At 32.1% G+C, this 72,089-nt stretch overlaps 4 protein-coding genes and 1 long non-coding RNA gene across 12 annotated transcripts in view; 2 read left to right on the forward strand and 3 right to left on the reverse strand.

The window, feature by feature from the left end:
- Positions 1 to 11,278: 11,278 nt before the first annotated feature.
- Positions 11,279 to 23,931, reverse strand: LOC129910995 (uncharacterized). 7 transcript variants are annotated; one of them, XM_055988623.1, is made up of 15 exons: positions 23,726 to 23,931; positions 23,491 to 23,592; positions 19,783 to 20,101; positions 19,619 to 19,726; positions 19,467 to 19,550; positions 17,972 to 18,143; positions 17,753 to 17,912; positions 17,439 to 17,689; positions 17,260 to 17,380; positions 16,992 to 17,194; positions 16,254 to 16,931; positions 15,669 to 15,776; positions 12,701 to 12,841; positions 12,450 to 12,626; positions 11,279 to 12,383 (listed from the first exon to the last, which is right to left on the reverse strand). In XM_055988623.1, exons 2-15 carry the CDS (start codon positions 23,565 to 23,567, stop codon positions 11,548 to 11,550), a joined length of 3,435 nt encoding a protein of 1,144 aa, XP_055844598.1. In that variant the 5' UTR covers positions 23,568 to 23,592; positions 23,726 to 23,931; the 3' UTR covers positions 11,279 to 11,547. The 7 variants fall into 7 exon arrangements, with proteins under 7 accessions (XP_055844598.1, XP_055844599.1, XP_055844601.1 ...); XM_055988624.1 differs by having other exon boundaries at positions 23,722 to 23,931; XM_055988625.1 differs by having other exon boundaries at positions 11,280 to 12,383; positions 17,439 to 17,686.
- Positions 23,932 to 28,394: 4,463 nt separating this feature from the next.
- Positions 28,395 to 32,948, forward strand: LOC129910997 (uncharacterized). The gene is made up of 3 exons (XM_055988630.1): positions 28,395 to 30,347; positions 30,410 to 30,585; positions 32,767 to 32,948. The coding sequence occupies exons 1-3, from the start codon at positions 28,661 to 28,663 to the stop codon at positions 32,851 to 32,853; spliced, it is 1,950 nt and encodes a 649-aa protein (XP_055844605.1). The 5' UTR covers positions 28,395 to 28,660; the 3' UTR covers positions 32,854 to 32,948.
- Positions 32,873 to 39,905, reverse strand: LOC129910999 (mitochondrial ornithine transporter 1). The gene is made up of 5 exons (XM_055988633.1): positions 39,560 to 39,905; positions 33,599 to 33,963; positions 33,454 to 33,535; positions 33,280 to 33,385; positions 32,873 to 33,220 (listed from the first exon to the last, which is right to left on the reverse strand). Exons 1-5 carry the CDS (start codon positions 39,624 to 39,626, stop codon positions 32,929 to 32,931), a joined length of 912 nt encoding a protein of 303 aa, XP_055844608.1. The 5' UTR covers positions 39,627 to 39,905; the 3' UTR covers positions 32,873 to 32,928.
- A 12,586-nt stretch (positions 39,906 to 52,491) lies between these two features.
- Positions 52,492 to 53,254, forward strand: LOC129911000 (uncharacterized). Its single transcript, XR_008771566.1, has 3 exons — positions 52,492 to 52,616; positions 52,694 to 52,813; positions 52,878 to 53,254. It is a non-coding gene; the product is annotated as an uncharacterized LOC129911000 (long non-coding RNA).
- Positions 53,255 to 61,905: 8,651 nt separating this feature from the next.
- LOC129910994 (uncharacterized) overlaps positions 61,906 to 72,089 on the reverse strand; it is a 16,712-nt gene continuing 6,528 nt past the window's right edge. The window contains exons 2-8 of one of the 2 annotated variants that reach the window (XM_055988622.1): positions 70,619 to 72,027; positions 70,201 to 70,557; positions 67,427 to 67,574; positions 67,198 to 67,361; positions 65,441 to 66,567; positions 64,685 to 65,382; positions 61,906 to 64,619 (exon numbers count right to left, since the gene is read on the reverse strand). In XM_055988622.1, the coding sequence (XP_055844597.1) occupies positions 63,662 to 64,619; positions 64,685 to 65,382; positions 65,441 to 66,567; positions 67,198 to 67,361; positions 67,427 to 67,574; positions 70,201 to 70,557; positions 70,619 to 72,027 (4,861 nt within the window). In that variant the 3' untranslated portion in view covers positions 61,906 to 63,661. Of the gene's footprint in view, positions 64,620 to 64,684; positions 65,383 to 65,440; positions 66,568 to 67,197; positions 67,362 to 67,426; positions 67,629 to 70,200; positions 70,558 to 70,618; positions 72,028 to 72,089 lie in introns of both variants that reach the window. The other variant, XM_055988621.1, reaches the window with a different exon arrangement.

The following is a 72,089-nucleotide window of genomic DNA, read 5'->3' on the forward strand; positions in this document are numbered from 1 at the left end:
TTCTTCACACACAGGTTGAAAAACTTGGGTTTTTGACAATCCGTAAGAGTGATACCTTGTTATCTCCGTAATCGAAAAAAAAAATATGCTAGATTTAAGAATTCAGTATTAGCAGGTAATAAGGTGGCCAAGCTCTTATGGTATTATAACGTACCTACACATAAATATTGGGCCAAATATGCAAATAAAAAAACAAATATTTACAATAATATAATGCCCTACTAACAATTTTGCTTCTATAATGCTTTACAGAAGCAACAATTGCATCTGTAAAGCTTTATAGAACCAAAATTGTTTGTCGGGTGATACCTAATAGATGTAACCCATAATACTATTTTTTTCGATGAATTTAGTTTTGTGGTTATATTATGGCTTATATTTAGGCTTAACATTCAGAAATTTACCGTTATTTTTACAAGTAGTTACAACGCACACATTTTTCGTCTGAAGTTATACCCCTGCATCTTATTTTAAAAGGCTTTAAAATTCTTTGGTGCATTTTTTTGTGTTTTGTTATTGTTTAGCAAGTCGAAAAAATGCTAAACTGCAACAGTATTATCAACCAAAAAAAAGATAAACCAAATTTAACAATTCAAGGTCTGAAAACTGATTATAAAATAATTTTTATTTTTAAGAAGAAAAATTTAAAAAAAATGGAAGCGGGTGACGGATCTTTCCCATAATTGTATGCAATACTTGGTATAGTCTCCTCTAGCGCATATGACAACCTGGAGTCGTTTGTCCATTCCACTAATTAACTTTTGAAGGTTTTGTTTTAACACTTCTTTCACTGAAGTTTTCAGTTGATCAAGACTGCTTGGAGGTGGATTTCGGTCGCGAATGCATCTTTTCAATATTTCCTACACATGTTCTATTGAATGCAAATCCAGATTTCTGTGTGGTTAATCCGAAGCTGGAATATTAAAATCTTGAAGATATTCTCAAACTACTCTAGCATGCATTATCGTGCATCAGACTAAACTGTGGACCAAATCTAGGGGTGATTGGAACCGGATGCTGTTCGAGGGCATCAGTCAAGTAGTTTTGGGTACTTAACTTAGGTCTAGAAAGGCTCGCTAACTCCGTAGGTGTTGTAAAGCAGATTTAACTCCATGAAATTTTATGACTCTTCTTTAAAAGGCTCGCGGGTTAACAGACAGACTTCAGCAAATCTCTCCCCAAATCTTCCCGACAAACATATTATTCCATACCTTTAATTTAAGATCACTATTGTCTCATTTGAGAAAATAACCATGATGCTGTGGCATAAAGTAATAGCAGGACTTTACTTTAAAATAAATAGGATGTGCGTTAAATTTGAGCAGGAGTGTATATATATATATATATATAATATAAAATAGTTATTCAACAAAATACTGAAAAAGAAGTTTAACTGAAACTACAGTGCCCAAAGTCGATTTTGAACTTTTGGCCCAATAATTTTGTGATGTCAACGACTGCGTTTTACAATAATTGTTTGTTTTAGGAAAAAATATATTTTGTCTGGTTTTGCTTGTGGAACTAACAGTTTCTTATATGTATATGCAAATACCAATGCGCTTTTCAAAACATTTAACACATTTCTTCTTTATTTTTGTCAACATTTAACTCAATACAAAGATTTGGCCCCATAATTTCGTGAGCCACTGTACATACATATGTACCTATAGGTACATAATATCCCCGGCTATTAAGAAAAAATTCAGAAAGACTAATTTTATTAATTTGATGCCTCAGTTCTGCCAGAATATTTTAAAGGCAAGGAATCGCATTTATAAAACCTTGGAGCCAAAAAAAAGCCGTTTTAAAACTGATCCAAAAAAACGCACAATGTAAGCAAATTGGTTTTCATTTTTCATTTTCATTTATTTCGATAAGTACCTATCTGATTTAAAATGACGCATTAAGATAAGGATCTTTTGGAGCATCTATAACTATTTAACAATCAAAGTTTCTTAACATTCAAAAGGTTAAGAATAAAAATAAATGTCTATTTTATATACCTACATTTAGAATTAAATAATTTTTGTAAATTTTCAAAAGAGCAAAAATAATTCAACATTTTATATATGTAGTTAATACTCAAAAAGTGAGACAATACATATAATACAGTTTAATTAGAATTTGAGTAGTGCAAAAATAATTTCCTCTTAAAGTCCGCAGGCTCGGCAATACTTTGCAATCCGTTTGGGAGTGCATTCCACAAACGAATTGCAGACACGTAAAATGAACGTTCAGCTATGGTGTGTGAGAAACGCGGCAAGATTAGTTTCAATCCTCTTTGTGATTGGGCAAAATTTAAATTTTCACTAAGATAGTTAGGACATCTATTGTGGATGATATTATGGAGTTTTAACACTATTCTGAATTTCAGGTAATTGTCAAGGTTATCTCTGTTCACATTCCTGGTGATTTTTTTTATTGTAAAATGCTCTAATTTTAAAGAAGCTATAAATCGCCAAGTTTTAAATTTAAAGAGCCAAATTTTTATAAATCGCAAATCAAAATTTTAAGGAACGAGTGCAATATTCAAGGAGCCAGTTTGGCGATAAATAGCCCGCTCTGGTAACACTGATGCCAAACATACAGAACTAAAGAGATCGTTCGTCAAGGATTATCATTTATCACCATCATCTTTAAGTCGCATGTCCTTTCAGTTGCTTCATAGCTTTATGATATTTCTGCATTAAGCAGCTATCCCCTCCCAAACTGTAGTCCAAACTGGAGAAATAAAGCTAAAAGAAGAGGTACCACACTACCACATAAAGAGCCAAATCCTACAGAAAATCGTACCTAAGTTCTCTGTTAATTGAACAGATTATTTTTTCCCGAAAAAAATGAATTAAACATAATATAAATATACCTAAGTTAAAAATACCTAATAACCCCTCAATGATAGGGGGGCTTTTCTCAATTTTCGGCCCGGACGCCATGAAGCTTAAAACCGACCCTGCTCCCATCAAATATTCGGAATAGTATTTCTTATCTTTTTATACAAATTTTTTTACTGTAAATTGAATATTGTACTTTTTTTGGTACTTTTTTTCAAATTATCTAAATTATAACTGACAACACTGAAACATCAAGAAGTACAGATATACTCCAGTCAAAGCGTCGGAAAAAAGGGCCTCACCTTGCGCAGAGAGGCACTGTCAGTTTTTATTTCATGGATCAATAGGGGTATATTTAAAAGGCTTAAACCCAATTTCTCACCACCTGATCATTCTTATTAGCGGAGTTATTCACAAAAATGCATTTTTTGGGATATTTTACTTCTAAGCTAATATCTTTGCTCCAGATTATCGTAGACCTAAAAATAAACATACATTCTCTTTCTTATAATATTTTCTATCGTTGTATGTAATTTCATTGTATTTGAGTGAGTAAATATAAAATGGCAGCCATTTAAAGTCAAATTCTTGTTGTAAAAAAACACATTTTTGTCATTATTTCGAAAAAAGCTTATATCATGATTGACATTTTTCTAACCTATTTTGTAGCCCTGTTCATGTCCTGCATTTTACAGAAAAAATGAGCTCTTTATCACCAAAGATGGCCGAGCTATTGATAAATGAACGCATGCAAAACCGGTGCGAAAACACCCAAAAATATCGTTTTTTGGGAATAACTCGACTTCAGAATGTCCTACAGCAAAAAATAAAGCAATGAATTGTTCGTTACAACATTTTCTATCAATTTAGTGCACAATCTTTTTGTTGAAACAAATAAAAAATTAGTAATATTAAGTCAAAGTCGTTTTTTTGTTTAGCAAACTCTTGCCTTATTATTTTGCAAACGGTGCGAGTATTGGCTAAGAAAATATAATATTATTGTAGTCCTTTAAATTATCTACAATTTAAAAAAAAATTTAGCTTTCTACGACCCACGGGAGCCGAGCTATTATAATTTTAAGAAAGCATTAATGCGTACGAAAATTCAAAAAAATTTCCCTTGTTTATGATTCGAATACTAGTTGTCGTGAGAGGGGTTGTTTTCATTGTTTCTTGTTATAAGAGAATTTGTCTTATGTTTTTTCGTTGGTCATTTGGACCTTTTTTAAAAAATTAATTTCTCGGCTCGTGTGGGTCGTAGAGAGCTAAATTTTTTTTTAAATTGTAGATAATTTAAAGGACTACAATAATATTATATTTTCTTAGCCAATACTCGCACCGTTTGCAAAATAATAAGGCAAGAGTTTGCTAAACAAAAAAACGACTTTGACTTAATATTACTAATTTTTTATTTGTTTCAACAAAAAGATTGTGCACTAAATTGATAGAAAATGTTGTAACGAACAATTCATTGCTTTATTTTTTGCTGTAGGACATTCTGAAGTCGAGTTATTCCCAAAAAACGATATTTTTGGGTGTTTTCGCACCGGTTTTGCATGCGTTCATTTATCAATAGCTCGGCCATCTTTGGTGATAAAGAGCTCATTTTTTCTGTAAAATGCAGGACATGAACAGGGCTACAAAATAGGTTAGAAAAATGTCAATCATGATATAAGCTTTTTTCGAAATAATGACAAAAATGTGTTTTTTTACAACAAGAATTTGACTTTAAATGGCTGCCATTTTATATTTACTCACTCAAATACAATGAAATTACATACAACGATAGAAAATATTATAAGAAAGAGAATGTATGTTTATTTTTAGGTCTACGATAATCTGGAGCAAAGATATTAGCTTAGAAGTAAAATATCCCAAAAAATGCATTTTTGTGAATAACTCCGCTAATAAGAATGATCAGGTGGTGAGAAATTGGGTTTAAGCCTTTTAAATATACCCCTATTGATCCATGAAATAAAAACAGACAGTGCCTCTCATCGCAAGGTCAAATGACGCTTTGACTGGAGTAATACTGTTTTATACGAATTATTGGGTGTGGCATCATGCATCTGTATTTCATCTCAATTGGTGATTTGTTTTCAGATACTTCCATTTGTTATAGGTATGCTTTATATAAATCACACTCTTAGCCATGGACCAATTGCATTGCTTCAATTCCCTCAACTTCATCACAACAATAACAATCGTCGTCATCTCGCAGTAAATAAGAGGAAATAAAATCAATGCAATGCTGAAACACGCCTGCGCTTTACATACATACATATACATATATCAACATTCGATGAAACCACCACCATCTACAGATCTACACACCATCCAATCCACCATCACTTTGTCTCGTAGCTGGTTGGTAAACCATCATTTTGTACTTTAATCTTGTAGTCTTTAAGATACCTCCTCACAGTCTGGGAACTAGAGTTGCAAGTTGCAGTGAAATTTGTCAACCCCCTTTATTATTTTAATTTTTTCAAACATTATGTTCCATTCAAAAATATAAAATCATTCATTAAAATTCGCATTTAAAATTTTAAATGTTTATAATTTAAGTCGTGTTTTATTGGTTACTCAGTACTTAACTGAGTAAAATTTTTAACGGTATACAACAACAAATGATTGCTGAGGATAAAGAAAATATTATGCATAATATGCATTGCATATATTTGACCTTTCAACAACTATTAATAAATAAAAGTAATCGTTTGTTGTTGTTAGTATAAAATGTTTACTCAGTAAAATACTGCGTTACCACAAAATCACGACTATTATATCTTTAATAAATGAAATTGCACGACTGGGTCGCACGAACTTGCTCTTAGGAAACAAATTGAGCTCCTAAACAAGTGTGCAGTTTGAATTCTTTATTAAGATACATTTAAAAAAAAAAAATCAAAATTGTTAGAGCCGTTTTCTAAAAAAAACTTATTTTTTTTTTTTTTTTAATTCAAAAATAAAATTGGTATGCCATTTTGTAGATATTATTAATCAACATCCAAAACTAAGAGCGGAATTCAGAGTAGTCACTCAAGTAAAAATTTTACTCAAGTGAACATTTTTGCTCTTGCGTTTGGCGCACTTCAGCTACTTTTGAAATTTGAAAAAAAAAACCGTTCTATGGCAGGTAACGTTAATAATAATTTTGGAAAAAAAAATTTCCATGAAAAGATAGACTTTGCCTTAAAACTAACATTTGAATATTTTAAACGAAATCGTAGGAGCCTTTTTGGAGAAAATTAAACTTTTACGAAATTGGTATATCGACGGTTATTGCGTTTTTAATTGGCAATCCGGAATTGTTCTTCTATTCGGAATCCCAATTGAACAGTTTTTTTTATTTCGAAGAATCTGAAGTTTGGGGTGAATGTATTGTTTGAGTTTAACATGTTTCACATATCTCTGGCTGAGAATTATAGGGTTGTATGTCAACCCACCTTAGTTTTGAGAAAATCGATCTCAAAGTTTTTTAAGGCTTGTTTTTGGATAAAATAGTTACATTTAAAAAAAAAAAAATCAAAATTGTTAGAGCCGTTTTCTAAAAAAAACTTATTTTTTTTTTTTTTTTTAATTCAAAAATAAAATTGGTATGCCATTTTGTAGATATTATTAATCAACATCCAAAACTAAGAGCGGAATTCTGAGTAGTCACTCAAGTAAAAATTTTACTCAAGTGAACATTTTTGCTCTTGCGTTTGGCGCACTTCAGCTACTTTACGTTAAGAAAACTGAGGGTTTCTTTACTTTTAGTTTATGAATTCCAACTGGGGAAATTTTAAAGTAAATGCTCAAGAAAACACTCAGAAAGTCAATCTCAGACTTGTGCTTGAGAATTGAGTGACGACTCTGAATTTCGCTCTAAAATTTCAAAAAAATTCAAAGTCCTGTTAATGAAAATTTGATTTTTCAAAAAAAAATTGTTTAAAAATCCAAAAATTATTTTTTTCAAAATTTTATTTTTTATTTATATTAAAATTATATAAATGCTTTTTTATCAAAAAAATTTGTTGAAATTGAATAACTAGTTTGGCAGAAAATAAGATTTAAAAAAAAAACCGTTCTATGGCAGGTAACGTTAATAATAATTTGCGAAAAAAAAAAAATTTCCATGAAAAGATAGATCTTGCCTTAAAACTAATATTTGAATATTTTAAACGAAATCGTAGGAGCCTTTTTCGAGAAAATTAAACTTTTACGAAATTGGTATATCGACGGTTATGGCGTTTTTAATTGGCAATCCGGAATTGTTCTTCGATTCGGAATCCCAATTGAACAGTTTTTTTTATTTCGAAGAATCTGAAGTTTGGTGTGAATGTATTGTTTGAGTTTAACATGTTTCACATATCGCTGGCTGAGAATTATAGGGTTGTATGTCAACCCACCTTAGTTTTGAGAAAATCGATCTCAAAGTTTTTTAAGGCTTGTTTTTGGATAAAATAGTTACATAGCAGTAAAGTATTGATGCAATCTTATAAAGGACCCTAAAAAAATCATAAAACCATGAAAAAAAACATTAATTTCACCACAAAATAGGATTTTATGAGCATTTTTAAAAAATGACAGAACCTTTTTATGAAAAAGTTTGTAAAAAAAATTGAAAAAGGTTCTATCTTCAACATAGAACCTTATAGGGTGCTTTCATAAATGCATGGTTGCGCAAGTCTAACGAATGCAAAGCTTTCATTAATGCAAATGACAAATGTCAGGTGTTCATAAATGTAAAACGCAAATATTTGCAGCGCAAATGTGCAAATGAAAAAATTATCATGCGCAATGAATTTAAACACAAAGAAAGAAGCAAAATGCGGTAAAAATGATACAGCTTTTCTTTATTTCTCAAATTCGTCAAAATATTGATTGGAAATTCAAAGTTCAAGGCAAAATAACAAAAATAGCCGCGAATTTCTTGGATATAATAAATTTGTTAATATTTAGAGAAATGTTAAAAAAAAGTTTTTTTTTCTTCTTAAAGAAGATATGTTTGTTTTGGAGAAGAGGGTGAATTGAAACTTAAAAATTTTGCCAAATGACGCAAATCAGAAAAAGTGTTCATAAATTCAAAGTAAAACACATGCGCAAATAGTTTTTCTGACATTAGTCTGATCGCAAATGACCGCATGTAAACAAAGCAACCATGCAATTATGAAAGCACCCATAGTTATAAAGAGCTTACATGTAATAAATGGATTTTATATGAAATAAAGTGACTTCATCGTGGAATAGGTTTTGATTTAATTTAATTTAATAAAAAAAATACCACAAATCACGTTGTTGCATTTATAGAAAACAACAATTCCTGCTTTTGTTGAATTAGGTAGGTACACAAAAAAAAAGAAATGCTAAAAACAATTAGAATTTGTATTAAATCAATCGGATTTTTGCATGCTTTTTGCCAAAAAGACAGTCGTCTTAAGGCAATCATCTTCTACGGTGCAAAATGTATGCCAAAAAAAAATTGAAAGTTTGTTTAATCTTTTAATTTTAATAAGAATGCACATACAATTAATGAAAAATCATTTCAATCTTAGCACTTAAATTTTCTTAAGAAGAAAATTCTTGTTAAAATGAAGTTCACTTTGATTTTAACAAAGTTTTAACAAATTTTACTCATTTTTATTAGAAATCTTATTAATTTAAGAGGATTATATCTAGTATATCTTGCCATCGGATTTAGGTTTGTCTGAAGGTACGTTTTTGGTACTTTTTGAGTTTTGACTTCTTTTGATTTAAGTTAAGGAATCTACCTAGGTGTTTCTTTCTTTTGGTTTCTTATTACGAACTATGAAATTCCCAACCTCTATTATGAAAAAAAAGTTTCAAAAAATCACTTCCAATTCTTGGCACACAAAAAACTTTACTCTAATTTAATTATGATGTAAGAATATCTAGGTTTGGTAACCCGAATGAATTATTGCAAAAGTTAAGGTTGGATAGTACATATTTTGGTTTAAAGAGTACAGAACGAGATACAAAAATTCTTTGCTGTTTAGCAAAAGCCCTGGAGTGAAATCCGCTAGCTTAATAGTCGATAGTTGATAGTCAAAAACGAAGAATTATGGAGCAAAATCGCCGTTTTTGACTGTCAACTATCAAGTTAGCCGATTCCACCCCTGTGGTTCAATACCAGCAAAAACATCAAAAGATCTTTTATTTTTGCTTTAGTTAAAAAGAGATCATTTCCATTAGATTTCATTTTGAAAAATTTACGCAAAAAAGTTCTATGAAACTTAAATCAATGTATTTTTTTGTTTGAAAAAAATCAGTAAAAGGGTTCTATGTTGCAATTTGAATGACGTAGAACCTTATTGTATTAGTACATTTATGTGAAATCATGAAAGTTGGGTGTCTTTTTTACCTGTACCGCCGCCATTAATTTTTTTCTAATTTTTTTTTTAAATTTTATCTGAAAGCCGTTGAAATAACGAAAATTTTGGTGTATAAAACTCATTTTTTGTATTTTGTATGAAATACACCCTTATAATTCTCAGCCAGATGTGTATTCGCGCCAAATTTCATTTGTATTTGTTCTGCAAACATTTTGTACTGCTGACATTTAAATCTATGAATGTGTGAGTGATTCTGCTTCTGATTCTGTTTTTAAAACCAGAAGAGAAATTCTCTTTTTTCAGAATCAGAACTGTCAGTTTTGCCCAATTGAACGCATTCAGATTGCATTTTTTTGCTTCCAGATTGCCAATTAAAAACGCCATTAAACTTCATAACCTCGTAAGTCAAAAAATTCGAAAAAAATATTATTAATGCAAACAATTCAGAAAATTCAGAGCTATCTTTTGGTATATTCAGTTCAACAATGTTGTTTTGAACATTTTTCAGGAATGACGAAATTCAAAAGCTCGTATTGATAGATTCCATACAAAAACAAGAAACACAACATATTGTTTTTTTATTTCTGAAAAACTTGCAAAAATGACTTACGAGGTTATGAAGTTTAACCGTCGATATGACAGGTACCGTTATTTTTGGGCCAAAAATATTAATTCAAAAAAAAAATGCTACATACCAAGTTTGATGATAATCGGTCTATTCGTATACAGACAGCTAGACGGACTTTCGTTATCCACTTTTTTTTTAATTCTCTGCCATAGTAAAGTCAGGTCTGAGTCGATTTTAGTAATTTTTGTACCTACAAAAATTCACTATAAACTCATCCATCCATAAACAAAAACTTGTTTTGAAACTTTAGTTTGTAGATAACTCAGATCAGAAGCCAGACCCCAAAGAAACTTTTATGTTTTATTCATGAATAGAGCTTAGCAAGAACTTTCTTTAGATAACTCAAACGATGGATTTTTAGCAATTTTTTTAAAATGCATTTTTTTCGAGAAGGGGTAGGTAGCCATTGGATTTTTTTCGAAAATCTATAAAAAAAAATTTCTAGTTTGTGTACTACCTAAATGCTAAATCCATATACCGTTCACAATGAACTCGTACCTTTAAACCAAAACTTGTTTCGAGACTTTGTTTCAAAGATGACTGTTTCCGAACGTGAGAAACAAAAAACACATTTGGGTTGCCATAACTCAGCAACCAGACCTCAAAGTTCCATTCATGAATATTATGCAGCTTAAAGAAAGGAGACTCTTCTTTTGATGTCTCACTCGATGAATTTGAAGAAAATTTTTTAAGTGCATTTTTTCGGCATTTTTTCCCTAAGTCCATTTTTCGTTTCTTTGAAAAATTGCATTAGAAATTGGATATTCAAAAATGCGTGTTCCTTAACATTTTGTTAGAAAAATTGTTTTGTTACAATTAAAAAACAAAGCTTCCGTTATTCACTTGAAAAATGTAACGGAAGTCAAAATGGACTTCATTGAATGGCGACGATATATTCCTGTTCACTATGAACTCATGAGCTAGGATTACACGAACAAGGAAATCGGTCAAAGCATTGACTCTCTGACGTCACCAAAAACATTTTCCTCACTCTTCTGGTGTCATTTTTACGTTAGAAAGTCAACGCGTTGACCGATTTCGTTGCCTACTAGTTGAAGTATAAAAATGTTGATTCGTAGACAAATGTTCTGAACGGTAGACTGTCCTGCTAAATACGGGTCAATATCTTCAATTCCCTAGATCTGTGAGAGAAGAATGAATAGCTAAAAATAGTTTTGATTGTCGTACCAAAACTTTCGTCTTGTTTGGTATTAACTAAGTGCTCATTTTGGACAGTCTTATAAGATGGTAAGTATTATTATTCGTTTGGATATTTAAACTATGTACCTCATGTTTGCTCATGACTATTATTTTAAAGCTAAGTAGGTATTCAGTTTTGGGTTAGTCCACTCTTTGAATCACTAATTTTGGATGCTTAATTAATAACAACGACGATGATTTCAAAAATTTCGTCCATAATTTAATTAACTTTAAAATAAAAAAAAACCTCTTGTTATAACTTTTTTTATTTATTTACGGATTTTGTTGGCCAAATAACAAAGTTTTCTTCAAATTGATTTACATATTTTTCTCTATTTGTACCTATAAATTTAAACATACATACAGTTGAAAACATTTAAAAAAATAAAAGATTTATTTTAAAATTGTCTGTTTTTTTTTAATATCATACCGTATATTACGGTTTGAAAAAAAATATTCACATATACAGATTCACCTTAATTGTTCACAATAAGTTTAATCTAATGTTAATTTTATTTTTATACAAAAACAAGATAAAATCTTTTAAATATTACACATCCACAACGATTTCTTCATTTTGAATTCGGGTATATTCCGAAAAAACATATCTTAAATGTTGTGTCACAGAAGTTTGAAGTTGCGTTGGCAGCGAATTGATAGCTGAGGCGAAATTTTTCAGTATCAACCTTGGTTTGGCATCGACCAAAGAGATTTCTGCTTGATATTCTTCGGCTAGTTTAATTGTACTGCCATTTGAAGAAGACCTAAACGAACGACCTCTAATTGATTTAGGATCGATTGCATTTGGTAGCGCACAGGAATAGATGTAAGTCATATTTTCCCAATATTTAGCATTAACTCGACACATCTGATTCGGATCCCTCGCCCGAAAGATAAGAAAACTTTTCATTAGATGTTGAAAGATCAAATGACATTCGCCCACAGTGCAATGGAATAATAGAGCCATCTCTTGCCATGCATCCATTTTAGCTTCTTTGTTACCAAATTGCGCATGGTTGATGTCATAAAGCATTGGAAACGATTTCAATTTAGATATGAAACGAGCTCGATTGACCCATGTAAAATCTTCCAGGTACTCGTTTTCTTTAAGTAATTGAAAGATCACCTTTGCATTATTGACCGCATCAAGCTTTCTCATAGTTGGCTTTGCATTTTGATTACACAATCTCATTTCTTCGTCGATTTTCACCCGAAGAACATAGTAGATTGGATCCTTTGGATTATATTTGTACTCAAAAAGATATTTCATTTTTTCAAACACCGGTGCCCAGAATGGTGGCCAAGGATTGTACATGCTCAATTCAATTTCAGACATATAAAGGAGATATATTTGCCTAAACTTATCCCATATTAACTTGTGGTTTTCTGAAATAGATAACATTTTTAAAGAAAATACTTAATTTAATAAAAAAAAAAACACTAAAAACCCACCTAGCACAACAAATTTCCTAGCTAATATTGCCCAAACTTCAGATATATCTCTGACATAACATTGCCTTCGATTCCAAGTTGAATTGATTTTCAGATCGGAATATATGAGAGGAAAGTTTCCAATTTCTTGCATAAAATCTGATAGAACAGGAATGTACTCATTCCAATTTTTTGATTCTGGAATAGAAAAATATTTTTAGTAAAAAATTAAAAAGTATTTAATATTATTTTTTTGCAAATTCTCCACTTACCAGCATATTTTTGGAATTTTTCAAATATTGGATATGGAGCTGGGATCCATTTTGATTCTTCAGATTTCTTCCAAGATGGATCATAATCAACAAAGTATGATTTTTCCACAATATATTCCCAGAATGCCAAACAGGCTTCAACTAAAAAAGAAAAAAAGTATTTTTTAAAACGAAAACAATAAAGTAATAAAAGAAAGAATTCACATAACCAAATTTCTTCTTTCCGATTTCAAAAAAAAAAAAATCCGAGTTCAGCAAACATTATCTTAAAATTTATTAGCGAAGCATTGGAAAAACTTGCTTTCCTTAGATTCTTGAGTTGTATTCTAATACATAAGTAATAACTAGACTTCAATCGGGTACATGTTTTATCCGCTCAAAAAAAACACCCTTCAAAGGCTTATTTTGTTATTAGTTTATTGGCATTTTGGGACTTACTCACATTACAAAATTTACTCCCTCTTTGAAAAAAAAACGCTTTAATCCAAAATAACTTTGCTTAGTCTCTGAATGTTATGTACATATTTTAAATGTAAAGTGATCACCAAATTTCTTTAGGGTACCCCATAATTTTTTTGTTTCCATGTTATTTTTATATACATATAGTTCATTATGGACTTTGGCATGTGGACTGGTTGGTTCTTATCTAAAATATAATATCATTGCTTGATTTCAATAAGGTACCTTCATTCACACTTAGTTTTTAGAATAAGGAAACATTTTTTACAGTGGGCAACATTTTTGTGTTCGTTATTTTCGAATATTTATTATTTTCCAAATAAATACCTTTTTACACAAAATATTTTTATAGATTCTTGGTTTTTGTGGTAAATGAAAAATTTACCAATATTTATGTTGGTACCTTTTTTGTCATTTTTTTTTTTTGTACTAATTGAATCATTTATTTGCAAAACATGACAAGTCCACTTTTTTTCAAAATTCGTTTTTTTGACTAAATTTGTACTCCAGGGATAACCACGTTTGTCTTTAAAATATCAACTATCTACTCCATCTATATCCGATTTTACAGCTACGCGAAATATTTTTTTAGCATCAAAAACAGAATAAGTCCCGGACTTATCATCTTTTGAAAATAAACAACAGCTTCTTTTTATGTAAATGGTATATTAGATTAATGGCTGAAAATCTTAAGTTTAAAGCTACTTTAAAGTTAAATTAGCAGTCCGGACATTGTATTTTATTCTCAAATACAATTGTTTGATAGACTGGGGCTAAAAGCAAAATTGCATATCCATTTAAAAACTAATTTCACATCCGTTTATTTTCAAAGTATGATAAGTCCAAAAGCGTTTTTATTTTTTATCTTTTGAGCTATCGCTCCAAAAATTAAAAACGAAACGGTATTTTGTAGCTAGGCAAGAGTTCTACAGAATATATTTTTTATAAATTTTTCTACGCATATCAAAAGAAAATAGAACGTTTTTTTCTTCTCCTGAAAAATTTAAAATCATGGACTTATCATATTTTGCAAATAAATGATTCAATTCTGAATTGCATCTTTATTGCAAAAGAAAACTTTTTGCTAATTTGTTTTTTATAAATGATTTTTTGTACTATTTGATCAAAAATACGATGCTGTGGGTCTAAATCTTATTTTACTAAAATTGCTGATATATTCTATAAGCAAGCTTTAAATTAAGTTTTCCTTTCGTCTTTGGGCCTAGTACCAAACTCTCCGTACCTATGGGTCAATCCCCAAGTATCTTTCAAGCTGAGGTAAATGCCATTGTAAAATGTGCAGAAATAAACCTCGAATTAAATCACCGAAACAAAAATATTGCCATTATGTCTGATAGTCAAGCTGCCCTAAAAGCACTTAAATCCTACGAAATCAACTCCAAGCTAGTATTGGAGTCTATAGGAAAACTTAACGAACTTGCCAAAATAAACAAAGCCACTCTCCACTGGGTACCTGGGCTTGTTGGTGTTCAGGGAAACGAGAGGCGGACTCTTTAGCAAAAATGGAAGCAAATTCTCCTTTAATGGGACCCGAACCGTATTGCGGAATAGGAGAAAATAAGACAAGCGAAAATGCTTCTCGGGAACTACAACCAAGAGCGTTTCAGATCATGTATCAGTCTAAGTAGGAACAATCTCAGGTTAATCACTGGGCTCCTCACGGGCCACTGTAAGTTAAGAAGGCACCAACATATTTTGGGCTTAGTAAATAGTGCAACATGTAGATTCTGTAGCGAAAAAGAAGAAACACTAGATCACATTCTGGGTAGTCGTAATGCACTAATATACCAAAGATTCAAACACATGGTTCGCTACCAGGTCGAAGAGGATAAATTACACTTTTTGAAAATACTCCAAATATTCAATTTTCTGAAAGGAATTAGGTTAGAGGAGGTAAATGAGGTACTAACTCATTTAGCTTAAAATAGATCTTATAGGTCGCACCCCAATAACAATCAATCAATCAAGTTTTCCTTTAAAAACCATTTCCGAAGAACAAAGAAAGGAAAAATATCTAAAATTAAACTAAATTCGCGAAAACTACGTTCGGTGGACCTTTTTGTATATTTTGGGATCTAGTATGTGTTTCTGTTTTTTACTGATTCTTTATGTTGTTGAAATTGGGAGCTTTCCTTCGCTCCACAGCGGCATGTTTTTAAAATCTGGTTTCTTAGAGAATTAAGAAGCCAACAAAAAAAACTCATAAACGTTATGAATTAGTTTTTAATTGGTTGCATTTTTTTCAAATCGATCATTAAGTCCAATTTTTTATTAGCAAAAGTGAAAATATATATGATAAAAAACCTGTATGTATAAAACTGGCGATTATATTGACACCGGTCATAGAAAGTCGGTTTTATTGAAGACTTGAGAGCACAAGCGCCACCGAAGAATAATATTCATTACGGAACACAATAGAAAGAGTAAAGTAGGAGAACAAAAGTTGCAAAAAAATGTATCAAATTTTATGAATAAAAAAAGGACTCACCTGGAAAATTACGTTTGACTGCAACATCAGTCCACATACTTTCGAGATGGTCTTGTTTTTTAAGTACCTTAAGTTTTTCTTGCCATACCTTAGGACGATTTTGTCCAGCTGAAATTAAAGTATCCTAATTTATTTTGGATATAACGATGACTTTCTGCTCAGAATTATATCGAAAAAAAAAATAGAAAAGTGGAAGAAGAACACAAAAGCCATCGAAAGTAATCGACGATGATTACTGTCTCCACCAAATTTGTAGAAAAAGATGGATACATCGATTTTTTGCAATGTTTTTTGACTAATAGTATAAAATATAATGACACCGCTCTGTAGCTGATTCTCTACGTGCCCTCAAACGTTAAACATACATACATCATGTAGACAAACATATTGCGAGCCTTTTCCTGAGGATACCTGAACTTTTCCAAAGTCTATTTATTATTTTGCGAGTTTACTAGGAAAATTACGAGACAATAACAAAAGTAGACACAGAAATCCCTTGATCACAATTTCTTGAAGCCTAATAATCTAAGTTCCTAATAGATTCTTAATTCAATAAACAAAATTTAAATATGTATTTTTTCTCACCTGGCACTCCTATATCACTAGCAATTTCACCCATAAACAATCTTGTTATCCTTGATGTTTTGCAAGGTTCATTGAATATTATAGGTCTGGCCATTACTTCACCAATAAGTTCCCGTCGCTTTTCCAACGTAAATAAATGTGCTTTAGGTTCCGATTTGAAATGACTTAATATAACAATATGCGCATTCTCCAACACAGAACCAACATCAACGACACTAGTTTCGGGTAACTCCGACAAAGGTATATCCAATTCATACCGCACCAATATTTCTTCATCACCTGGATTTATTCCAGGAATTTTGAATGTGATTTCATTTTTAAGCTTTATTGGTGCTGGTTGTGGAAGTGGAGGTGGTGGTGGTGGTGGCATTGAAGATGGAGGCGGGAATGAAAGTTGTATATCATCATTATCTGGTAACATTTCGATATCATTTGATTCATCACAAGTACTCGTAAAATCATTAGATTTATTTGTATCAGGCAGCTGCGGCTTCAGTATAGACTCTTCTGTTATTTTTGGTTTGCTGTTTTTGACTATAGTGTCTCGTAAATTTGTAATTATACTTTCTAACTCCCATTCTTCGCGCAAACAACAATCTTTACGACGATAGTCGGCAAGTTCACAATACATTATCTGAACAATGATCCACGTTACCTCACACTGTGTAGCTTTTATACCTATCCAAAGAAAATAAAATTTTTAATAAAACAAACTAATCAATATAAATATGTTCACACTTCTTGCTTTCGCTATTGCATTCCATTGTGTAATTTTGAGGAGGTCAAGTGTTGCAAATGGACAGTCTATGTTCGCAAAGTATGGTCGTGTCTTTTTATTGGATATCATTGCTGCAATTAGCAAATGCTGTTCCTCACATGAATAAAGAGGATCCATCCATTCATCTGTGAGCGTTGTTGATCTTTTAAAAGGAGATTTTTCACTAAAACAAAAAAAAACAAAAAAATTTAAAATATATATATTATGCAATAGAAGTTATTTAATTACTTCACGATAATATGTTTTTCCATGAATTTCATCTTTACCACAAGATACGAATGTTTGTTTTTGGTCAATTCGAATTCATAACGCATAACGATTTGTATCCAAGAGAACAAACATTTTGTTGCTGTAAAGAAGCAAGTTTTAATAATTATTTTTTAAACAATCAATCCAAATAGAAATACCTTTTTCTTTAAGTTCATTTGCTATGCCCTCCCAAATAACACTTCTTCTCTTTGCATCACCATAGTTGGCATGATTCGTATCGTATATTTCCGAATAACACTGAACAGCATCGATCAGATTGCCAACAAAATTTTTAGATTTTTCCTCTTCATCGTCAAGTGGTTTATCAATTTTTATAACGTTTTCTATTTTATGGCATATGAGTTTTGGAGATTCAAAAAGCGTTTCATCATTATCATCACAAGTGCTTCTAAATAAACAAAATCATATTATTATGATGCCAAAAACAAATGCAATTTATTTTAAAACTTACTCGTCATCTATAAACCGCCATAGAAATATTAGATCGTTTTCAAATTGAAGTCGTGGTCTTTCACGTTGATTACTTTCACCTGCTAGCCAGCGGCGAAGACTTCGAGCATGATTTTGGTAGTTATACCGCAAATTAAGCCACAATTCTCGACATGCAGCACCTTCGAAGCGAAAGATTATTATATTTTAAATAAAATTGATAAATTTGATTATGAATTACCATCCATTTTTACAATGTTTCCTATTCTATCCCAGGCTCTGGATTTTTTGTCAACATTTCCGAAGCACGGATGAGCTGGATCATACAATATACGACGTCTTCTTACGCATGCAATAAGTTTTCGCTTGAATTTACTATTGATCTCCACCGGTTCTTGCGGAGCTGAAATAGTCTTTTCAAATAGATGTACAATTTTAAACTTATTGTATACCTGCATAGAACTTGTGTTATAATTAAAACAGACAATATTTCTTATGTTTAAATATATGCTTGTAAGATTAAATATATTTTAAATTAATTTGGCCCGCCACTATATAACCTATTTACATTCCAAGCCATGAAAGGAACTTTTTTGGATGTGAATACGTAGATGGAGAAAGATATCTACGAAGTTCTAAGTAGAACATGCGTCAAATAAAGAATCAAATGAGTTCATGCTAAATTCAATCAATTTAGCATGCTTGAAGGTTAGTTCGAAAAGAATTTTATCAATGATGATAAATCGACTGCAAATAAGTGTCAATTTATTACGATTTCTGTGGACCACAAAAAAAATTAAGTTTCTCGGTTAAAGCTTATGTTGCCGTCATCTTCTTTAGAACGAAGGCAGTGCATTTAGAATTAGCGACTTGAGGACAGCTACATTCTTGGGAACCTTGGAGAGTTTTTTTTTTAGAAGAGAGTTAAGAAATAGCATGAAAAAGGTCTAAAAGTGTGTTTTACTATTTTGTACTTTTTGGTATTTTAATTTTTTTTTTCATTGAATATGAACTACAGTTCTGAATAAATCCAAGAGCGAAATTCTTTTTGACATCAATTTAACTAAATTTCTAGCTCATATACAGTTTTGAAAAAGAAATTCTGCCAGTTTGAAACCACCATTTTGAAAAAATAAAAGTTGTGGATTTTTCATATTTCTCATATTAATATACTTCACTATCCTAAATTTCATGACGTTTTGTCAAAAAATGAACATGCAAATGATTTTTGATGCCATAAAGCAACAAATGCACCACTATGCGGCGAGGAGAATGATAAATAGTCAAAGTCATCTTGACCGAAAGATTTTTAAATCTTCAGCGAGTTCATGACTTTCACTGATTATGTGAACTTTATTTGTACTTCTTGTTTGGTAAAACTAATAATCTACCAAATGGTCTATAAAATGAAAAAAATATCGTAAAAATAGGAATTTGCATATATCGACAAATTTCAAAAGTCCGGATGTCCTTAACCAATTTGAACAATTTTTTTCTACTTAATATTCAGCTTATAAAAGAGTTTTCTAAAGCTAATATGTATATTTTAATATAATATATAAATTAAAAAAAAAAAACAAAAATTTCGAGCAGAACTGAAGATATCAACCGATTTTGATTTTCTTAAACCATTCTAAGTAATTAACATTCGCAACTATTCCGCGATTTTAAATTCGAAACCCACCCTAATATACAGTTTAAATATATTTTCAATCATTTAAAATGATTATACTTACATCTTCATCAGAAACAACATCTCTGTTTGAGAGATTTTCATCATCCAAAGTTTCCACTTCTTCATCTTCAAAAACTTCTTCATACTACAAAAATATTTAAGAAACAAATTTATTAGACCGTTCAACATCAATAACAAATAAAATATTCTCACCTCTCCATAATCAACTGACATTGCTTTATGGTTGTTATTATTATTTTGTTGTTGTGAGTCTATCATGTCTTCAAAATCAAGTGGATCATTTTGCAATCCAGATTCATTCTACAAAATATCATTTTCATAAGTAAATACAAAAAAAATAAACAAACTGATATTACCAAATGATGATTTTCTTTAACTGGTGCTTTTGAAACATCGTTGTTTATTTTTTCTTGATTCAATTTATCAATTTTAGAATATCCATTCAATATGGATTCGTTTATTTCATTTTTTCCTTCTTCTAAATAATATTCGTCGGAGTAATCATCTTCTTCGTCATCGAATACTGGTTCGGGTAAATTGATATCAGGAATAGCCCATTGTGTTAACTTGTAACCAATACCTGGTGCTAACATTTGTGATGAGAAATGACGATCACAAACACCTGCTGATTTGTTGGCAGCTTGCAATCCTAATTGCTTTAGCCATACACTTTTTCTGAAAGAAAAAATTCGTTTGTACCATGTGTTTAGATTATACTATTAGTATAAAAATATTGTTTGTTTTGTTTTCATAAAAATGCTAGATAAACAACATCTAGCATTTTTATGAGCTTTATTCGAGTTTGTTTGTTTATTTCTTTTTTTTTTAACGAAAATCCCTATATTTGTTTATTTTTTTATCTGCAAATCCTTTTTTCCTAGAATTCAAATCGTAAAACTTTGAATAACTTTTAAGAACATATTTATCAGTAAAAATTCATAAACCCGTTTTCAAAAAACGTGTTTTCCAAACATTTTACTTATTTTTCAATTTACGGTTACTGGAAATATGAACTTTTTTTACACTAAAAATCGTTAGAGCCGTTTTTGAAATTTTAGCTATATGGTACAGTTTCATTTTATCTATATGGTACAGTTTAACCACTTTCAAGAGCAGATATAGCCAGATAAAGGTTTTTTTTTAATGGCGCCCAATGTAAGACTTTTTAATTTAGAATAACTTTTTTTACTACTTATAATATAAGTTCAAGTGACCTCAACTCCAAAAATTTTATAAAGCGTTTCGCCCAGGTACGACAGTTGAGTTGAATTGAGGTCACTTGAACTTATATTGAATTATATTCAATCACTCCACTTAAAATAAAAATAATTTTAATAATTTTTATTATTTTTGTTATTTTTTTTTCTTCGTTATTTAATTTTTATAGACAGATATATTTTCTTGAAAAGTTAGTGGATTAACTTAAAAGAAGCTTCTTATTTCTTTTTTTTCAAGTAAGATAATTTGAGCTTGAAATTTTTTCTGAAGAAATAAAATTAACCATTCTTAGGATCTATTAAAAAAAATTATTAAGTATGTTCAACGAGGATTTTTCTAGATCAGAACAGGACAGCACAGCACAGTTTCGTGATAAACGTCAGAACAAGTTAGGACAGTCATTTAAATGCAGTTGTCAAAATAAAAAAAAAAAAAAACAAACAAATTGTAAATTATACGAATTTTTTGTTTATCGTTTCTCGTTTATTTTTTCTATTTTTTTGTGTTTTTACTGCGGAAAATATAAATAAAAATTGTTTTTAGTTATAAAAACCACGAGCACTCGAGAAATATTCGCACAATTAAATCAAAACAAAAACAACAAAAAATGACAGCTTTGCTTTTGACACTTCTCACGAATCTGTTCTAACCTGATCTGACTTAAAAGCAAGAACAGAAAATCCTGTTCTAAACTGTTCTAGATTTGTCAATGAACAGCAAACTAAAACAGTTCAGCACAGAAAAAACTCAATGAACAGCAAAAAGCTGTACTTTTCAGCACAGCGTCAGTGAACACAGCTATTTCGTACAATTTTATATATAAAAAGATTTTGAAATTTACTATTTTTCTTACTGAAATTTTGTAGCAAAAAATTGATACATTCTAAATTAAATCGGCAATACCTACTTAAAAAGAAAATTTTTAAATAATTCAAGTTGTTTGGCATGAGCTAATTACTTCACCTTGAAATTAAACAATAAACTTAAATTGTTTAATTTTCTAATTTGAAACAATTTGATAATAGAAAGCTTAAAAAAATAACGAAATTTACATAGGTACTACACCTTCTGAATAAATGGATATAATTATTTTCGCCTACTGGATTTAAGATTAAAATAGACCACAAGTTGGTAGCATAATAAGCCAAGCAAATGAAGATATCTCGGACAGTAGAAAAGGTATCGGAAAGATTTAAATAGATTTATGGATAGTATTTCAAAAACGAGATGTGATCGAATTTTTCTGACTTCGGATTCGAGCTTAACTCATCGAAGCCCTTTGGAAAAGTATAGTTTAGTCTCGGCACCAAAAACCTTGCATAAATAGATACTTGTGTTATATAAATGGTTTTTAAATGGCCATTTTAAGGTGTTAACATGGTGCTTTAGGAAATGGTCAAAGAAGTAAAAACTCGTGTTTGTAGGCGTACAAAAAAAAATTACATAGCGACGAAAAATCCCTTAGCATTTAGTGCCATATTAGACTTGTATTTATTTATAATACTTACATAACATCTTTTGGTTTTCAAAAAACAAAAATTCCCCCCTCTAAATACGGCTATGATGATTGAAGAAATGTTAATGTAGATAGTCAATGGCGCAAAATTTTAAACGATCAAGTAAATTGCTAAAGCCATTTTAGTAAGTTACTACGCCAAAAAGCAGACTGATTTTAAAAATTAGTAACTTACTGCCTAAATGGCTTTTGCAATTTACTATTTTTTTTTAAATTTTACGCTAATGATTTTAAAAACTTTTTAACTTCCGAAATGCTTTTGTTTTCTTTTGCTAAAAAAATTTAAATTTGAAAGAAATTGTAGATTGATTTTCTCATTGTTGCGCTATGATATTTTCGTGCCTTTTGATGTTTTTATCGTCGCTCTAAAATTAGACTTGCGATGAACTTTTAATGTTCGATTTGTCTATTTATTCCAACTTATCATTTGTAGCCTTCCACAAAATTGTACGACTTATCAATTATTTAACGTCACTTGAATGGACCCAAAAAAAGGCTTCTAAACTGGATTCGACTGGTAAGGAAAAGTAGTTTCACTAGAATGCACCCATTTAAGAAGGTTACGTACACGTTTATTAGGGCTTTGGATAAACTGAAGCATAAAAGCCGGGTTAATTTTGTTCAATTTTAACAATTGCACCATATTTTTTTAATCTTAACTAAACTTGTGAATGTTTACATCTTTTTCGGTCAGGAGAAGGAGGAATCCCAAAAAAAAGCAATCACAGAATTCGTTCGTAATGAAAGATTTCCAGCAAATTGTCAATACGAACGAATTTTGTGATTGTTTTTTTTTTTTTTTGGGGGGGGGGGGGGATTTGTAGAAAAATGCAATACGAATGGAATTCGTGATAAGGCCGACTTCATATAAAAGTTGACAGATCGTCAACTTGCGCTACAAGCAACAGATTCACTATTGTTTTAAGAGGGTACCTAACTATTCACTTCTCAACAGTTCCAATGAAAAAAAACATAAGCTGTGTTAATATAATAGAAAGATGCCTTGTTTAATGTTTGGGGGTAATATATCCATTTTTTGCACTACCATCTGCTCTTGCCTCAATGTCAGCTCATACAAGCTGGTTCAGAAAGAATCGGATTATTGCACAGATGAGTCCAATAAGAATTTGTAGGCGCCTCAAAAATAATTGCCTCACAAAGAGAAAGAATGCTTGTATTGTTTTCAATCACATTTTTGATACACCGCACCGAGACCGGCATTTTTATGCATCAAACAAAACATTATTTTTATTTCGGTGTTTTTCTAAACTTCAAACCATAGCAATTCACCCAAAGAAAGCAATAGTTTTCCAGTCATTTTTTTACTCACCCAATCTCATCCTTTGGAAATCCATATGTGTGAGTGAAATTTGAGCATTTCAGCACACATCCTCTAGTTTTCGGCATCGCGAACAACTTATGAGCGCCAGAACTGAAACGAAACGATTTTTAATCCGAAATATAACACAAATCGAAGCGGGAACTTTAGCAGCATTCTGTACAATTCATTTTGGAACAAAAAAAAAAATAAATGCGCCAACTTATAAACAACAATACATACTCACAATTGGTGGAAGATAAGCCACAAATGTTTCTTTTTCTGTAAATCTATGGAATTGGAATAATTTACCAAATTTTTTTACAAAATTTATTTCCTTCCAAACACTGACAAAAATTTATAGAATAAGCACTTTTTATTCAACTCAATTTGGGAATTTACTGAAAATGTCAAATTAGACAAGTCGTAAAAGGTGAAATATATTTTTTGACTTTGAAGTTTGAACCTTGGTTTTTTTTTTTTGATGATGCAGCTGCATTTATGTAGCGTGGAAAAATGAAAGCGTTCAGTTGTTTAAACTGACATATTGAAGTCGAGCACACAATACAAAAATAAACGTCACCCAAATGTTTTTTCAACAATGATTTTTATTACACCAACAAAAAGCCAAGGTTCACACGACGAGCATTCGATTTCATTTTGTTTGTATGATAAAATTCAAATTTTAAAGGTATAACTACAATGAAATAAAAAGTGAAAAAGTGGGAAATTTACAAAAGTACATTTTTTTTTTATTTCTTTCTAAAGGCTTAACTACATACGCCACTTTTTGAAAAAGTACAAAAGTGAAAATATTTTTTTTCTGGCTAGCGCATTTTTTTTGTGAAAAAGAGTACACAAATAGTTTTTTAGACAAAAAATAAGCTTTCTGCATAATTTGTTTTAATTTTTCAGTCCGAAAAACTATAGGGGTATTCACGATCTGGTGCAACAGGATTAGTAAAAATGTAAAATTTTATTTTTTTACAATAGATCGTTAACGCCCCTCTTCTTATCTATAGTAAATATTGAAGCATGAATGATGTTTTTTTTTTCCTCCACCGTTGCTTCTCCTTTTTTTTCCATTTTTTATAATTTAATTCTTTGTTTTGTTCGGGTTAATTAATTTTCACTAATTATTTTACATCAAAAGAAACTAAATTACGGGAAATGAGTAGCGACAACCATTATAAACAGAATAAAAAAGACAAACTGTTTATCATGGGCGACGCGACGGTGAGCTGCCATCTGTCAATAATGATTTTACTCCATTGTATTTTTATTTTGCAATAGGGTTAGGGCCAGTTGTACAAATATTTAATCCGTGCATCAACAACTTTTATCTTCTGAAATCGGTTGCAAGGCTAAAGTTTAGCACTGGTTCAAGGTTCATATATGTAGAAATAGCCACATTCATTCTTGAACCGAAGTTGACCCGCAGCTAATCCCCCGAAATCGGTGGGTTAAATTCCTGATCCGAAGCTGATCCTCCTTTGTACAACTGGCACTTAGGGTATAGCAAAAGTGCAAGACCATTGTAAAATTTCAATCCATATATTTTGTTGTTGTAGTGTTGTAAGATTTTACACTTTTGCACTTTTGCAATGATACTAGACCTGTGCATCGGATCGTGAATACCCCTTATTTAAAACTGCGTTTGAAAATTTTCACTTTTGTACCTTTTCACTTTTTGAGCCAATGTAGTTAAGGCTTAATGCTATTTGTTTTTGGAAAAGTTGCTAATAGTCAGCTATTACATGAAGCCTCAAGAGGCTTGACTCTTTTTTCTAATTTTCTTTTGATAATCATTCTGTGAGGCGCGTACTATTACACGATGCCTCTTGAGTCCAGGACTCAAATTTGACATTTCTCTTTTGATTTAAAATTTGTTGTTGTTGTATTGCACCAAGAAGCAAAAAGAAATGAAAGAGAATGTTGAAAAAAAAAAGAAAAGTGGAAAAAGAAACGTCAAAAAAGAGTCTCAGAATTCCGACCCACGACTCTCTGGTCGGATAATTTTTTGTTTCATCTTTTTTCTCTTTTGCACTCATTACGTTTCAAAAGAGGCGCGCCTCTTGAGGCTTCATGTAATAGCTGACATAGTGTTTTTTAAACCAAAAAATAAGCTTTCTGCATCATTATTTTTAATTTTTTGGTGGGAAAAACTGGCAGAAAATGAGTTTTAAAATTTGCACTTTTTGACTTTTTGCAAAAAGTGGCCGTAGTAGTGGTGTATGTAGTTAAGGCTTAACTACATAAACCACTTTTTGAAAAAGTACAAAAGTGAAAATATTTTTGTTCATTCCAGTTGAGTTCAAATCTTTCTATCCCTCTCCCAACTCGATCTCTTGAATCGGCATGAAAACATAAGAGAAAAGAGGTGACGATCCCTACTAACAATTTTGCGTCTATACTGCTTTACAGAAGCAACAATTACATCTGTAAAGCTTTATAGAACCAAAATTGTTTGTCGGGATATTTGGTTGTTGTAATCCTGGAAAGCTGTGTTACCCCGTTTGTATGACCGATTTAAAGATCGAATTGAATCTGAATTGAAATTTCGATCCAGGTACATATATGACTATACCAGATCGAGGAATCGAATTGAAATAGAATCGAAAACACAATTTTTCTTTTAAATATATTTACAATAAAATCTAATCAAAAACTTTTGCTAACAAAGTTTTTGATGAAAGAATGGCATTTCCAAATTCAGACTTTTTGGAGTCAATCCGCCATAAAGTGAATTCTTCAAAATGCTTCAATTTTTTTTAGTGCATTTTTTTCGTTTTTTGTCCATTTGTGGTAAATTTTGAATAGTATAATTATATTTTTGTGTTTGTATATTTGGTAATTTTTAGTTTCCCGCGATAAATTCAGTTCTCCACAGATTTTTTAACAGACACACAGAAGTTATGACTTGCAACAGAAGATGCACTAATTTCAATGTTAAGTTCCGCCGTTTTGCCCAATTTTTTACAAATCGGGGCTTAACAAGTCTGTCAGTTGTATACGTGCTTGAAACACGTAAAATGCATTGCCTTACCTTACCAACATTGGAAAAGAACGTTTGTCAAAATACTTTTTTCCCTCAAAAATTAATACTTTTTATACAAAAAATGCAGCCTCAAAGCATAATACCAACTACACGGAGAAAAAATAAGGTATGAACCACCTTATTTCTGGTAAATTTAACTTTAATGTAGAGTTTAAATAGGGATGACTCCCCAATAAAATGGAATTTACCTTACTTTTCTAGTAAATTTATAGCTTATGATTAACTTTACAGTAAAGCCTTTTTTGTATGAATTTCTAATAGAAATTACTAGAAAGTTAGGTACATATTTTACCTTACTATAAGGCTGAAAATACTGATTTTTAAAGTAAATGGAACTTCTCTATGGAAGGTATATAATTTAGTTACAGATTGAATCAAATAAAGTCAATTTAATTGTTATTGATGACATTTTTCTAAATAAAATTGTATGCATTTATCTTACAAAAATTAAAATAAAAAGGGTAATTTTTGTAATTATTGAAAAGCATTACTAGGTAACACGTACTTAATCCTCAAAGCTATTTAAAAGTAAGTAACGAATGACCCTGTTATGTTTTTCAATAATTACATAAATTACCTAGTTTATTATAATTTTTGTAGGGTGCAAACAAACAATTTTATTTAGGAAAATATCATCAATAAAAATGGAATTGACTTTATTTGATCCAATTTTGTTTTCTAATTCTTTATGAATTAATAAGATTGAATGATGTTAATGCATATGGATACTCCTATGTTATTCTAACACAAGACACAAATTTGCTATTCGTAATTACGGAGCCAATAATAACGCATAAAAGAACACAAAAAGTAATGAAAACATTTCACTTCCAAAAGAAAAACACAAATTTGAAAAGAAATTTTTACATTTTATTTCTTTATTTTAATTATTCCGCACCCAGACATCTAAAAGCTTTGACAAAAAAAAAATATCCAAAACAAATGGAAAGCAAAATGGCAGACTTTTCAATGACAGCAATTAAGATATGGGGAAAATTCGTAGAATTAGGTAGTATTATGACCTTAGTGTAAGGTAAAACTTATTCATAGAATAGTAAAATTTGTAAAATATGCTTTACTAGAATCTTAAAGTGAAAAGAGTCATACACTTTTTTGAATGAAGGTTTATTTTACTCTACGTAAAGAAAATATTGCTACTCGTAAGGTATATACTACTTTATTTTGTTCACAATAATTGTCTTGTAAAAATTACTTTACGGAGCCAAGAAATGTTCAATACGTAAGGTAAATTTTACTTAAAATCTAGGGCTTTTTACTTTAATTTCCTTACTAGTCATATCGAGTATAAAATACTAGATTCATTTTTCTCCGTGTATATGACTGACATTGACCATCATGAGATTCACCATAATATACTTAATAAAAAACCGTCAATTTCGTTATTTTATGTTTAACCGTTGCAGATTATTCTCATCAGTTAGAAAAATGTTCATTTTGTCAAAATACTTTTTCCGACCATTGTATATTTACAATAAAATCTAATCAAAAACATGTAAGTGCAAGTAAAACTAGATACCCATAATAGATACATACAGTGAATTTGCAAATAAGAAGACAATCACACACAATTTCCACCATAAATTATATCTAGAGTATTCAATTCGTTAGTTCTATATGCATATTTTTGGATTCGATTCAGCTCCCCGAGTCGGATCGGATCGACAAATCCGGATTCAATTCGATTCAGATATATATATAGATTCGGATTCAAATCGGCATACAAACGGGGTATGTGTTTCCACATAATTACACCAACAACAAAAAATCGTCTAATGTAAACGCTTACCAAGTTTTAAATTTATTTTTACGTTCAATGAAAATATCTGAAATTTAAAATCGGCTGCATTTTTTGACACTGCTCCATAGACCGTGACATTTTCACATGCCGATAAAAATGAAATAAAATTTAATAAAAAGATGTAATACCTTTTCAAAACAAATAAGAAATACAAATTAAATATTCATTTATGGTCCAACACAATTTATAAAAACCTTTAAAATCAATATTGATAAAAAGGTTGTGGTGACATTACATCAATCCAAAGATACATTCATATGAAATCTATCTAAAAAAAACTGGACAAATCACAGTAAAATAACACGATGTTACCCACCAAATTACTCCAAACATTTCGCCTGGTTCGTCCCGAGAACCTTCTTCAATTTCTACCAGTTGTCAGTTCCATTAACACCCAGAGGAACATCTTTTCATTTGCCACTTTGCAATCAAAAGTATTCCACGACAATGAAAATAATCATGCCCATCAAGTTCTGGTAAATACGATAAAAAGTTTCCCTATTTTCCAACCAATCACAGTAAATTCTAGCAGCTCTTTAAAGCAATCCCTTCCGCAAAGTGTCATAGATCCTTTAGACTACATTGGTAACAATGTCAATAATCTTGTTGAAGATTTCAAAAGTCTGATGCTATATTGTCATCAAAACGAAGAATGCGTCTCTAATGACAAGTTTGACAAATTCGTCCAACTATTTTGCACTGAATGCCACAAGTTCACAGATGAACAATTAATCGATTGTCTGTCTTATTTACGCATTCATCCTCCTACTGTCTCCACTCGCACTAAGAACTATTGTGAGATTTGGAATGAACTTGATAAAGTCTGTTTGAATCGCGTTGAGCGATGGAGTATGAAAGAACTCCTACACATTTCTGATGCATGGTATCAACTTGGTGTTGCCAGGATAAGTAAATTCGTTCTGATTGCTCTGCGAAAAATCGGACGAAAAGTACCGAAAATGTCTCGCGACGAAATGATTCATTCGATGTTTTTCTGCAACATCGTTCGCAGACCAGTTATCGAAATGTTTGACTATGAAGTGAATTTCTTCAAACTTATTGATGGCATGAGTATCGACGAAATCGGTGTAATGTCGATGGGCTTCTTTAAGACACAAACCCCGATAAGAAATCCTGAATTGTTGAATAAGATCATTCAAAGAACGATGGAATCAGCAGGAACAATCAAAGACATAACCCTTGTTGCAATATTAAAGATTTTACGATACTCCTCTAAACTCCCTCAAGCTGATTTGCTGACTGAATTACTTGACACTCTTGTGCCTCAAATCGAGAGAATATCATTGCTCAGCTGCTTGCATGTGGCTTTATTGGGAAGTGATATTCAGACTTGTCATGAGGAAGTCGTTGAACTCATCTTAAAAAGATTCCTGAGGGAAATGGATTCGACAAGACTTAAAGACATGGAGAGAATATGCCATGTAATATCATTGTTCAATTTCAAAAGCCCTAATGGCTTGGAGAAAGAACTTTGTGAAAAGATTATGGATAGAGTAAAAGGGAACGTGGAAGAATGCGTTCGATATCCACGTTGTTTTTCAAATCTTGTCCATTTTCTGACACTCTGTGGTTTCCACGATGAAGAGTTGATCAGTTCTGTACTGGACGTTAAATTCATTAAACATGCCTACGACACAAACATAAGACTTGGCAGAGAAATATTCTGTTTGGATGCATTTGTTAAAATAAACCTTAAAGACACTTACAAAGGTAATCAACTACCGGATAAATATAGAAAAACAATGGGACGTTTAATGACACATTATATACCTGAAAGAAATCCAAAATTCAAACTTAGCACAACAGATAGAATTTTATTGGAAATTAAAGAAGCAACTGATAGTTTAATGAGAACGAGTACATTTAAACATGTTTTGCCGCATTTTGAAAGACCCGATGTGGTGTTATGTTTTGATACGATGAAAAAGAAGGCTATTCCTATTTCTCCAGAATGTCCGGAGAATTATCAAGGTTTTATTTGTTAATTTTTTTTTTTAAGGATTTAATATTATCAATGGTTTTTTTTAATCTAGGTGCTATTTTGACAAGGCAAGATATTTTAGGAGATTTGGCAAATGATGCGAATATTGTAACTGTTGCCATAGCTGTTGGAGGATGGAATAATGCAGTGAGAGACAAAAATAGACCGACTGGATCGTTTCAGATGAAAATAAAGCAATTGGAATTGCTTGGACATAAACCATGTCTTGTAAGTTATTGTTTTACATTTTTTTTTAAAGAATTTGATATCTTTCTTTTTGGATCAAAGAAGTTTCATTATATATGTTGAATCAAAAACATCGACATTATGTATTTTCTTGGTCGTTTCGATTCGTCTTGAGGATCTTCAAAAACCCTCAAAATATAGCTGATTAGAAGGTGAAAAAAGCAATAGTAGGACGTTTTAATTATTATCATTTAAAAATTATTATCCTTTAAAAGATATTGCATTTTAAAGTTAAGTCGATATCGAATGATATACAAAAAACGATTGTGCCCTCCTCTACTGATAAGTTTAAACTTTTTATTTCTGAAACTAAACATGATTAAAAAATTAATTTTTTTTATTTCAAGTCAAAATTGTTGTTTTTTGCCCTGCGCTAAAATATTTGAGAAATATTATCAACTCAGTGCATCGACTTAATGTTTTTGCAGTGCAGTTTTATGTAAGAAGTTTTTATGAGAAGATAAAGCATTTCAAAACAAAGGGTGCTTTCATAATTGCATGGTTGCTTTGTTTACATGCGGTCATTTGCGATCAGACTAATGTCAGAAAAACTATTTGCGCACGTATTTTACTTTGAATTTATGAACACTTTTTCTGATTTGCGTCATTTTGTCAAAATTTTTAAGCTGCAATTCAGCCTCTTCTCCAAAATTAACAATATATTATCTTAATTCCATCCTTTAAGAAAAAAAACTTTTTTTTAAACATTTCTGTCAATATTTACAAATTTATTATATCCAAGAAATTCGCGGCTATTTTTGTTATTTTGACTTGAACTTTGAATTTCCAATTAATATTTTGACAGAATTGAGAAACAAAGAAAAGCTGTATCATCTTTTACGTCATGGTCTTTCTTTCTTTAAGTTTAAATTCATTGCGCATGAGAATTTTTTCATTTGCACTGCAAATATTTGCGTTTTACATTTATGAACAACTGACATTTGTCATTTGTATTAATGAAAGCTTTGCATTCGTCAGACTTGCGCAACCATGCATTTATGAAAGCGCCCAAAATACACGAAAAAAGTTTAGGTCCCAAAAAAGTAGGTAGCTTAGTTTCACATTTAAAAAGCTTTTGAGCCGTTTCATTTTGGAGTTATTACAATGGCTAATAATTTAAAAAATTTTTCTTATTGGTTTCTTTCTCGCAGCTCAAGTTTTTGAAATACCTATTTATCTTTTCACTTTTGGGGGCAACTTCGTAACCTTTTTTTTGAATTCTGAAAATTGTTATATTTTAGGTATCGGTTCTATATGATTAAAAAAAAAAAAACTACAGAATTGTAATTTTTGAACAACAACTTGTAGGTGCAAACACCAAGTCTTATAGCTAGAGTTACAAATAACTAGAGCATACACCAAAAAAAATGAAACAAGAGTTCTTGTAAAAAAAATAACTTATATAGTTTTCTCATATATGCCAGTCAGAACTGGACCAAATTACACTGGAAGCATTAACTTTCAAATGCAAAAAGAAGTATCAAAATCGTTTTACCCAGTCGAAACTTCTGAGTTAATAAACATAAACAAAAAATAAAAAATTGAGAACATACCTTTTAAGGCAGTTGAAATGTGTACAGATAGACGGAAATGGATTTTCCCATTATCGCAATGGTGGTTTTGATTAAAAACTCTAAACGAAGCCTTGCCTGCTAGAGCATGTATAATTATCTATATCGTAATCATCTGTTGTTTGCCTACTATGCTTAATAGGAGTTTTCGTGGATCCTTAAGGTTTTTTATGCTTGAAGACTGACCCACTTTGTATCTAGACCAAAAGATTCCTGTTTAAGTCCCATCAACTAAACAGTGTTCGATCCATTGGTGTACCATTTGATGGTGCTTGTATTGAGTACTTTGTTTGGAATTATAGTCACGCCCGAATTAGAGTACAGATTTTATGATTTAAGTACTGTTTCTGATTTTATTGGTTTGAAGCCCGCTTGAACTAACTTCAATTATGTAAATACTTTTACAAGAAAATTTCTTACTACGAACTTTTTCTATTCACACAAAATGCACATTAAAAATGGTTCATACTTATTCATTTACTAGATTTCTTGCTGTTTTGCATGCATATCGAAAATTATGTCGAGATCAGTTTGACTTAAGAATATTTTTCTTTGTCTTATCTTCACTTTCACTTTCTTTTTTTTTTTTCAGATATATTGGCATGAATGGCGACTGTTGGAGAATCATAAGGATCGTAAAGACTACATGAAACGAAAATTAAGCGCTGTATGCTGCTAACAATAAATAAAAATCACTCTTATCAACATTGTAAAAATAGAAAAAAAACCATCAACTTTATTAAAAAAAATTCATCTAGTGCCTGCCTTCGAGAACCTTTTTGGTATATTCATAAACAATAAAAAGCGTCGCAGTTGCAGGTATTGTCCTTAACACAGATGGCAGCAGACCATTATAGAGTGCAGCAAAGCCTTCAGTTCTAATTATGTGCAGTCCAACGGAGGTCATGCTGCTTTTTGAGTTATTAACCTGAATGCGGCTTTTAATAACATCTGCAGGAAAAACCATCACCCAGAGTGTAACACCACCAACAGCGCCCGCTATCATTGTGTTCAAAGCTCCAATGTCTTCTTTCGATTGACCAGGCCTAAAAAATCCAATGTGATTTGTTTGTATATAAAAATTGTTATAGTTAATGTTGCATACTTTGCAAGAAATTCTCGAGTTCCTTCGTAGCCACCGAAGAAAAAGAAATAACCTGGCATTTCTCTCATGAAAGTTGAGGTAAGGCCTCGATAAAATCCTGCAATACCTGTTTATAAAAAAAGTTTAACGAAAATCGTACAAAATAAGAAAACAAATAAATTTAATAAAACTGACCCTCTGTTCTGAATATTTGACGTGTTAGCTGGAATGGTGTTATGTTTTGTGCTTTTATGTCTTTTCCTACTGTCCCTCCAGTCTTGCAAAACAAAAATTCATATGAGCAAACAAAAGCAAATAAGAATCAAATTTGATTTTTTACCTCACGCATTGCTTGTAGTTTACATTTGACCAATTCTGTAGGGCACAATGTGAATGTAGAGAAGAATGCAGCCAAGAAACCTGCAAACGCATTCCCCAGCACCGATAGATCTTTAGTATTTTCCACGCCTTGCGTGTATGCTATCAACTTTTGACAACCACCATAGGCTGCAAATAGAACAGAATTCTCAGCCACATTGGCAGCCACTGCTGGAATACTGCCCGCATAGAGTCCACGAAATATGCCATCTTTACGATATGTTTGAATAGAACAGTCAATCATGTTTTTGTAGAGTTTAGGAAATGTTTGAAGTTTCACCTTAACAGTATCCATTGGTTGGGAGACATACACTTGCGCGACACCACCTTTAAAAAAAATGCAAAGAAATAAAGTCGCTGATAAAACAAAATTCTAGAAAAAGATTAAGAGACTAATAATAACACACTCCTATTATTTTTAGTATTGAAGGTAATAAAATTAGGTATTATTCGTCGGAAATTGCAACCCAAAAACTAAACGTAGTGTGCCATCAACAAGAGAAGGATAACATGAACCTACTTTGTTATAAAACTCCTTTTTGATCTTTAAAGACCGCCCACACTCTAGTCGTCTTATTTAAGAAATCTCCTCATCGAGGATGGATACGAAGACAAGTGTATTTTTAGCGTTCTGTTGAGGCACAAGAATACGACCGAGTATAAAGGTATGTCTCTATTTTTTTCAACCGAGTCTGACTATTTGAATGTTATATCTGTCCCTAATAATGTTCTGCCGGAGTCTATTATACTGTCCAACACACACAAAATTTCCAGACCGTTGTTAATCATTTGTGACTAAATGGGGGGTGCTCATTCCGAAAAAAATATTAGATGTTTTTCTCCAGGAACTCTAGTTTTTAAATTATAAATACATAAAAAAGCAATTAAAAATTCTACAGTTTTTTTTATTTTCATTTTACTAACTGGACCAAAATACATTACATTTGATAAGAATTTTTTCAGTAAAACCTAACGCATGTGGTGAGAAAAATAAAAGAAAAAAAAAGAATTCCTAGAAAGGAACGAATGTGATAATTTAATTTTAATAAAAATAGAAACAAAAATTAATAAACGCTTAAAATAAGCAAAACTTAAAAAAATAGTTTGAAGATGTCCCCGAACTGGAAAAACTAAATCTTTCAAAAACTAGAGCTACCAGTAAGAAACCAATATGATTTTTGGCATAATGAACCCAAATTCATAAAATTATAAATAAATCTTTCCGGAAAAATTTTAAAAATTTGAGAATTGTTTGCTTGTTTTATTGATGACAGCATAAATATTATATTCGTTTCATTCGCTCCCAAACCCAATTTCGCAGTCTCAGTTTCATTATTCCGATAAATTAGCCCTATTTTTTAACCGAATTATTTTGATCGCTTAGAACTTTAAGGGAAGCCTTTAAACTAGACCATAAAAACACTTTGGCGCTCAAAGTTTCTTTACCGAGTGCTTCGGTCAATAGTTTTTGTTTGCTCCTTAATCTTGACTACAAACAATAACCCAAAAGGTTCAAACCTCGACTTCCTCTGGGCCTATATCTGATGCTAACAACCTGGAAAAGTGCACCTAAGCCACATCTGTTTGCTTTTGGCTCTTTGTGCAGAAACAAAGCATTTTTGAAGCAACCAAATTTCTACATTGAAAAGTGTATTCGTCAATCATTAGCACATTAGATAATCTTAAGGACGGAACACTTATGTTAGGCTTCACGCCTTCTCAAGTAAGAGGGATAAAGTTGAATTATATCCATCGCCCGAGGCAGTAAACGTCTCATTCATCGCATTGGACCTAAAGCGAATTCGTTCAGCACAAAACCCGAAGTCACGTACTCGAAAGAGTTTCTATCAAAATCATTAACTTATGTACATAACTTATCGCCAGTTTTCAAGTCCGAAAAAGGTTTTTTTTTAACAATTCAAAGATAAAACATTTAACAACATCAATCTAATATTCCTAATTTTTTTTTAAATCCAATTTAATGTTTTGTTCCAAACTAAAAATACAATTTTATGTAAACATTGTCTACATAGAAATAAGAAAAAGTGATGTTTCAAATCTATTTTAAGTCCCATATGTGCAAACAGCAAAATCTTGCTTTTACAAAGAGCGAATAGGTTTAAAATAATCGTAGGTAGGTATTAATGTTTGTTTAAGAAAAGTTGTTTATTTATTTTAAATTAATTCAGACCACCAGGAACCGAGCTATTTATGAACGACAAAGTTCGTTAAGATTACAATTATTTACTGTCTAACCTCTTACGTACATTAGATGTAGTTGATCTAGCGAATGAGTTTTTATTATTTATCTTCAAAAATATTTAATATTTATCTTCAGTTAAAACATGCATTAAAAAGCATCATGGTTAATGGGGTGAAAATGTGAAAATAAATAGGAAAGATGTAAAAAATGTGCTAATTTAATCAAAAAATCCAAGAAATATCATAAAAAGGGTATAAAAGTGCTTTTTACTACTTTGGTACGTTTTGGTCTTTGTTTTAAATTTTTTAAATTTTGTTTTTCATTGAATATGAACAGTTAAAAACAAATCCAAGAGCGAATATCTTTTTGACATCAATTTAGCTAAATTTCTAGCTTATATTCAGTTTTGTAAAAGAAAATTCTATAAACGCTTATTCTGTCCGCCATTTTGGAACCACCATTTTGAAAAAATAAAAGTTGGAAGATTTTTCGTATTTCTCATACTAATATGCCTTAGTGTCCCGTCGCACAGTGGTGCTTTATGGCGTCAAAAATCATTTACACGGCCATTTCTTGACGAAAATTCATGAAATTTGGGACACTGAAGCATATTAGTATGAGAAATACGAAAAATCTTCCAACTTTTATTTTTTCAAAATGGTGGTTCCAAAATGGCGAACAGAATAAGCGTTTATAAAATTTTCTTTTACAAAACTGAATATAAGCTAGAAATTTAGCTAAATTGATGTCAAAAAGATGTTCGCTCTTGGATTTGTTTATAACTGTTCATATTCATATTCTCCTCGTCGCGACGAGGAGAATGGTACATAGTCAAATCCCTCTTGACCAACAGATTTTCAAATCTTTAACGAGTTCATAGCATTCACTGATTGTGTCAACTTCATTTTTACTTCAAATTTGGTAAAAATAATAATTTACCAAATAGTCTAATAAACCATTAAAAAAAAATTCGTAAAAATAGGAATTTTGCCATATTTCGACAAATTTCAAAACGCATGTGCGACCGGAAGTCCTTACCCAATTTGAACAATTTTTTTTTCTACTTAATATTTAGTTAATATAAAGGTTGTCCAAGGCTATTTTATTAAAAAAAAAGATGTTCGGGTGTTTTTTTTTTTTTTTTTTTATAATGAGCGCGCACTAAAGGGGTTTTGGGTACCCTTAATATGTATATATACTCAGTACGAGCTTTAGGAAAAGAGGAAGGGATGTAAAAGGAGATACCGATGCACATTGGTTTTAAAGTTCTGAACATTAAAATGGGAGGGAAAAACAGAGGCGGGTAATGCATTCCATATTCTAGCAGTACGACTAAAGAAAGAATCTCTGTATTTGACGGTACGTCCGAAGTTTGGCTCAAGTGTAAACTGATGGGCATTCCTTGAAGTACGAGTATTACGGTTGAATTGTTTAAGGGGAGGAATGCAGCTAGCTATTTCATTAGAACATTTTTTAAAAAAGTACCTATAAAATAAGGACAGGCATGATACATTCCGGCGGTGCTCAAGAGGTGGGATTGTATCAGTAATGGACCTATCACCTATCATTTTAAAAGCTCTGTTTTGAATTCTATCCAAATAACTCAAGTGGGTCTTAGGAGCACCTGCCCAGATATGGGAATTATACTAGAGCTTTGGACGAATATATGCTTTAAAGATTATAGCCAGATCAGAAGGGGTGAAATATTTCTTACATCTTCGGAGGAAACCTAAGCATTTCGCAGAGTTTTTGGCTACATCGAATATGTGCTCATTCCACAAAAGGTGGTTTGTAATGGACATACCTAGAATCGAAAGCTGATGAGTTTCCTCGATGCAAGTACCACTCATGGATAGTGGCAAAGGGGGAAGGTTTCGTTTTAAAGATAGTAAGCAGCATTGTGTTTTAGAAGCATTAAATTCTACGCGGTTTCTTATTCCCCATTGGACAATGCATTCGAGATCAGAATTTAATGAGCTTATCATATTTTGCCGTTGGAGTTCCACATCCGAAGGACATGGGTGTGAATCTACAAACGAATATGAAAAGCTGAGGGTACTATCATCTGCGAAACAATTTAATGGATTAGAAGTTTCAGAGAGCAAATCATTAATGAAAATGAGAAAGAGAGTCGGACACAAAACGGAGCTCTGGGGCACACCAGCGTTTATATTATGGGTTTCAGACTTGAATCCATCCAAATTTTTTTTTGTAAAAATACCATTTTTACTTGCGATATAGGTACTATATATCAAGTTATGCATTCGTACAAAAAAAAAAGTTGAGATAACATTTTTTCATGACATTACAATGGTAGACAATGCCAAAAAATTGGGTCCCGGAAGTCCGTCTGTCTGTCTGTATAAAGAGCTACAGCCTAAACGGATGGACCGATTGATGTCAAACTTGGTATGTAGCGTTATTTGGCGACTCTCCAGAGGGGTTTTTGGAATAAATTTTTTTGGACAAAAAATAACGGTACCTGTCATATAAAAATTTCGGAAAAGTGTAATTTTTCGAAAACGGCTCTAACGATTTTGTTTAAAAAATTCAAATGTTAGTTTTAAGCTAAGGTCTATCTTTTAATGAAATTTTTTTTTGAAAATCATTATTAACGGTACCTGCCATAGAACCGTTTTTTTTCAAATCCGATTATCTCCGAAACTGCTTATTCGATTTCAACGAAACTTTTTGTGAAGAAGCATTTATATAATTTAAATATAAACCAAAAATTAAATTTCCAAAAAAATTGTTTTTGGATTTTTAAAAAAAATTTTGAAATTTTTTTTTTTTGAAAAATCAAATTTTCGAAAACGGGACATTGAATTTTTTTGAAATTTTGTTTTTAGATGTTGATTAGTGATTTCTTTAAAATGGCATACCAATTTTATTTTAAAACTTTTTTTCCAAAAAATTATTTATAAAAAATTAGTTTTTTAAAAAACGGCTCTAACGATTTTGAAATTTTTTTTTTCTAAAAATGCATGTTAATTTATCAATCAAAACTGCATACTTGTTTTGGAGGGCAATTAAATATTTTTTCAAGCTTTAGAGCCGATGCGCGGATTGAAGATATTAACCGATTTTGATTATTTTTTAACCCCTTCTTAGTCTTCACCATTCACAACTTTTTCGCTCTATTACGATTTGAAATTCGAAAAAAACCCAAAAACGACCCACCTTAATGGTTAAGGGTTAACTCGTCAATCTTTATCAGACCAATTTGACTCCCTAAAAAATCAACAATATTCTAACAAAAGATCGCTCAGTAGGTAATTGATAATTAGAATTTAATTTAAAAGGAATCGATTAAACTAAACGCGTGAATCGTACAATGCATTGTGATCACACATAAAAGATTACAAATGATTTTTATCTCTATTATTTAATTATCCGTCATCGCTTTGTTACGGCATTGGAATTGCTAAAACCGATAACAATATAATCAACCTTTTAAGCTGATTTACATCAGTAGGAATATTTCAATTTGTCGTCTTCTAGTTTGCTTATGATTTGTGCACAGTAAACAAACAAGTGACAGAAGTTAGTTTTTCTGTACAAAAGATAAACCGTTCTTGGCTTCTCCATCGAAGTACAATTATGGATTGAATGAGCTAAGATCTTCATTCCAAGATGAGCCAAGTTTGTTCTCACTTGTTGAATGGCGTATACTAGCTTCTAGCAATATTAATTAATGAAATGATAAAAAACTTAACTTACCTAGGGAACCTGCCGTGAAATCAATGGCACCTGTTTTGAAATTGTTTTCTGATCCACTTCCTTTCATTTTGCTGGTACAATACAAAACTCTGGCGCTTATTTTTATTAACTAATTTCAATGATGACGAGAAGATAATCGTACTTCAAGTTAACGTTGTAGGAAACAAAATATTACTGACAGTGGCAGAGATAGCGAAAAGAGAATCACGTTTCTGCCACCCGGCTCTCGTTTTTTGTATCATCATGACAACGAATAGTTCAAACTTTATACACATTTTTGGTAAATATTAGTCTTATCAGTAAAAAAAATTGCCGATGAAGAGAAATTGGAGTAAAACTGACGGATATAATTTATAATAATTATTTAATCTTATATTTTTTTGAGATACGAAAACAAAAAATATTTATGATAACAGACCGTAGATAGTATTTAGGAAGACTACTTACTCTTTGCATGATGGAAATGGATAATAAAACTATATTCTAGTTTATGCACATGTATTGTATTCTTCCCATTATGATATGAGACCCTGGAACTGGAAGTATGATTTATTATAAAAAAAAGGTGTATTTCACAAATAGTGTACTCTGTGTTTGTTGTTGAGAAGTAAGGTATTTTGATTTTTCCAAACAAATCACAAATCAAATAAATAGGGGTATTCACGTAAACGCGGAAAACCCGTAGAAACCGTAGAAACTGTAGAATTTTCTATCGGTAGAAATGAGCTGTCAAAATTTGTGTGGGAAAAATATTCCGCAAATCATAGAATTTTATTTTACAAATTTGAAGCAGAAACCGTAGAAAAAAAATCAGATAAACTTTGGGTGTGTTCAATCACCTATCGGATAGGCTATCTGGGATCCCCGTATCTGGAATATGTTTTTGAATGCGATTTATGTCTTATTATTCAGATAACCACAAATAAAATATGTTAATATTGAAAAGAGAATATTGTTTTATTTGAGCAAATAACATTTTTTTTTATTGTTGCATAGTATTTGCAAAATTAGCTTGACTCATTTTTTTTAATTAAAGCCTGGTACGCTGCTCGCGCTAAATTTTAGCCAAGATAAAATTCCCATACAAGTTATCGATAATTTGTATGGGATCCATTTTAGCTCAGCTAAAATTTTTCGATAATTTGTATGGGAGCTAAAATTTAGCGCGAGCAGTGTACCAGTCTTAAACAAGTTCAATTTGACGTTTAACAAACAGTTTATTTCCCTTGTTTACGCAATTATTTTCTGCTGGGGTGTTCATTTAAACCTTTTGCGGAATTTTCTATTTTTCTGCGAAGTAGAAAATTATCTCGTTACGTGAATACCCTTAATTAATAAATAAAAAATAATAAATAATTCATTTGATAACATGAAAAAGAAATGTATGAATTGAACGTATGAGCGAGGGATGAGTGCATTTAAATTGTTATACTATTATACAATAGGTATGTATAACAAAAAACCAAGGCTGATTATTAAGATTTCTTTCCAGTGTTTTACAATAAGGGTAAATTATTAGGGGTATCCACGATTCGATGCAAATGGTGTTGTATCGTTGTAAAAGTGCAAAAGTGTAAGTGTATTACTCTTCAAGCAAACGAGTCCGACCACGGTCCGAATCCGCTCCGCCTGAGTCCGACGTCGACTACGAAACGGCTCCCACGGCGGCGGCTCAAATTAGTATGGAAATTATAATCGTCGCGGAGCCGATTTTATATGCATTGGTGTTTTCACCACGATTTCTCCTTCGACTTTGTGTTCATACACAAAAAGTTGCAAGTGTGTGAGTGCAACCCCATTTTTTTCGTTTTTAGGTCGGAGTGTCTTTTCTGAACTCAGTTTTCTTGCTTGAAGGGCATAAACAAAAAATACCAAGACTGGAAACTTTCGTACGTCTTTCCCCCCAAAACCCTTTGGTTTACAGTGTTGTCTGTGAATATATGTGAAAGCCACAACGTTAGGTGTGTTTTTTATTACCACCGGTCTTAACTGGATAAAAAAAACGCAGTCGGGGCTAAGCAATTTACATGTTAAATGCAACAACACTTTAGCCCCTTGGGCTTAGCTGTTAAGCCCGGAGAATTCTCTGGGCTTAACTTTTTCAACAGATTTAAATCTGTGCTACCAAATAAACTTGTTCGTAAATTGTTTAGAATTTGTTTAAAAACATCAAAACTTATGTTTGGGAGGACAATTATTATTTTAAATATTTATTTAATAGTAAGTTGAACTTTTTTTTTCAAAAACACACAAGAAACCCCAAAAGCGAAAAATATGACAACTTTATATTTTTTTGTGTCAGCTGATTTCGGAACATTTAGTATGCAGTGCTGCCAATTTTTCTCGCTAAGCCCCGAGGCGTTTTTTTTAACCAGTTAAGCCCGGTGGTAGTAAAAAACACACCTGTTGGTAAATGACGTTAACACGCCCACATTTATAGATTCACCACATTCACCACATATCGGACATGAACACAACGATAGGTTCACGACATTCACCACACCTCGCAGCTTGTAGGCAAACGTCAGTTGACCGCCGAGTTTCTAGCATAAACAAAAAATACCAAGACTGGAAACTCGGCGGTCAACTGACGTTTGCCTACAAGCTGCGAGGTGTGGTGAATGTCGTGAACTTATCTTTGTGTTCGTGTCCGATGTGTGGTGAATGTCGTGAATCTATAAATGTTTGCGTGTTAACGTCATTTACCAACGTGGTGGCTTTCACATACATTCACAGACAACACTGAGGTGCTTTCTTTTTCTAACAATAGTCAACAATCGTTGTTATGTCAAAAAATATTGTTGATGTGTCATTGTTAGAAATTGTTGGGTTTTTTACAAATCATTTAGGAACGATTTATTGTTAGATATTGTTAAACTGTCAAACACAAAAAAAAAAAAATTGTTTTGAAAATATTTTTATTTGCATAATTATAACAAAAATAATGTTTTTTTAGTCAAAATAAATTCTCTTGCATCATAAAATTGCAAAACTCTGTTTTTATTTTCATTTTATTCCGCTTATTTCCAAAAGAAAAAAAATCCTTCAGTTGGTTTTGTAAACAAAACATCCACTTTGACACACCAACAATCTCATGAGTGTTCAACTCATACCATAGAGGTGAGTTAGAAATAGTTACGATTTGTAACTATTTGACACTTCAAAACGAGTTTAGGAACGATGTTCATCTGTCAAATAGTTACAAATCGTAACTATTATGTAGTTTAGGAACGACAAAAGTTAACGATAGTTAACAATAGTTAACTATTGTTAGAAAAAGAACGCACCTCTGTACACAACAGGGTTTTGGGGTGAAAGACGTACGAAGGTTTCCAGTCTTGGTATTTTTTGTTTATGGGAAAAATCCTCGAACGATTTTTCTAACGTTTTTCTTGGAATGAATAGGTGTGTTTTTTATTACCACCGGTCTTAACTGGACAAAAAAAACGCCTCGGGGCTTAACCTGAAATCTTGGCAGCACTGTATATTGAATGTTCCGAAAACAGCAGACACAACAAAAATTTAGAGTTGTCATATTTTTCGCTTTATTCATTTTCTTGTATTTTTCATGTATGTTTTACAAAGAGATACAAAAATGTATGCTAGCAAAACTATTTTAATACAATTAGTCCTTCCAAACGTGAGTTTTCACGTTTTTTAACAAATTCTAAACAATTTATGAAAAAATTAGTTTGGTAGCACAGATTTAAAACTCTTCAAAAAGTTAAGCCCAGAGAAATCTCCGGGCTAAACAACTAAGCCCAAGGGGCTAAGGTGTTGTTGTATTTAGCATGTAAATTGCTTAGCCCAGACTGCGTTGTTTTTGTTCAGTTAAGACCGATTGTAATAAAAAACACACCTATTTTTCGCTTTCGTCCTTTTCTTGTAATTTTCATGTATGTTTTACAAAGAGATACATTTTGTCCTTCCAAACGTCAGTTTTCACGTTTTTAAACAAATTCTAAACAATTTATAAAAAAAATTGTTTGGTAGATTTAAAACTCTTCAAAAAGTTAAGCCCAGAGAAATCTCCGGGCTAAACAACTAAGCCCAAGGGGCTAAGGTATTGTTGTATTTAACATGTAAATTGCTTAGCCCAGACTGCGTTTTTTTTGTCTAGTTAAGACCGGTTGTAATAAAAAACACACCTAATGATACTTTATCGTCATTGAACAAATCGTCCAATGTAAATCCTAATTCAAATTATTTTTTCCGACTGGAAAACTTACAAAAATTAATAGATTTTGGCAAGATAAAAATTTAACCTGATAACAGAACCCTCCTGTCCTGATAACAGAAAGCTTAATTTTTTTTTTTAGTGTTTTAAATGAATGTAGTGTTCTTTTTAAATTAATTTAGAGCACGGAGTCGGATTAACATGCAGGCATATTTTGTATGTACGTTCAATAATTGTAATGTTAGCAGTATTTTTTTGAGTATGTATGTACATATAAGAAAAATGTGAAAATGTTCAAATTTATTTTTTGTATTTTTTTAGGCTTTTACTTTAGGCTTTTTACTTAGCTAAATCTCGAATTTAGGGTAAGTGGAAACATAGTAGGTATAAATCTCGTTTTTGTAACAGGTTTGTTTGGGTACCGAAGATCTTTGCTGGTATGCTGGTCGCTACTGTAGCTCGTCGGTGGGTGTGGTTCTTTGATCTTCAACCTTATTACAAAAAAATAAATATCATACCAGTCTAATGTATCTTTAGATGTTGAAGATACGCGAGACAATTTTCTCACCCTCCCTTCCATAGTCGCCGTACTCGCCTAGACGACCCTTAAAATTGGCATCTTCTTATCTTCAGTACTTCCTCCTACTTACTTTGTCCCCCTCATCTCTTTATGTTAAAACTTACTCCATCTTCATTCTTTTAACTTTTCAGATTTCATTTAAAGAAAAATAAATAGTTTTGCATTTCATTAAGATCATCATTTTATTCTAAGTTTATCCTTATCAAAATTATTTAATATTAATGCAAATTTCAATAATTTTAGTTATATTTTATTTGTATGCAATTTTATCGAAATTAAAGACAAATAATTTTATGATACTAAATCGAATTCAGTAAATACGTTTTTAGATTTGGTTCAAAGAAATAGTTATTAGCGATTATAACGTCTTCGTATTTATTATAAATTTTAGATTTTTATTCTTATTTTAGTTTTATGTTAATTCAATTAATTAATCATTAATCCCCTACCCACAAAACCCTTTTGAATAGCGTTATTATTTTAAGATAGATATAAGTATATAATTTAATATAAGTTTTATTTTTAATATATGTATTTTTTTATCAAACTCACCCTTTTATATCCTGATGAAGTGATCACAGCAGCAGAAGTTGACGTGAGGACTTTTGGTATTTTTAGTTCTTATTTCCACAATATATTAATATGTATATACTTAAAATTGTTCTTTAAAACACTATTCAAATGTATATATATCTTTAGACCCGGTTCGTGTTATAATTGTTTAAAACAACTTCTTTTGTTACCGTCACTGTTAGCGTATGGCCGATTCGAATTAGGTATTTTAATTATTTAAACTTTAAAATTTAAGTATCAACAAAAGCTTAATTACTTTGATTAAAAAAATTACTTTAATAAAAAAAAGCAATAAAAAAAAATTATTGGTTGGTTCCACACTGGAATTGAACTTGAGTTCTCTGGTACTATAGACTGCTAGTAGGGCGTATTAGCCACCTGAACTATAGTGGGTTCCTTCTGGGTTAACTTAATTTTCCTTGTAACTTCGTATAGTTTTCTTCTTGTAGGTTTCTTTATCAAGCCAATTTTTCTAGATATGGAATTGAGGCGGTCTATATAATTAAACAAAACCGCCTCAAATAAATTGATATTCAGTTTATATCAATTAACTATTTCTTTTGTTCTTAATCTAACTCTGCTTTGCTTTCGTTAGCACTTATGAAATTTATAAGTAAAGTATTATAAAAGTTAACACTTATAAAATTAACTTATGTAAATTAAAAAATGTAAAATGATCGTTATTTTCGAGTGGAGTTTAGTCGTCTCGACACTTTGAACTTGGTATATCAAGTGAATCTTTGTCTATCCTAAATTTCCTGTAAAGCATAGAACCTTCTTTGTTCGTTATTTAGGCCCATTTGCTCATACGGATCATAAATTTAAATCATAGCTAGGTCGAACATAGCTCTTAAAGAACACTTAGTTTATTCCAAGTTGCTAAAAAATATTAATGTTCAACCTATCAATGATTTACTTTCATGCGAGAAATCCCTGAGATTTTCAATTCAAATGTCAAATAATGTCAAATTAATTTTAAATTAAATTATTTTTCATGTGTTTTGAATTTTTCTTTTATTAAATATAATAAATTTGGTTAAATGTTAAAGTGCGTGGTAAAGGTTTTTCAATTTTTTTTGGAAAAAAGATCAATATAACAAAATAATACAAATTTCTGTTTGACGCAAGACAAAAAATAAATCTGTCACATAAGGCTTAAGGAATGAAATAGGTTGGAAGAAATGTCAAAACTATGAGCTCCAAAAACAAAATGAAAAAAGTTTGCATTATATGGAAATTTAATATGGAAAATATGTTTGGATGTAAGTTAAACTTAATTTTAAATAATCTACATAGCGCTATTTTACACCCAATGGCATTTTCAACACATGTTCCCTATAAATTTCTTAATAAAATTTGCTTAGGTAGAACCTAAACTGCTTATGTTCTACTATTTCTTCCCCCTAAGTTATGTTTAACTTAGAGGAATTTATGACACAGTTCGAAGTTCGTGCAAACCGCTATGCAGAACTTAGAGCTTTGTGTTTCACTTAAATATTTATGTTTCGTTTCAGCAAATGGGCCTTAAATACATAACTTAAGATCTACTTTCTTTGTTGAACAACCTTCTTTTGTTCAACTCTATTATCGGTATTTATGTGGCAAAATACCTTATAAGGTATCATCATTCCCAAGTTGCATATCCCTCCCACATAAAGATTCAACAAAAGTTGCTAAGAATAATTAGCAACAAAAATCTTGGATACAAATCTGCAACATCTTATACTTCCTAAACATACCTTATTTCATTCCCCCAATATCCCAAATTTCATTCTCGGAACATACTAAATTTCTTTTCATTCCTTGTTCCATTTCGTACTATTTTTATCCCTTCCCCTTTTTATTCCCAAATTTAAGTTTATTCGAAATGTCAAAGGTGTCGGTGCATGTTTTGGTCAACTCGTGAGTTCTTTATTTATTAATAATAAATTAATTTAAAGCTTTTTGGATAATAATTGTAGTTTTAATTATATTTGAAATTGGTTACAGGGCTATGCTGGTTTCCGACAAATACTTGTTGGAAACAATGCATATGAACCCACGTACGTACGAGATTTTGAACATCGGAAAAGTTATCAAATGTTTACTTTAACAGTGATTTTTAAATACTCTTGCATAGTGCTAAAGAAGTGATACTTCAACTTTTGCTAAAACAAATTCAAAAACAAAATTCAATAAAATATAAAAATAATAAATAAAAAAATTAAAAAATGGCTGTAAAAAAAATTGGTGCGTAGTATTATCATATACCCTCTTGTGCTAAAAGGAGAAAGTATGACTCAATGTGTAAGAAAAGAATTAAAATGTATGGTTACTATTTTGTTTATACAAAATTAACCTTACTTCGAAACGGATTATAACTGGAAAGTGAAATGACTGAAAATGAAATGACAGTTCAGTCTTGTTTACATTTTCTGTAAACAATATGATTTTTATTTGGATTAACTATTTGCGAGTACGGCTAAATTTGCTTAAAGAAAAAGTCGCATCTTTCAACTAACGTGGGAGCCGTACCTTACGCCCTGTTGTCTCGTGCCGGGCAAAGTTCTAACTTTCTATCAGATAAGTTCTATAAATTCATTCTGATTTTACGCTTGATACTTTGTGGTTTGTTTTTGTTTACTTTTTCTTTCAGGTTATTGACGTATATCTTTCGAGTGATATACTCCTATGTATTTACCTTCACGCGTTTCAAGTTCGTATAAACAAGTCCCTACAACTTTACGGATTCTGGACTTAAGGAATTTTGGCAATAATTTTGCGTTGATGCCTTTAGCAAAATTGCTTTGGGCAAAATTACGGTGAAACACCTCTTGACCCACTACATAACTTACTGGATTGGAACGTAAATTGTAAGTTTTTTTCGATTTTAAATGTGCTTTCTTTAAATTTTCAGCTACTTTCTGTCTTGATAGCACTATTTTAGCCTCCTTTGGGGTAGTTAGTAATTCGGGATCCGCGAGTGCTTTTAGATTTCGTATTATTTTATAAGTTGATCCGTGTACTACCATGTTTTGGCCAAACAGTGCAAAATATGGTTGACATCCTATAGAATCATGGACATCTGAACGCAACGAACAAGCAATGCTTGACAAATGAATATCCCAATCGTTTTGGTCTTCGGAAATACAAATTCTTAATTTGCTTAAAACATTTCGGTTTACTCTTTCTGAGTTATTGGCCTGCGGAGAATATAAAGCCGTTTTCTGTTGTTTAACTCCATAGATATTTAAAAACGATTGAAATTCTTTAGACACAAATTGTTGACCGTTGTCAGAATGTATCATTTCCGGAGTTCCGAATTGATGAAAAATGTCTCCTTCTAAAAACTGAATTATTTTTGAAGACGTGGCCTTTGAAAGTGCTTTCAAGAAAACAAATTTGCTGAAATGATCTAATACAATTAAGACATAAACGTTTCCCCGTTTGGTTCGAGGATAGGGGCCTAATAAATCTATGAAAAGTCTTTGCATAGGTCTTTCGGTTACTATTTGATTTACGATAGGAGTGCGCAATGTTACGTTTGGAGCTTTAACTGTTTTACAAGTCTCACATAAACTCACATACTGTTTTATATCTATAGCCATTTTTGGCCAATAGTACTTTTCGCGAATTCTTTCGTATGTTTTGCTGAAACCACTATGCAAACACAGCTTACTATCGTGAGCTGATTCTATCACCTGTCGAGTTAATGTTTCTGGCAACCAAAGTCGCCAAAGTGAATCTTCTTCACCCACCTCTCCAGTTCTAAAACGCACTCTCCTGTACACATATTTTCCAGATACTATCAAGTCCGGAAGTAACTCTTGCTCCGCGAGGATGTTCTCTCTCAACTTGGAATATTGTTCGGAATCAAAATCTTCTGACTCTAAATCTACTTCTTCTGCAACTGAAGTAATAGAAATCTCATCGCAACTTTCTCCTAGTACAGGTAACAGAATTGAAATACCATCCATGTCTACTCTAGATAAAGTATCGGGTACTACGTTGAGAGATCCTTTTCGGTGTTCTATATCGAAACGAAAACCTTGTAGCTCTAAGCTCCATCTAGCTAACCGTCCACTCAAGTCTTTCAGTGACATTAGCCACTTCAGGCTTGCGTGATCAGTTATCACACGAAAAGGTAATCCCTCAACATATGCTCGAAACTTTCTTATGCTTAAGACCGCAGCAAGACATTCCAACTCTGTTACCGTATAGTTCCTTTGGGCTTTGTTGAGCTTTTTAGACATATATGCTATGGGTTTCTCATTTCCATCCTCATCCAGTTGAAAGAGAACACCCCCAATGCCTTCCGAAGAAGCGTCACATTGAATCGTAAAAGGCTTTTTAAAATCTGGTTGGTTTAATACCGGTGCTGACCAAAGAGCTTCTCTTAACTTGTTAAAAGCTTCTAAAGCTTTAGGACTGAGTTCAAACTTCTTTTTCTTAAAACAATCCGACAACGGTGCTGCTAAATCAGAATAGTTTTTGATAAAGCGACGATACCATCCAGTCAGTCCTAAGAATCGTCGAACTTGTCTTTGAGACTTGGGAATGGGAAAATTTACCATCGCTTCAATCTTATCTGGATCAGTTTTTAAAGTCCCATGTCCTACTATATATCCAAGATACTTTATCTCCCGCATGCAAAACTTACTCTTATCGAGATTTATGGTAAGATTAGCCCTGCGAAGACACGATGCTACTTCTTTCAATATACTCAAATGACTTTCAAAATCTTCAGTGCAAACTAACAAATCATCTAGATATAAAAAAACTTGATCTCTTAGACGTGATGGTATAACCTTATCAAGGGTACGACACAACGTCTGCGCTGCATTGCTCAGTCCAAATGGCATCACTTTGAATTGGTAAAGTGGCTTACCTGGGACTGCAAATGCTGTTTTTGGCCGCGACTTTTCTTCTAATGGTATTTGCCAATATGCGTCCTTGAGATCAATGCCTGAGATGTAGTGTGTATCCTTTATTCGGCTCAATAGACCATCAATGTGCGGCATGGGGTACGCATCTTTTACTGTGACTGCATTTACCTTACGAAAGTCTAAACACAATCTAACTTTGCCAGGCTTTCTTACCAAAACCAATGGGCAACACCATGGAGAATTACACTCCTCAATAACCCCAAGCTCTAACATGCGGTCTAATTCTTTATAAACTTCCTCTTGTCGGACGGGAGACAATGGGTAGTGTCTTGATTTGATTGGTGCCGCTTCACCAGTATCAATGACGTGAATGCCAACGTGAGTTTTTCCTAGACCCAGTTCGACAAAATTCGGGAACAACTTTTTTGTTGCCTCTAACTGCATTTTCTGTTCTGGGGAAAGTTCAATTAATTTTGCTTCATCTTTAATATTAACCTCTTTTTCATCGTCATCGACATTAGCTTGTATTTCACCGATTTGAGGTAATAAATTAAACTCCCTCCAGAAGTTCATGCCTAAATAAAGTGTCTGGGTGAGGTTTGGGACCAGGTAGAAAGTAAGATTTTTAGAAACACCATTATATTTTGTGGATATTTTACAAAATCCAATTATATTATGAGCTTTTCCGTCTGCGGTGCTAACTTTATTTTCGTAAGATGTTACCTTTACTCCTATTCGCTTTACTAAATCCAAGCACTCTTTGCCTAGTACTGAAATTGATGCACCGCTATCCAATAATCCGAAAATAGATTCATTTTCTAGCAAAACGTTGGCGTACATTCTACCATCTGATTCAGAAGAAATAATTGAATCAAGAATTAGTTTTCTAACTTTCCTTCTGTTCCTATACCTATTCCTACATTTTTGAACTTTTTTATCAACTAAACTTTGTTTTGTTCCCATTATTCTAGCACGCGCTTTTTCATAAGTCATTTTTCTATCGTGAAGAGACTTCAGATCATAAGTGTGGACTGGGTGACTAGAGATTTCCGGAGGTACTTCACGCTTGAGAATCTTGGTTGGATTGGACTCTACCTTACTGTCTTTTTCTTCTAACAATTGGGAATTTTCTCCTTGGTCTTGTTGAGAGCAGGAGTTATCAGAGGTAAGTTGTTTCTTAGTTTGTTTCTTTATTGCTTGGAAGGGTCTGGATTGGTTTTCGGGGGACGACTTTCCCAACCCTTCTTGTCGTCCCGTCGAGAGTTTCCCGCATGTTTTGGACATTCCAGTGTGGTTACACCTTTTGCTCCGCAAAAATAACAAAACAAATTACGGGTGTGTGAAGGACAGTATAAGTATGAATGTCCTTTTCCATCGCAATTATGACAAGAATAATTTGAAGCTGTTCCTACCCTACCTTGATGTGAAAAAGCTGCGATCTCTTCATCTTCTACGTCATGCGGCTTTGTTTCTTCTTCCAAAGCTAGTTCATGAACAACTTTGGGAGAAGAAAATCGTTTTGCCAAAAATCTTTCGGCTTCCCTAGCCTTTATTCTCAATTGTTCCATTGTTTTCACATCTGCAGCCAACAACATTTCTCCTAACTTATCCTTCGCATTATTTCGAATAACGTCTACTAATTTTCTGCTATCGAATGGTTCTTTCATGCGATCATTGATCTTAACAATGGCATTATAAAACTCATCGAACGACTCTTTATATCCCTGCTTGCGAGTGAGCAACCGCATATAAATTTCTACATCACTTTCCGGGCGTTCAAACTCTTTACGCATCTCAGATTTCACTTCTGCAAGTTTCGCATCTGGTCTCTTACGTAAATACCTCCAAAACCACTCGTTAGCTTTACCATTGAGTAATGACTGAAAATAAGGTTTTATTTGCTCATCTGTATACCCTGACGAAACCTGCAAATAATCCACTTGAAATAAAAAATCGGAGATATTGCTAGTGCCATCGTATTTAATATGCCATGTATCTATACGGCACCTAACTGAAGCATTTGAGTTATTTAATGATAAAGCATTAAATTCCCTTTGCAGCGGAGAAGTAAATTGCTGTGCGAAATGTTCACCTACAGACGTTTGCGGATTGCTTTTCGCAAAATTGTCTAACCGCTGATTTACACTATCCATAAATTGTTTCATTTGCTCAAAAACACGCATTTGGTTATCGAGTAGACTCCTTTCCACCCTATCAGCGAAATCATCACGTTCAAACCTACCAGGACCCTGGACTGTGTTAGAAGTTCCTGCTCCAGGAGGGACAACCTGTTCTGTCCGGGCAGGATCTATTCCATTTTCAAAAGTTTTATTCACTAAGTCTACTTCTGACTGTACACTTTGGTTCGCCTCCGAAGGTTCTACTGAACCATTAACATTAGACATGTCGGCACTATAATCCGAAATAATTGAGTTTAATTCTCTGGAAAAATCTACCGATTGATCTAAATTAAACCTATCTATGGTGTTGTTAAAACGCCGTACAAAACTTTCGAACCTAGCTTCTGATATAGCTCGAAGATTTCCCCAACTACTGCCTAACAAACTTTTTTTCGGGTTGTTTTGGCTCATACTCTTGAGCTCTAAACCGACTCACAAAAGCTTTCTCTTGAATAAATTCAAGCTCTAATCTATTAAATGTTTGAAAACAAAGTATAAAAACTATTTCTATTTTGAACTCCAACAGCTTATCTGGATACCAGAACTTCAAAATTCTATCCAGTCGACTCAAACCAAAAAAAAATAAAAAATAAAAAAAAAACAATTCGATTTTTAAAATAATTTAACTTGGGTTAAAAAAACGAATTTTAATCAGGAAAATATAAATTTCACTTTTAAAATTGTATTTGGCTTTTCAAAAAAATAAAAATTTAATTAAATAATAAACTCTGTTTAATAAAAACTATATTTCAATTTCAGAAACTTTTCATAAATTGTTAAAGAGATGAGGGTGACTAAACTATAAAAGGACTGAAGACCGAAGAATGAGAAGATGCCGTAGTCTTCTGAGCCAAGATAAAAAAATTAAATAAACTAGTGGTAACTCTGAATCTAAAACTAATTTTGAAATTACTTTTATTAAATTAAATTTTCTTTTCCTTAGGACAACAACAGACAACTTTTCATCTGAGAAGACTCTAAGAAAAATAAAATAAAAGGATCTACTGAGAATCAGCTGAAAGGACTTTCGAGAACGCTCCCGCATTACGAGTCTTCTTCCAACCTACATCTCCAAGCAAGGGCTAAATTGTTCGGCTTTGTGAATACCTTAATAGATTTTCCACAGACTCAAACTGTTAAGCCTTTCTTGTATTTTAAATGTTTTTGGTGTGAATTACCATGTGGCAACGCGATACCGAAACCATACCATCAGTCATCGGGACTCACAGGCAGACATCACCAAATATTATAAAAACTAAGCAAAGTTAAAAAAAACTAAAAAAATCAAAAAATAAAAAAATTTAAATTTAAACTAAACTGCAATCAAATCTTGAAGTGGCTCAAAAATCTTGGCCTCACTATTTCGCAATAGTGGGCAACAATTGTTGAAATATGTTAAAATATGTTTACTGTATTCGTTCACACTCTATTTTTAATTTATAATCTAATACTTTTTATGTTTCTTATCAGAAAATATTTTCAATAAATTTATTATTCATTAATATTGTTTCAACAAAATAAGTCGTCTATTTTATTTTCTTGCTTTTGTTTGCGCTAAAGATATTTTAAATTCTACAGATTATGAGACTTATTGTGGAACAAAAGCAGAAATAGAATATAGATTTGTTTAAACAATATTAATTGCTAAGGTCCAGATTAACAGAAAATCGAAGCAGAATTTTGCACAAGAGAAATGGCAGAAGTTACATCCAAGTTTGCAAAACTCAATAATAGAAACTATGCAAATTGGAAATTCAAAACTGAACTTTTGTTGCTAAAGCAAAATTTGTGGAAGAAGGTAATCATTGGAAAAAGACCTGAAGAAAGAAAAGGGGCAACTGGTATTGTCGAAAATCAAAAAGATATCGATGAATGGGATCAGTTGGACGATGAGGCAAGGGGAACGATTGGATTGTCGGTTGAAGACGATCAACTACCACATATTCGTTCGAAAAGAACAGCCAAAGAATCATGGGACGCATTAAAAGAATATCACGAGAAGAATACTCTGTCAAATAGAGTATTTTTAATGCGATCCATATGTTCTTTGAAACTCGAAGAAGGTGGTGATGTAAAAGCTCATATTAACAAAATGCAAGAGCTGTTTACAAAACTTCGTGACATTGGGGAAGAGACATTGTCTGATAAATGGAGTGCTGCAATGCTTTTAAGCAGTCTACCAAACAGCTATGATGCACTTATCACAACACTTGAAGCACGTAAAGAAGATGAGGTTACTTATGCGTTGGTTCAACAACGAGTAATAGCTGAATATGAACGACATTCCGAAGGGATAAATGATTCAGTCCTGAAAGTTGTGGGAAAAGTAAGCATTTGCTTTTTCTGCAAAAAGAAAGATCATTTCAAGAAAAACTGTCCAAAGTATAAAGAATGGTTAGAGAAGAAGTTCAAGGGCAAAATGAAGGTTTCAGCTGATAAAGTCAATAGCATTGAAGAAAAATCTTCATCAGGTAATTCGTATAAGGTCAATGAGCAAGATTTTCTTTTCACAGTTGGTCATTTGTCGCATGAATGGATAATTGACTCAGGTGCGACCAGACACGTTGTGAACCATAAGAATTTATTTACAAACTTCGATGAATCATACCAAAGTACAATAAAATTGGCGAATGGTGAAATAGCCCGAGTCGAAGGTATTGGTACTGGATTTCTAGAGTTTTGTAACGAACGTAATGAGATACATAAAGCGAAAATAACTGAAATTCTATTTGTTCCAAATTTGGTCGGCAATGTTTTGTCAGTTAAACGTCTTACAAACAATGGTATGCGCGTTGAATTTGACAATCGCATTGGTGAAATAAAGTACAAGGGTGAACAAATAGGGGTTGCAGACGCTGTTGGTGATTTGTATGTGTTACGCCAACCAAATGCAATTTGTGCTTTAAAACACAATGACAAATGCATACATACATGGCATCGAAAGATGGGTCACCGAAATCCAGAAGCCATTCGTTCTATGGAGTCAAAAGGCACGATTCAAGACTTGCAGATAATTGACTGTGGTTTAAATGAAACTTGTGACACATGCATGAAAGGGAAATTAACTAGAGTACCTTTTCCAAAGAAATCAAGAACAGAATATTCAGCAACATTAGATTTGGTCCATACGGATGTTTGTGGACCCATGCAAACAATGACATCAAGTGGCAAACGATATATCGTCACATTTATTGACGATTTTTCAAGTTTTACCGTTATTTGTTTGTTGGCTCACAAATCAGAAGTTGAACAGAAGCTGAAAGAGTTTGTTGCATTATGTGAAACGAAGTTTTTGAAGAAACCTAAAGTCATCCGTTCAGACAGAGGTGGTGAATACACGTCGAAGAGTTTGATTGAATACATGAAGTCAAAAGGTATTCAGACTCAATTGACTGCAGCGTACTGCCCGCAACAAAATGGTAAAGCGGAAAGAAAAAATCGTACGTTGATTGAGATGGCACGTTGCATGCTTATAGATGCTAATCTTCCATTCAGTTTCTGGGGTGAAGCAGTAACAACCGCCAATTTCATTCAAAATCGTATAATTACAAGAACTACAGATATGACACCATATGAACGATGGAACGGAACAAAACCAAGTACAGATGTTTTTCAAATATTTGGTTCAAAATGCTTTGTCCATATACCAGCAGAGAAGAGGCAGAAACTTGACAGTGTTGCAATCGAGATGATATTTTTAGGATACGATGAGCAGTCAAAAGCTTATAGATGCTATAATCCAATAACGAAAAAGATCACAATTAGTCGAGACGTCAAATTTAGTTCTTCGAAAATTACCAAAATTGATGACGAAAGTGAAGAATTTATCGAATTGAGCTCTATTCATAGATCAAGAAACTGTCAAGAGAAAACTTCAGATGATGGGCAAATACTACAGGAACCGGAACCAGATATTCAAAACACCAATCAAGACGTTCAACCAGATATTCAAAACAATAATCAAGACATTCAAGAACAGCCAATAGATAATGAGAGACCTGTTTTACAAGATTTACATCAACCAAGACGAGTTTCAGAGCGAATAAATAAGGGAATTCCACCAAAACGTTTTCAAAATGAAGCATGCGGAATATTTATGGCAAAAGAACTGATTGAACCAAAGACTTATACTGAAGCTATCGAGAGTGATGAAAAGGAGCATTGGCTCATTGCAATGCAGGAGGAGATTGAGTCTCACGAATCAAATGGGACATGGGAACTGGTCGATTTACCAAAAGGTAAAACAGCCATTGGAGGTAAATGGGTATTTAAAATAAAAACAAATTCAAGTGGTGAAATTGAAAGGTACAAAGCAAGGTATGTAGCGCAAGGTTATTCGCAAAAATATGGCGAAGATTATGATGAGGTCTTTGCACCTGTTGTGTTACACACCACATTCAGAACTTTACTTTCAGTAGCAGCAAAAAGAAAGATGATTGTTTACCACTTAGACGCTAAAACAGCTTTTCTGAATGGGAAGTTAAGTGAAACAATTTACATGCGACAACCAGAGGGATTCAAAAGTAACAATGAATCAAAAGTTTGCTTATTAAAGAAAAGCATTTACGGACTAAAGCAAGCCGCAAGATCATGGAACAATGCGTTACATGATGTGTTGATTGAAGGGAACTTTAATCAGAGCTACAATGATCCATGCATGTATTCAAAAATGATCGAAAACGACTACTGTTACATTATTGTCTATGTGGATGATATTATAGTGGTTTGTATGACAATTGATCAAATGAAGAAAATTGAAGGTATTCTCAAGTCAAAATTTAAAATGGAAAATCTGGGTGAAATTAAACATTATCTGGGTATGCAAGTTAGCAGAGACTCATATGGAAATTTCGAACTATGTCAATCAAATTATATCAAGAGAACTGCATCAGATTTTGGCCTGATAGATGCAAAGGAGGCTAAAACACCGTTAGAAGTTAACTATGGTAAAAGAGAACCGTCAACAGAACTCGAAAATAACACGAAATATAGAAAATTAATTGGGCGATTACTCTATTTGTCAGTTAACACGAGGCCTGACATTTCAGCAAGTGTCAGTATTTTGGCACAAAGGGTATCAAAACCAACTACAGATGATTGGAATCAACTTAAACGTGTGGTAAGGTATCTCAAAACCACACATCAATTGAAAATAAAACTCAGCAATATCCAGTCAAATCATTTATCACTGTTTGGTTACGCTGATGCTACATGGGCTGATGACCGAATAGATAGAAAGTCAAACAGTGGGAGAATCATATTCTTGAATGGAGGAACAGTTAGCTGGTCATGTCAAAAACAAAGTATGGTAGCAACGTCAACTTGTGAAGCAGAGTTTATATCAGTATCAGAGGCAGCAAAAGAAGTAAAATGGCTGAGGCAACTATTGATTGAGATGCATGAACAGATTGATTTGCCTACTATAATCTACGAAGACAATCAAGGATGTATTGAACTAGTACGTGACAGCAAGTTTTCATACAAAACGAAGCATATTGATACAAAATATAAGATGATTCGTGATCTTGCAAAGAAAAATATCATTCAATGTGAGTATTGTCAGACCGATGAAATGATTGCTGATTTACTAACTAAACCATTAAATGCAACAAAACATAAATATTTTCGTAATAAATGTAATATAGTATGAACGAGGAGGAGTGTTGAAATATGTTAAAATATGTTTACTGTATTCGTTCACACTCTATTTTTAATTTATAATCTAATACTTTTTATGTTTCTTATCAGAAAATATTTTCAATAAATTTATTATTCATTAATATTGTTTCAACAAAATAAGTCGTCTATTTTATTTTCTTGCTTTTGTTTGCGCTAAAGATATTTTAAATTCTACAACAATCACGTTGGGCGCCATTTTGTAACAGGTTTGTTTGGGTACCGAAGATCTTTGCTGGTATGCTGGTCGCTACTGTAGCTCGTCGGTGGGTGTGGTTCTTTGATCTTCAACCTTATTACAAAAAAATAAATATCATACCAGTCTAATGTATCTTTAGATGTTGAAGATACGCGAGACAATTTTCTCACCCTCCCTTCCATAGTCGCCGTACTCGCCTAGACGACCCTTAAAATTGGCATCTTCTTATCTTCAGTACTTCCTCCTACTTACTTTGTCCCCCTCATCTCTTTATGTTAAAACTTACTCCATCTTCATTCTTTTAACTTTTCAGATTTCATTTAAAGAAAAATAAATAGTTTTGCATTTCATTAAGATCATCATTTTATTCTAAGTTTATCCTTATCAAAATTATTTAATATTAATGCAAATTTCAATAATTTTAGTTATATTTTATTTGTATGCAATTTTATCGAAATTAAAGACAAATAATTTTATGATACTAAATCGAATTCAGTAAATACGTTTTTAGATTTGGTTCAAAGAAATAGTTATTAGCGATTATAACGTCTTCGTATTTATTATAAATTTTAGATTTTTATTCTTATTTTAGTTTTATGTTAATTCAATTAATTAATCATTAATCCCCTACCCACAAAACCCTTTTGAATAGCGTTATTATTTTAAGATAGATATAAGTATATAATTTAATATAAGTTTTATTTTTAATATATGTATTTTTTTATCAAACTCACCCTTTTATATCCTGATGAAGTGATCACAGCAGCAGAAGTTGACGTGAGGACTTTTGGTATTTTTAGTTCTTATTTCCACAATATATTAATATGTATATACTTAAAATTGTTCTTTAAAACACTATTCAAATGTATATATATCTTTAGACCCGGTTCGTGTTATAATTGTTTAAAACAACTTCTTTTGTTACCGTCACTGTTAGCGTATGGCCGATTCGAATTAGGTATTTTAATTATTTAAACTTTAAAATTTAAGTATCAACAAAAGCTTAATTACTTTGATTAAAAAAATTACTTTAATAAAAAAAAGCAATAAAAAAAAATTATTGGTTGGTTCCACACTGGAATTGAACTTGAGTTCTCTGGTACTATAGACTGCTAGTAGGGCGTATTAGCCACCTGAACTATAGTGGGTTCCTTCTGGGTTAACTTAATTTTCCTTGTAACTTCGTATAGTTTTCTTCTTGTAGGTTTCTTTATCAAGCCAATTTTTCTAGATATGGAATTGAGGCGGTCTATATAATTAAACAAAACCGCCTCAAATAAATTGATATTCAGTTTATATCAATTAACTATTTCTTTTGTTCTTAATCTAACTCTGCTTTGCTTTCGTTAGCACTTATGAAATTTATAAGTAAAGTATTATAAAAGTTAACACTTATAAAATTAACTTATGTAAATTAAAAAATGTAAAATGATCGTTATTTTCGAGTGGAGTTTAGTCGTCTCGACACTTTGAACTTGGTATATCAAGTGAATCTTTGTCTATCCTAAATTTCCTGTAAAGCATAGAACCTTCTTTGTTCGTTATTTAAATACATAACTTAAGATCTACTTTCTTTGTTGAACAACCTTCTTTTGTTCAACTCTATTATCGGTATTTATGTGGCAAAATACCTTATAAGGTATCATCATTCCCAAGTTGCATATCCCTCCCACATAAAGATTCAACAAAAGTTGCTAAGAATAATTAGCAACAAAAATCTTGGATACAAATCTGCAACATCTTATACTTCCTAAACATACCTTATTTCATTCCCCCAATATCCCAAATTTCATTCTCGGAACATACTAAATTTCTTTTCATTCCTTGTTCCATTTCGTACTATTTTTATCCCTTCCCCTTTTTATTCCCAAATTTAAGTTTATTCGAAATGTCAAAGGTGTCGGTGCATGTTTTGGTCAACTCGTGAGTTCTTTATTTATTAATAATAAATTAATTTAAAGCTTTTTGGATAATAATTGTAGTTTTAATTATATTTGAAATTGGTTACATTTTATATATTAAAAAAACATCGTTTTGACTCCAATACAAAGAATGCCATTTAATGTTTTCTTTTCCAAAGAATTTTTGGAAAATAAATTTCAAAACTTTCTATCGGCCAACAGTTTAGTCGGTCTATTAATCAGAATGAAAATGTATGAGAGTGCGCACACTACAACGATTAAGTATCGGCCGATCAAAAAGTTTGTTTGATCGAAAAAAAGTTTGTTTTGCTACACAATTGTCTTCAACCTAAAATATTTCCTAGCGACCCGACTGTTTAGTCGGCTGCCTGTGCTCACACTAGGAGCCCAACCCGACTTAACTATCGGCCGATAGAAAGTTTGTAGTGTGCGGGGGCTAAAAGTTGGTAAGCAACTCATAAAAAACAAAAGTATTAAGAGCCCCCGCACACTACAGACTTTCTATCGGCCGATAGTTTAGTCGGGTTGGGCTCCTAGTGTGCGCACAGGCAACCGACTAAACAGTCGGGTCGCTAGGAAACATTTTAGTTTGAAGGCAATTGTGTAGCAAAACAAACTTTTTTTTCGATCAAACAAACTTTTTCATCGGCCGATACTTAATCGTTGTAGTGTGCGCACTTTCATACATTTTGATACTGATTAAGAGACCGACTAAACTGTCGGCCGATAGAAAGTTTGTAGTGTGCGGGGGCTCTAAGAACTATCATATACCCATTTTTATTTACATAATATATCCAAAAATGTGGATGTTCCAAATTTTTCTAAATTTGAATTTTATGTTCATAGGTACCTACATAGATAATCTAAAATGCTTAAATTCGTTTTTTATTCGTATAAATGCACCCTAAAAATGGAAACTTTGATAAAAAAAAGCTGCTTTTCAAAAATAAGCTTTTCTAAATTGGTTATAATGCTGTTAATTTTTTGTGTTCAATTTCCCCTCTATGTAGGCACCAAGTTTATTTATTTGTTAATCCTAAATTGGTTTTATAGTAGATAGCTTCCTATATCTATATCTCAAGTAAAAATATCTGACTTGAGATAATAGAATGCCACAAAAAGTTCTACCAATTACCTACCAATTTTGGAAAATTTTATTTTCCTCAAAAAAACATTTTTGCTCTGGTGAAAAATAATATTAAAAAGCAGTATTAAAGCCCGTTACGCAGATCGAGCTAAATTTTAGCTCCCATACGAATTATCGAAAAAATTTAGCCGAGCTAAAATTTATCTGAGCATCTTATCGATAATTTGTATATGAGCTAAAATTTAGCTCGGATCTGCGTACCAGGCTTAAAGGTTAAAGGTATAGAACCTTATCTGGTTTCTGACTTCTTCACATACGACTTGTCCAATTTCGGTGAAATTTTTATACAAAAGCTTTCAAATAGCCTTATTATGTATAATGTAGTTATTCATAAATGCAAAACCAAATTTTGTTTTTAGATGTTGATTAATTATGCTTTAACTAAAACATGATACATCAACAATTTTAAATTTTTTGTTGAACTTTAATAAAAACAGAAAACAGACAATTCATACAAAAAAATAATAATTGTAGAAAAAACAAAGAAAGAAAAATCAAGTCTGGGGTGGTATAGCACGCTATTGTCATCGGAAGGTTAACTATTGAATGTTATGTAGAAGATTGTCATCAATGTGATTATCTAATAGTTTTTTAACGGTGATAAACCGTTAAGTTTGAACTAAAAAAAAACACAAACTCTATTTCCATTAGTATTTTGTTATATATTGGTATTAAATAAGAAATATATTTTACATTCAATTCTCTCATGAAAATTACATAGTTTTATTAACAAAAATTGTTGTTTTTTTTTCTTTTTTACTTCAAAACATAACCTCTAAAGTACATAATAAGTACATAAAACAAACTTTACAAATGGCGACGCTGACCATCTATGCTTTTGTAATGATAATTATTTTTATCTTACACAAAAATTTATTTTTTTTTTTAATTTTTTTTTTTTAATACTTAATAGTTTTAAGCAAAAATAAAATGCAAAGACATCATGAGTATTTTATTTTTTTTGTTTTACCATCTATTTCGAATATATAAAGTTCAAGATTTATTTTCTGCGTAAATTTTATGCGCGTTTTATTATTTTGTTGTTTTTTTGTACTTGAATAATTTTTTTTTTATTTCTGTGGGCGTCAGGTGTAAAAATAGTAAACTACCTTGGGATGTCTGGGATTTTTTTTGTTAACAATTAGGTTACTTTTTTTTTGTTGTAAAATTATTATTGTATTGTATACGATTTTAATATTTTTTATTATTTTTTTTTTCAATACGACAATTGGTTATACAATAAGGTTTAAAAAATTTTATTTTTTTTTAGAATTCTAAAAAGAAAAAAAAACTTTATTAAACAGATATCGTTACCTACATTCTAACTAATTTTTATTGTATACTATATAATAATATAAGGTCTAAGTTTCTGTTATAAAATTATATATTATATATGTATTTAATTTTAAATCTTTCACTTTTAACCGTTGGGTAGCGTTTATTGGCACATTTACTTGTTTTTTTATATTATTTTTTCTTTTATTTATAATTAATTATAAATAATATACTTCCAAACTATCATACAAAGATTATTATTTTTAATGCATTTATATGAGTTTGAGACAATTTAAATACATGCAGATTAATTACAGTTTGGTTTTTTTTGTTTTTTAATGAAAAAATAATAATTTAAATATTTTTATTTTAAAGGATATTCTTATTAGTTTGTATATGAAAAATACAGTAGTAAATAACTATAACTAAGTACAACAACACTTATTGTTGTGCATAATTTAGGAAACTTTAAAAGAATACATAGTACCTATACATTAATGTTATACATACATATATTATGAAATTAAACATCAACAAATTTATTAAAAAAATAAATTTAATTCAAAAACAAATATGAAGAAGATTTAGTTTCAACAAATTTTCCTTCATTTATTAATTTCAGTCAGTTGCGTTCCATATTAAGGTTAATTAATAAGTTCTTGTAACGTATTTTGTATACTTTTCAGGATTTCTTTCCAAATTTAAATTTTGACACTCCTATCATGCTTAACTACCATTAAAAAACTGTATGGAACATAACTTAATTATATTTCAATATATTTTGGGGATTGTTTCAACCCTATTCTGTTATTCGGTTCACGTTGAACCTAATAAATAACGTCGAATTGATTTAAAAACTTTTATCTTTTGATTGAAAATTGTTGATTCTGTTTGTTTTTGAATTTTTTAAGAACAAAACTATCCGATTACATTGAATGTTAATGTAAATCGGAAAATGCTGATCCTTCTTTTTTTTGTTGTCAAATAACAGTTTTTGGTGCGACTCAAGTTATATGGGAAAGCGGTCCTAAATCTAGAAAAACTGGACCCATGAATCGAAATGGTATATACCATTTATAAGATTTAAGACCTTATCTTCTTACTATTGGAACCACTGTCCATCGTCAAATTATGCTTTTTTTGCGCGCAGAAAAGCCTTTCATTTAACATTAAATTGTTAGTACTATCTGAAGTATTTTTTTTGTTTATCTGAAAGCATTTTTCAAATAACTTTAAGATAAAAAACGGCTAAATAAATATATGTGACAAAATTGCATCTTTAAAAAACTGATGCATTTAAAACTACCATATGACTGGACAACAAAATAGTTCCAACTTGAACGTTTTCTTTTTCAAAAATAGGTTGTTACGACTTGAAAATAAACCCTATTTATCAGTAGGTATGACTGAAAATCAAAATGTAACGAAAATTTGTTTTTACAAAATATCTTCATAAAAACTATCACAAAATCAATTACAATTGAAGAAAAATTAAATTAAGACCAATCTCAATAGTATGCTGGGAATGGATGATAGTTCGATGGATTAGATGCATGATGATTGGGTGATGGTAGCACAGGTCTAACAGACGGATGATAATTACCAGAAGCTACTTGATGATAAGCACCAAAGCCTCGTGCTGCCGCCATATGTCTATTCTGTGCTACTGCACTCTCTCCAAGCAATCTCGATTGGTCTGAACTGAGAAGTCGATTATTTTGTTCCATCAACAAGTGTGCAGTGGGATCGACCAACAAACGATGCTGATCAGCATTGGAAGCAGCTAGTATCCGATGTTGTTCCGCAGTTGACAACAATCGATGATGATCGATGCTGTCACGGTTATTGTGTTGGATTTGTGATGGCAGGAAAGATCGATTGTTACCGACACCCATATTGCCATTGGGTGTTAGATCGAGCGATACCATTCGCAGGACATCATGATGTGGATGATTATATGGAATCTGCGGCGGGGAAGACACAACGTAGTTGGCTGTTCGACTGAGATCAACAGAGGTGGTCTGATCGTGGTCCTGATCGCTTAGCTGTTCAGGTAGTAAATTATGATTATGCATGGATTGGTGCTGTTGCATAGACAATTGGCTTGAGTGCTCTTCTTGTTGTTGTTGATGATGGTGTTGTTGTTGTTGCTGTTGCTGCTGTTGTTGTTCCCGTTCGGAAAGGATATCGTATATGTGATGGTGATATCTGCCAAGTCCCAAGTTTGAACCACCAGGAGGCAACTGGAAGTTGTGATGATAATTTGAACCTACATTAGATCGAGAGGTCATGTCGAGACCTTGCAGATCAGATAGATCGTTGCTAGAACTATTGCGATAGTCTGATGGAACTTCTAGGTCTTGATTGTTGCCATACTTGAGGTTTGCCGCACTAGCCATACTCTCATACTTGGAGTATACAAGATCCATTTGAGATTGAGTGAACTTCATTCGCATATCTTGGCCGCTAAATAAATGAAAAAAATGTTAAATAGAAGCTTATTTAAAAAAAAAAAACTGGTAAGGATTTACCTGTTTTGAGGAAGAATACTATTCTCGTCATCGCTGGATAGTTGATTATGTCCTGACATATTGTGCGGTCTCTCACCATCATCGTCTCTTTTTCGGCAAATATCATTCCCACTGAAATTGTATCTAGGAATCGATGGTGAGGATGCTGGAGAAATAAGCTCATGATCGGTATAAACAGAGCCTCCACTCGCCCCCACACTTGAAGCATTTCGTCTTTGTTGCATTGAAGGCAGAGGTGAAGATGCTGATATACTTGGTCCACCACCATTACCCGCATTATCATTGGAACCAAAGATAGAATAGTCACGACCGGGTGATATGGCTTGGGGTGAAGGAGGTGTTTGATGATGATTTGAGAAACTCTCTGAATCTCCACCACCACCACCACCACCCATATGCTGACCACGAGGCGTTGAACCAGCATCTACATCGATATCGTTATTGTTTTGATTACTTTGTGGATCAGTGGGTGTGGATGTGTCTGGAGAGATGTTGCACGAATTCAATGAATTCCCACTGGCCGGATACATTGGCAGTGGTGGAATTTGCATGGGGAAATTATTGAGATTCTTCATGAGTTTAATTTCGTTTTCTAGATTGTCCATGTTGGACATATTTCCTCCACCAAAACGATCTGATTCAACTTCGATTTGTGAGTTCATTTGATTGCCGTTATCGAGGTTTGAGTTGACCTGAGACTGTTATAGAAGGAAAAGTTATTGAATGTGGCAAATAATGAAAAACAAGACAAAGTACCTTCATTTCACCGCTATCATTGTCCATAATGCTTCCAACAGAGTTAAGGGCTGCTTCTACGAGCATACTTGCTGAGGATGGAGCTCCACCACCTCCACTTGTCAGTCTTGCATTGGAATTGTTGTAGAATGAGTTCATAAACGATTGTGAGTGTGCAATAGAGTTCATATGCTGCATTTGTTGTTGATGAGATGCTTCGGAACCAACTCCATTATGATGGAACTGATTCATTTGACCTGCATTCACTGCACCGGGATTATTAGAATCAACAACATCCAAAAATGATGAATTTTCATCTTCTTCATGTGCAATGGGATGATTGTGATGATCAGAGTTCGATGAACCCATCAATCGAGCTAAGAAATCTCGATTAGGCAAAAGTTTACTTGGATCATCTACACCACCAGGAGGAACTCCCATGCCAATATTGTTCCCTTGATTCCCTGAGACATAAGGACTAGCAATTCCAACACCGCTAGTCGATGGACAATCCCTAGACATATGGCGGTCATCATTGCTAATCCATTTTTTACTTCCTTTACTGACGACAAGATTTTGACGTTGCATCATTGCATGTGACGGTGAATGTTTATAAGTTGGTGTTTGTGAGGCATTTACCATATGGTCGTGTTGCCTAAAGCTATTCTCATGATCACCAGAAATATCAGAATTTCCAGTAGCCATATGAAGCTTTTCGGCAACATCAGTTCCTTCGACAATTGCAGCTACCGCTGCTGCAGATGCTTGTTGTTGTTCGGATATTCTTTGGGCAGTCTTTGAGAGAAAAGTTTCTACCAAACTTAACTGAGCATTTTGTTTTCGACGAACCATTTCCATGCGTTCGTCTTCATCATTCAATCCGTTTGTGTCTTCTTTTGGACTCAGTGGTCTTTGTTTTTTCTTTCGTTTTCTACCAACTTCTTTGGTGAATATGTTGTTAATTTTTGAAGAAAGTAATGACAGATTTGTCTCATTTCGACAAAGGTCTTTAATGGATTTGCCTGATTTTTTAATACTCTCAAATAGATCGTCTTCGAATTCGGTGTCACTTTTGCTGTCGAGCATACTCGAACTTAATAATGAGTTTTGATCTTCGAGGCTCTTGCGACGTCTTCGAGGGGCTTGTTCTGTAAAATTAAAAAAGAATTTACAAGGGTTAGTTGGTAAAATTAGGATACGGTTTTTTTATTTTCGATATACATGTACATTTATAGTTTTGACTGTAAGTGAATGGTTTGCAAAATTCAAACTGTTTTACTATTACATTAGTGAATAAATAATGAAGGAATTTACAGGGTCACTGTGGCGTATGTGGAACTTTTTTTAAATGAAAAATGCATAACGCAAATTGTTCGATTTTTGAAGATTTTGCAACATTTAGAATGGTTTAATTGGTTATGCGAAGGTTTGCAAATGGGAATAAGTACTAAAAAGTCACTTTAAAATGCTTTAAAAGAATAAATTGGATAAATGAATAATAAAAAATAATGCTTAAGATCTGAACAAGGCTTTTTAGGATTCGTCATACCACAAACGACCTTCTGCTCATATATAAATTGCTTTTTTATATCATGTATGACATTTTCTTCACATGCTTTGATTTTGTAATTTTAAAATTTAAGTCTAGTATCAATTTTTGGGCCTTGTACGCCATATTTTTGATCTTTTCACCTTGAAAAGAGCTTGAAATGATTCTTATTGAATACAAAAATTCTCGAATGACGATTTGAGTACATATAACTTAATGAAATCCTTACCTAAAAAGTCAACTTTCATTCCTCCTGAGTATGCATCAAATGTATAAGCCACACTTCGTTCAATCTTTGGCATTTGCTCCTGGCTATAATTGTGAACTTTCTTGTAATGAAATTGAAGACACTGTTTTGTTGTAAAAGCTGCTGTACACTCAGATTCGGCACACCTAAACAAAAATGAAAAATCATCTCAGTAATCATTTCGAAAATATTTAGTTTTTGAATTAAGTACTTGAATGGTCTGACACCGGAATGAGTTAGCATATGGATTTTCAAATTGCTTCGATTTTGGAATAGCTTTTGGCATCTGGGACAACTCACTACAGCTGAATTCCGGCTATGCACCTCCTTAGAATGGCGCTGCAATGCCGCACGTGATCCTAGAAGTTTTGAACATAATTTACACTGAAAATCTCGTAAAACTTCAGCCATATCTAAAATGAAATTATGAAGAAATAAATTGCTTTTTGGTGATTTTTAATGAAAAATGAAATGGAATTGTTGGCAATGTATGAATGGTAGGTTGGAAAAAAATTTTTAATTTTGTTGATAAAAATAAAATTAATACAAAATAAAAAAAATATTATTACAAATTGGGTTCAAGCTGGTTTGTGTAGGTTTGGTTTTCAGGCTCATGCTTAATAATCTTAAATAAAAAAAAATTGCTTCAAATAAAAATATAACTAGTTTGCTGCATACATATTTGTGTATTATAGATATTTATGGTCTGTCTCGGTTTTTAACGAGTAAAACCAAAAAAATTATGCTACATAACATTTTGGGAACTCTGGTATTTCCTAATTTGAATTTAGAAGGTAAGGTTAATTCGTTCCAAAGAAGTCATGTTTTCGCGAATTTTCTGATTCAACACAGTTTGAATCTGTTTATTAAAACCTTTTGTACATTTAAGTATGACATTCGAAGAATATTATGTAAAACTTTCACCAAGTAATATTACAAAAAATGCGGAAACGGTATAGCAGTAATACGTATGTATGTGTCGCGGAAAATACACTTTGAAGCGATTTTTACTAAAAAAAAAACGACTTATTTGTTATTGTAAAATAAAATTTATTAACAAATTAGAAAAAAACAAATCTCCAGCATAACGTAGTAAGTTATGTAGAAAAAAAGTATTTAAAATTTCAAAAGGATCGGTGAAATAATTTTGAAGTTATGAAATGCACTGACTTTGAAAACGTGAGTAATGGGAAAAACGCTTTATAGTTATGAACACTGATATAAAAAGTTTATAAGTGAATTATAAAAAGCTTATTATAACTTCCTGAATTTTTCTCTTATTGAATTAAAATTCAGACTCAATAAAATAATTCCAACTATGCGAACTCACATGAATAGAAAACTTGTATTATTAATATTAAACACGCCGAAAACTATGAATTAATGCTGCTAGGCTTTTCAATTCGACATCAGTTATTTTTAACAAATTTTATTTTTTATTATTATTATAATAGAGTCTTGGTACATCCATACCTGAAACCGAAACGTCGACTAATACAAGTAGGAAAATAAGAACAGACCTATTAGTCCAGTAATTTTAGGTTTTATCTGCGGAAAAATTCCTAGTGGGCTGAATTTTGGTATATATGTACCTTTATTACGGCGGCGTTGTAATGAAGATGGAAATTTTATGTTTTCCTATTTGGAACAATAAGCGCCTTTATTATTTAGAACACACTTTTCCAACATGGTTCAATTTTAGTTTTAAGCTTTTTATCAATCTTAAATTACCATTAAGCTTTTTCAGCAGCTAATTTTGTACTGTTATAAGGTTTTCTTTTGAGAAGTTCCAAACGACATTTTCTATGGAATTCATGTTTGAAACATTGATAACAAGCTCAAAACTAAAATGGAACCATGCGTAAAAAGTGTGTTCTAAATAATGAAGGATTTTATTGTACCAAAAAGGAAAACATACACAATTTCCAAAGAACGTGGTTTCCCCTTTTGTATATTATTTTTATCCCAATGAGTATATTTTTAATTTTTTAGTTAATCCGTATTTACGTGATAAGATAAGTTAAAAACCTCAAAAATTGAGCAAAATAAATCAAAAATATGTATTTTTACGTATGTGAGTGCAATCTACCTTTTCTGTACTGTACTCCCGAAACGGTTCATTTTACAGAAAAATGTTGCAGGCATATGTTGTAAATAATTTTACGAGGAACAATTTTTATAAACCTCTGATGACCTCCGATCAATAGGTCGCGCAATATTTGCGAAAAAAACTTTTCGTGACTTTTTGACCCTTTTAACTTTTTAAGACGGATATCAATGCCGATTTTTGACATCTTCATTACAACGCCGCGCCGTAATAAAGGTGTATACCAAAATTAAGCGCACTAGAAATTTTTCCGCAGATTAGGGTTAAAAATGACTAACATGACTGGACTACAGAGATAGAATTCATCTTACTGTAAAAGGGCTGATCAGCATGTATTACGTTAATTCTGGTTCGAGTAGCCGCATCAATGTATGGTTACTCGTTATTTTCGGGACTTGTGGTTTGTTTGGTATGGGTGGTACATTGGTAGGTAAATTAGTTTTTTTTTTTTACTTTTTTAAATATTACCTTGAAACTGGGAATGGAAAAAGCATTACAGATTTTGTACGATAGTAAATTTATTACTTGGTACCGAAGGTGTTACAAAACATACCAGTAACGCAGTGTTAATAAAGTAATGTTTCGTTATTCGTTACTAAAGAAGGAAATACCTGCAAGTTTGGAAAGGATACATGTCTCTGTCAAAATGTAACCCAATTTCTAAAAGTTCGGTTTTATAGTCTCTAATTAAAAAATAATAACGAAAACCAAGCATTTCAAAATATAATTTAAAGTTAAAAAAATATTAGAAAAAAAAATAGATGGTGATGATTGGAAATGATTAATGTTAAAATAAAAAAAATGCCCTTCTCTTTCACACAAAAATAGACACACACACAAAAATTTTCAAAAAATTATATTGAAAAATAAAAACTTACCGCTATGCATTCGTTTAATGTGCACTTTAAGTTTTTGTGGCTGGCAGAATTTTCGACCACAAAAATCGCACAGCGGTCTAGCTCGTTGCGGATTCGCACTACAGCCGTACGTGCGATGCATCTCCAAATAGTTGAGACGCAAAAAGAATTTATTACAAAATTGGCACTGGTAAGCGCCTTTACCTTCATGCATCTCGGCTGCGTGCTTCATTATGTTATCCTTACCTAAAACTGCCTCACCACAAACCTTACAATGGTATTTTCGAATAGTCAGACTAAATGAAGGATCGTGAAATACCGAGCAATGAGTACGATAAAATAGAGGATGTTCGAATTTGAGATTACAACCGCCACAATCTGAAATGGAAAACCAAGGATATCAACAAATATAGTTATATCGAAAAAATAGAAAACCTACTTATTTTTTCGGTGTGTTTCTTTCGCCACATGGTGTTGCAATCGTCACTCCAGTATAACAGTTCGAATCCTGCTTTCAACTCCCGACAAGTAACTAGATAGGCTTGACGATCCAATGACACCAAGTTAGCAGTCCGTTCTTCATAAGATAAGGCTGGTCGAATAAACCGTAGCCAGTTCGAAGTATTGGGATCGTCACAGGAAATGAGGTCTGACTTTCGATCACCTTCACATATTTCAAAGATAGTTTTCATATTGCTGTCATCGGGTATATCGTTGACTTGGACTGGTTTTCCAATAATAGGACCGAGCTTAGTTAAAAGAGGAATATCAGATTTTGCGAATACCCCAAAGGTGTTCGCATCGATGTTTCGAAGTTCGAATTCACTAGGCATTGATGCTTCAGCAAAAGTTAAAGTCGTTCTCCTGACGTCATCTGAAGTCTGTGAACAGTTGTCCTCATCTAGTTCATTGGCATCGGTCCCATCACCTTCAAGCCTTTGGGAATCGGTTTTCAGTTTTTCTAGAGCCTCGATATTCTTTCGCTCAATCCAAGTGGACAAATCAACGGTATCCTTGATGTAACAAACTGAATTTCGCAAGGGGCAGTGTTCATAGTCATGCATAACCGTACATTCTCGACAAGATCGTATTCCGTAACCCCCGTCATTGTGCTCGTCATCTTCTTCGATAAAGTTTTGCTCGTTTTTAATTTCAGTCGCCAGCATGCCTTCATCTCCATCTCCATCGTCACCATCATCCCCGTCATCATCATAGTCATCGTCACTTTGTAGTTCTGAATCATTTTGAGGCTGAGGTTGTTGTTGTTGTTGTTCCGTTTTAATTTTACCGTTAAACAATGATATTTTTGAAGGTTTCTTGATTTTTGATCGATCTCGTATACGAAAGTTCTTATCAGCAGGATTGAGAATGCCAGTTTCTTCTTCATCATTATCATCGTCATCATCGAAATCATCATCGTCTTCGGCATCACTGTGATTGAATATCTGGTATGTTTCTGCTGTGGATTTTTTCAAACACAGAGCTCCTTTGAAGCTATCGTTTTGAATGTTAGCAGATTTTTCAGCTAATTCGCTCTTGATCTTTTCAGCAATTCGACAGTCTAATACTTCGGGGACAACATCATTGTCAAGACTACTGCTGATAGCTTTATCCTGTGCATCGTGTTTTGGAACTTTCATTGAAAAATTTGGAAAATCTTTCGTTTTCGAAAAACCGTTTAGCGGATCGTGGAATTGAACTCGCTTTTTTAGCTTCGGAGCAGGCTTTGTCAACGGTAGAGGATCATTGCAATTTTCTGTTTGACTATTACTGAAGTCCTTTACTGTTAGGTTCGATTCCAATTTGAAATTTGGAAAATTTTTCGTCGTGGATGATATTGAAGGAAGACTGGAAATAAATGATTATAAAAAGGTATTACAAATCAGATTTTTTGTACTAGTAATGAAGTA

The sequence above is a fragment of the Episyrphus balteatus genome, chromosome 2 (genome assembly GCF_945859705.1).
Source record: "Episyrphus balteatus chromosome 2, idEpiBalt1.1, whole genome shotgun sequence".
NCBI lineage: Eukaryota > Metazoa > Arthropoda > Insecta > Diptera > Syrphidae > Episyrphus > Episyrphus balteatus.

What these genes read in the sequence shown, in the direction of transcription:
- LOC129910997 (XM_055988630.1), top strand. Translation starts at nt 28,661, where the DNA reads ATGTTACCCACCAAATTACTCCAAACATTTCGCCTGGTTCGTCCCGAG. An exon ending in ATGTCCGGAGAATTATCAAG is followed by an intron (nt 30,348 to 30,409) that starts GTTTTATTTGTT and finishes TTTTTAATCTAG; the next exon opens with GTGCTATTTTGACAAGGCAA. An exon ending in TTGGACATAAACCATGTCTT is followed by an intron (nt 30,586 to 32,766) that starts GTAAGTTATTGT and finishes TTTTTTTTTCAG; the next exon opens with ATATATTGGCATGAATGGCG.
- LOC129910999 (XM_055988633.1), bottom strand. Translation starts at nt 39,626, where the DNA reads ATGAAAGGAAGTGGATCAGAAAACAATTTCAAAACAGGTGCCATTGAT. An exon ending in TTTCACGGCAGGTTCCCTAG is followed by an intron (nt 33,964 to 39,559) that starts GTAAGTTAAGTT and finishes TTTTTTTTAAAG; the next exon opens with GTGGTGTCGCGCAAGTGTAT. An exon ending in TCAAATATTCAGAACAGAGG is followed by an intron (nt 33,386 to 33,453) that starts GTCAGTTTTATT and finishes TTTTATAAACAG; the next exon opens with GTATTGCAGGATTTTATCGA.
- LOC129910995 (XM_055988623.1), bottom strand. Translation starts at nt 23,567, where the DNA reads ATGCCGAAAACTAGAGGATGTGTGCTGAAATGCTCAAATTTCACTCAC. An exon ending in TTTCCAAAGGATGAGATTGG is followed by an intron (nt 20,102 to 23,490) that starts GTGAGTAAAAAA and finishes TTTTTCTTTCAG; the next exon opens with AAAAAGTGTATGGCTAAAGC. An exon ending in AGTCAAACGTAATTTTCCAG is followed by an intron (nt 12,842 to 15,668) that starts GTGAGTCCTTTT and finishes TTTCTTTTTTAG; the next exon opens with TTGAAGCCTGTTTGGCATTC.